The following is a 70,892-nucleotide window of genomic DNA, read 5'->3' as shown; positions in this document are numbered from 1 at the left end:
AGTTGTTGACAATTAAATTTTATTGGTTGCTGGCATGCGAATTAAAGTGGCACTAAAACCCACCATGCAATTAAAGGAATGTTAGAATTGATATTTACATCAAATCAGTTCAAAAAGAAACACAGATGCTAACATGCTGACGCTTCAACAAACACCTTGGGATGGTTCACATGGCTAAAATTGATGTACAAGAAAATTTAGTTTATTACTGTGCATGTATTTTTTGTTCATTTGGAAATGTCCGACTGGACTTGTTTCCCTGCAGTCCACTTATTTTCTGACAAGTGTCTTCACATAATGACAAGAAAATAACATTTGCATGAGGTGCAAACACTTTTTCTTGGGACTGTCGGGCAGCAATCCACATGAAGATGGAAGGTGACAAGCTAGTGAACATGTAGTGGAAGGAAAGCAACAAGGAGACAACTTATAGGGGCATCTGTTTGGCTATTCGTCCTTCCCAAGCCTCTTGTAGCAGAATCTTTCCTTCCTCCTTATTTCTGGCATCTTTATCCAAGAAAGACAGATGGATTTTCTTCTCCCTGGATACACACCCAATCATGCACACACACACACTTTAATGCCCATTGCATGCATATATACAAACACACACGTTGAGAGAAATACACAACCAAAGGCACAAATAACTTACAGAGTGCAGGCATAGTGACTTCGACAAACAAACAGACTCCAACGAGCACACACTCATACGCTCGCGCTTGGGAGAAAGACAGCTGCGCAAATATGCCCGGCCCTCATTCTTTGGATCCGAGTGGCGCTCCAAACACAACAACAAATAATTCCCCTGCTGTCATCTTCTCTATTTTCTCTCCCTTATTTATCGGAAGCATGCCCAGGAAGTAGCAAGAGAGGTTCAAGAGCTTCATGGTACAGCCCGGAACACAACCTCCCACTTTTCCAGTTTCTCTCTTCTTCCTCGAGGACCCAGTTGCTGATTGGGGGGGAAGCGGCAATGAGGTGGGACCCTACCTGTCCCCTGGGGAAGATGAAATGTAAATTTTGTGACGTGGGCTCATTTGCTGCAGTCTGGAGCTGTCTGATAGGACTTGACTGGAGGCTTATTTGATTAGCTTAATTCCATCCTTGTGTGGACCACCGCAGCAATGTTCCCGGAACATTTGTTAGAGCATTAGGCCCACAGTTAATGAACAATTTGTTCCGTTGAGCAACGAACCACACAAGCAATTGTGAGCCATCCATGCTCAGTGAAAAGGTTTTCATAGTAGTGACACCTGCCCAAGAAATTAGATTGGAGAACTTATGGCTGCAAAAGTAGAGGCTTATTAATTTTTCTGTGCTCAGATGATGGAAAAAACAGCCTTGTTAATTTCTCTATGGTTGGGTGATGCCTTAATTTGAGGACTTGTATAGGTTGTATTTTACACCAGGATCCTGATCTGAATGCATTCCATGTTGTCCACTGTTGTATGTGTACAGAGAATTTCCCCTTTGGAGGTCTTTATCTGATCTAAAGACAGAAGTTGCACAAAAGGAGATTTGATGAATGTGATGCCATTAAGGGCCTGTTTCAAGATTTAATGTTTCCTATGCTCCCTGAAACAATGGCAGATATATTTATATATAAATAGAGAGAGAGAGAGAGAGAGAGAGAGAGAGAGAAACAACCATTCGCTCTCACAGCCATGCCTACGATCAATTTAGAGTATCTGAGTAGCCAGAGTACCTGGAGAGAACCCACGCAGGCACAGGGAGAACATGCAAACTCCACAAAGAAAGATCCCGTGCCCGAGCCGGGGCATGAACCCAGAACCTTCTTGCTGTGAGGTGACAGTGCTAACCACTGCACCACTGTGCTGCCCTAAAAATTTAAACTAAGGTGGTTGAAATGAAGGTTTTTGCTTTGGAGTGGGAAGCCTTGTCTGTGCAACAACAAGTCTACAATATTTAATCCATCAGCTAACACTAGCAAAAAAACTTCCATAAAATTCCTCCTATTGAAATTAAGGACAAAATAAATGCCAAAGTTCATAAAAATATACATTTTATTCATTTACTGCAACAGCCGCTGAAACTAGCCGACGTTTACAATAAATAGCAACTTCTCTATAACAGAGAATTTGATTCAAACTCTCACATAAACTGCAATAGCTTGCTGTAGGTGTTGTAGGTGAGTCAATGTTCACATGTAGCTCCAGCTATAGTTAAGGACCTTGACTCTTGTTGAAGTGCAGGAGAAGGAATGGTGACGTTTATACAGTACCAATATTTAAGCATAAAGATGTGATAATAACATAATCTACAACAGTTCAAATGATGAATAAAATATGATCCAGAAAATGCAGGTAGAATAACACTCCTCTATGAATTGAGCCACCAAAACAAGACAAACAGCAAAAACAATGAGGCCCTCTGGAGGGACTATCGTCACTGTAGCGGCAATTTACTTCATCCTCCATCTCTAAGATTGTGATGTTAACAGTATAATTACACAGACTGTGTTTCAAAGTCATCTACCAGGAATATGCATTATTGGATGACACTGCATTGTGTTGTAGCAGCTTTGCCAAGCAACACAGCATTCTTTTGTCACAGCACTCTGCATTGGCACCCCCACTGCGTCATCATAATAGTCTCATTAAAATGGATGAAGAGGCTGCTTTTTTTGATGCAGTTATAGAGTCAGACTGAAAATGTTTTTAGCAGCTCCACCAGCCAAAAGCCTTATTCGCAAATGTCGAGTATGGGAGATCACTAAAGAAGCCACATCCAGGCTTCAAATTAGCCTACAGCATTAGCAAAGAAATAGACCCGCCTGTATAAGCCTTGTCATGACACATGATGTTGTAATTAGTCAGCCTTGGTGGGCATATAGTTTGTTACCTTTGGAAAGAGAAAGACTGTTGGTCTTTCGCATGGATAAGCGTGATTTTGGAGGACGTATCAGTGCTCGATTTGGTGATCTCTGTGACCATCTCAGCTTCCACTGTTACAATTAGGTGTGAGATCTGGGGGATTCATTTTATAGTTTGGATTAAAAAAAAAAAACCTTTGGCTAAGTTGTACAAAAAGCGATGAGAAAAAAAGTGAATGCAGGTTGACAAGAAAGAGCATCAGCCAAACAACAACAACAACAACAACAACAACAAGCACACCTTCGAGGCAAGTACAAAGCTTTTAGGGAATACTGTTTCCATGCTTCCTGTCCTTGTGCTCAGCAAAGTTCCAGATATCCACTGCTGACTGTAGCTCCATATTCAGAAAGCATGGCATGGATTTTTTTAATCTCCTTTCAAGGAAGCCAATAAACTTATGCAAAAGGCAGAACAACAACTTTGACCCACTAATCAAACACAGTCATTTGAGTTTAATTGAATTGAGCCTCTTCAAATATCCATCAGCATTACCATTTATATACAAAATCAAATGAAAACAAGAGTGTTTCTCACCATTTGATATCTTGCTTGCTATAGGCCTATCTTCCAAGTATTCAGTCCTATTGCTCAACCTGGCCATACCATAAACCCATCTGATCTAAATCTTTCTCTCCTTTTGCTCCCTACCATCTCCGCACCTCCCTCTGCAAACACCTAACTCTCTCTTTCTCTGCCCTTCCTTCTCTGGCCTGCCACGCTCTCATTTGTCACATTTACAATGGAAACATCCAAATTTACAGATGCTATCAATTAATCACCTCCGCGCTAATTACAATCCAATTAACCTCTGTTTCCACACGCCATGCTGCAGGACGGCAAGCACCCTCCCTACTCAATCACACTGCTCAGAGAGACAGACAGGGATGGGGGGAGGGGGTGGAAAGTAGAGTAAGATTCAATAGAGGAAAAAGTAAGTAAGGAGGAGAGGAACACTATAAATAGGCCGACGCACCAGGTCACCAAAAGTACGACAATACCACAATCACTCACTGTTTGTCTTCTTTATGGTTTGGGTTAGCCCCCATATTTTCAATTAAGGGAAATCTTAATGCTGCATCATAAAATTTTACTTCAGACATTGTGCTATGTTTGATGTATTGTGCTTTCGACTCAGATGGGAAAACACCTGTCCTCTTTATGCATGAGATTATGCCCTCTGAGAAAGTGAGCGCCACGCAGTGTAGGTGTAAAGGAACTTGACTGGGCTGCAACTTCATCCATATCAATGCCAAATGCAAGCTGGGCCTCACGCCTAACATCACTGGCCGACATCCCTAATGCTCATTTGGCAGAAAGGTGCTGCAGCCCGCCTCTGAAATCTTGAGGAAACACTCAGTGGAAGAGGTTATCAACAATGCACTGCTGGCACTCGGATGAACCCAATTTGTACATGTGAACTGAAAATTTTCAGTTCCTCAAGGCGACGCAAGATATATTAGGTTTTGTGTATGTATGCGCCGCATGTGTCAGCTCAGCCCTCGCTGACACAGTGAGACGTGCAGGCACTAGAAGAATGGTGGCCATAAATGACAGCAAAACAATGTAGAGAGTTTGTCATTTATTCATTTCCTCTCAGGGTGAGTGTCTTAGCGTTTTGCTGTCATTTATTGGGGATGTTTTTTTAAATGTAAAAATAAAAAAAATCTAACTAAAACTCTGACTCCCAAACAGCGAAAAAAACAGATAGCTAGATGGTACAAGGAAAAGAATGGAGCTGAAATTTGAGCAGAGGATCACAGGTGTGACTACACAAGAAGGTGGAGCAAGACAGTGGGATGGAGGGATGAGGGATGCAGTGGCTGTCAGGAGGAATGAAGAAAGAGAAAAGATGTGTCCATTTCAGATGAGACTCCTCTACTGGTGTCGTAGAGGACCAGACTGTCACAGTGAACCACCTGTGGAAGACTTGTTTTGAGGGTGGTTCGTTGTGTGTGTGTGTGTGTGTGTGTGTGTGTGTGTGTGTGTGTGTGTGTGTGTGTGTGTGTGTGTGTGTGCATAGTATCTCTGAATATTCTCATAACCACAAAAATATGTCAGTATATCCTCTTCAACATGCACACACATTTTCATTCATGGACTCATGCATAAACACAAGTAACACTTTTAACTTTAACCATTTCACATGTGGAAAGTTGAACACTTCCAAATATGCCCGACATACTTTACATGCAACATGTTAATGTGCACACATACAGTAGAACAACCACCACCACATGGACACACACACACACACACACACACACACACACACAAAGCTCTAACACAGATGGATATACCACCACTATTAGCGGCTCTGGATTTACAGTGGCCCGTCAGCCTTCAGCTTTTAATGCCACACGGGGCCTGTTTTACAGCTCTGCCCCAGGGCCCCAATCGGCTTTCAATTAGCAGGTGAGCTGCAGCCCTGTTCCCAATCAATAGCCCAGTACAGACAGGCTGCAGGCACCCTGGGGCCCCCAGATTGGAGGGAGGAGAGTGAAGGAGGGGGATATGAGAGGGACGGGAGCTGGCAAGAAAGGCTGAGATGGAATCATGCCATGCTTCTGGGCCAGAGGGCTGTTTGAAGGGGCTGGATCTGTTACTTCCTCTCATTCCACACACAAACACATGAGCGTGCTTCCACTGAAAGTTGCATCATGGCAAGATTATCAAATTTATTCTTTGAATCTCACTTTTCTTTTCTGAGACTATCAACACACTAAACATTTCAACACAGTTTTTGAGGTCCTTGAGGAGGGAAACTGCACTCCAGTTCAATATAAGCTGCAGTTACATGTGTCTGGAAAACGGGGAGCTAGAATAAAGAAAAATCACTAACTACAGGCAAGGAACTGAATTACATATACTCTACACATACTCATTTTGAACTTAAAAATATAACAAAAGAGTTGAGAAATAAAAGCACTTTAAACTGTAATACTTCTGGCTATGCTCTCTCTCATTTGCCATCCCCAGAGTTGCGAAACATATCTGACGTCAACATATCTCAGATATCTACTTTTTATTTCACTTTGTAAACAGATTTTTTTTAGGTCTCAGGTCCACTGTTGCTACACCAGATCTGTTTATCTCGCATTCAAATATTCAGACGTAACCTTGGCCACTTTTCAATATGGAACAGCTTTTCTGAATCACCTTGCTGTCATTCCTCACTTCACTTTTTTAAAAACAGATCATCCTAACAGCTTCTCTTGAAGGACAACAGTACTAGATGAATAAAGTATGAAAACAGTATCAGAAAGTAGTGCAAATACATGCTGTAATCGCAGCATATATTTCTCTCCTTTTGTCTTTTATATATATGTGTGAGTTTTTTGTCCTTTGATTTATTTGTTTACATAAAAATAAAGAGCAAAGATTCGGACGGAATAATATACAATTTTTTGTAATATATCTTTCATCAAGGAGACAGAAAAATCAGTAAAATGCTTCTTTCCAAGAACATCAACAAAACCAACTTGACTCCAGTTAAACTCAGCTGATAAGCTGCCTGACTAACTGCAATTTCTACACTTTGTGGTCAGGACATTTTTGATGCTTCTACTTTGGAAGTTAAATTATTTATGACTATAGGATGGAATACAAATGAGGTGACTTATTAAAATTGGCATTTTTGCAATATGCACACACGCACGCAAGCACACACACACACACACACACACATACATGCACACTCACACACAAATATGCATGCACAGCTGTCAAATCCACACTCTCATCAAGGCTCAGCTCAGTCCAACTCCACAGAGAGGAGGAACCAAGCGAAACCAAATTAAGTGTTTCAATTCTCATCCACCTCTCTGAGACACTATTGCATGGCAAAATAGCCAAGTGATTTTAATTAGACTCATGGAGAACCACATGCTTTGGTCCCTACCTCCAATACATGAAAAAGAAAAATCCCATTCCCTTCAGTGACAGCAGAGAGAAGGGAGAATGCCAAAGCAGGCAGCTTGGCACTGAACTGACATTCACTGTATAACGGAACAGAGCACCATTTTTACATCAGGCTGTTCAGATTGTCAGAAGAATAACCCCCATCAAGCAATTTTCTGTTAATACTTATTTATTTATTTCTTCTTCTGTGTTTTGTAGCCTTGTGAGGTTTGTGGTTACAAAGAGAGGTTAGACAAGATTGGAAGGCATTGTAAAGCGGAGCAAGAGAAGTAGAGGAGCTTCGGGGTTACTGGAGTGACATGGGTGTCTTTGAAGGCACCACAGCGGGGGAGGATGGGTAGGGGGTTGGGTAGATGGGGGAGAAGCAGAGATAACCATGTCCTCTTCAACACTGCTCCTCTGCTTCTCTCCCTGCACTGGTTTTATCAGAAGGGGGGCAATATGGGTCTTTGAAGGTGTCCCAGCTGGAGGTCTGATTATGTGTGTGTTTTTCACATACATGTACATAGATTAATCTGTACTCATATGAAGGAACACTAATTGGTACAGGTGAGGCATAAGTCTCTGAGTAAATAAGGCTAAGTAAATGATTCCAGGTGCCCACATGATTCTATCCATTAATGTATTTGCACGCGTGCGCTTGCATGTGTGAGGAGCAGGAGCAGCCTGCTAAACTATACATCTCACTTTGAGTGGTGGAGCAGCAGAGCTGGAGCTGCTGCAAGGAAGAGAGACAGGCAGCTCTTCCCTCCACACATCTCTGTTCAAAGGCGCCATCAAAGTCTGGCAGAAATGTCAGTGCTGCAGGCAGGGGACCGGCCTCTGAATGTCAGTCCTTCTCAGGTCAACACCGAGAGCCAGCCTGCCCTGCACAGACAGAGAGACGGGGGGGAGAGGGGTGAGACAGATGAAGATAAAAAGAGAAAACATGGGGACAGTGATTAAGGGAACATGATAGAATGATAGAGAAAGAGAGAATGAGTGGAGTTATGGTGGGAAGAGAGTGATAAGGAACAAGAAAGAGATTGCAGGGCAAAATAATAACAGAGGGGACAAGTGAGTAAAATGTTAGGTTTTGATAATTTGTGGCAAGTTTCTTTCATTCTGCCACTGTGTTTCTGTGGGTGCAGCAGGATGTCAAGTGACTTCAAACCAGAGATCTGGAGAGACTTTGAGCAAGAGAAGTAATAGAGGAGAAAAAAAGGAAAGAAAAGCAAGGCAGACAATGCAAAAAGATATGCAAGAATATACGTGCAAAGGCTGATATGATAGTAAGCACACAGAAATAGAGAGCGAGAGAGAGAGAAAGAAGTATGCTCAAACAGCAGACATTATAGGTGCGCACACACACGCGCACACACACTGGTGATTGTCCCAATGCAGGCCATGAGGAGCCTGTCAGATTACAGGAGGGTAATTGAATGGTAAGGGAGCAGACAACACATCTTGCACAGCCGGACTCTAGAGGCTGCTGCCACCATACCAGAGCTCAGGGGAAATTCAGGGCCCACTTAATAGTGAATTGGAGATGGGACATTGTGTGTGTGTGTGTGTGTGTGTGTGTGTGTGCGTGTGTGTGTGAGAGAGAGAGAGAGAGAAGGAGGGGGGCTTCGTAGGTGTGGGAGAAAGGAGTGCGCCCGTGGCAAAAGCAAAGAAAAAAATGGTCACAAAAAAAAAAAAATCTGAAAAAGGCTGATTTGAGAAACTACTTGACAAGAGTGTGAAAAAAATACACTGGAAAGAAAAAAAACAGAAAGGCATCACAGCACAGACAGAAAGAGACATGTCAAGTAAAAAAAAGGGGGCTGGAGTAAGAAAGATTGGCAGAAGAACACAGAGAGAATGAGAGAGAAAATGCGTACAGAGGCAGAATGAAAGGCAGAGAAAAAGACTGGTGCAGATGAATGGAAAATCATAGATGGAGATGGGGGGGTAAAGCGAAAGAGGGAAGAGGAGCGAAGTGTGAAGACCGAAAAAAAGAGGGCAAGCGACAAAGACAAAAGAGAGCTGCCTGAGTGTCCATTTGCCAATGAGCATATCTCTAAGAAAAGTGAGTGTGGTGAGAGAGCCAAAGAGAAGCGCTTCATGAAGAGAGGAAGACGAGCGACAAATGAATGTAGATTTTTATTTTTTTTCCCAGTAATGGCAATGAACTCTTAGTGTCATTTCTATATGAACAGGGAGAGGCAAGCAGGCAAATTCACACTAATATTGACTGAGGGAGATGGAAGGAAGGTGTGAGTGTGAGATAGGCTGCTGTTGAATACTGGGCATAAACTAAGTTACTTGTGAGAAAAGACAGAATGAGGAGAAGGTGAAGAGATGGATGGAGAGCAAAAACCAGAGAGTGAGAAAGAATCAAAGGAGTGAGATGGAGAGAGCGAGAGAGACAGGAAAAGAGGAAAGAAGGAGAAAACGAGAAGGTCTGCTGGGTGTAAAGTTTCCCTTGCATATGATATGTGGATATGGGGATGTCATCAAGCCTGTGAAGTGGAAATAATAAAGAATTAGGATTGTCTCTGAAGACAGGGGAATTAATCCAAAATGAATTATGAAGGGGGAGAGGAGGAGCAGAGGAGAAGAAAAAAATCAACATCAGCTATTTCCTTTTCCTCTGCTTCAAGGCAGATAGGGGGCGGTTTGTACGAATACTGTGAATCCCATAAAAATTAAATTAATAACAAAGGGAAAATACACACACACACACTAATAGAAGTGGAAAAATTAGTAGTACGGGGGTGGAGAGAGATAGTCGTACAGAGAGTAAGGGAAAAAGGATGGAAAAAAGACGAGAGACATTTGAGGGAACTGAGGGTGGGCACTGTTGCTGCCAGATTGCACTGCTCTTTTGTTTCCCCTCGTCTTTCTGGAAAGGGCTGCCGGTGTTAAAGAGGAGATGCTGTGGAGGCCATTGTAATAAATGCCACTTGTAAATTGCGGAGTGGAATTATACAGCGTGCAGATGGATCCATACGCCTGAGCAAAACGTGGCCAAAAAACCGGGAGCGATAATTAAGACTTAGGGGGTGAATGACAGAGCCATTTGTGAAGACGGAATATGGCGTCTCCTATAGCTCTCTGGGAAACAGAAGGGCTCGGAGAGGCTCGGTGTCACAAAACATTACCCACACAGCTGTTGGCTTTATGAGCAGCAATGGTGTACTCCCTCCCTCTCCCTCTCCCTGCCTCCCTGCCTCTCTCTCCTCTACCCCCCCCCCCCACACACACACACACACACACACACACACACCCCTCACCACTTGGTCACCACACAGTGGTGCTGTTCATTCCCAGTTTGTGCCATTTTAAATCAACCACCTCCTTGCTCGCCCAGACAAAACCATCAGCACTGCCACCCCCCCCTCTGCTTCTTCTCACACTACCATCCATGCCATCTCAGAGGGACTAGACAAGGACTTTTACTCCATCATTCATACCCAGGGAGGAGGAGGAAGCACTCCGCATGCACACAAATATAGAGTAGCCTAACACCCGGGCTGAAAATTCAATAAAAAGCACTGACACTGACAGTGCTTGGTACTGTTTTGAATGGGAGTTTGGGCTTACTGCGGCTCAGGGCAGACTGTAATGCAGGAAAATCGAATTCTGTTGTTTTTCTTCTCTCCCTCCCTCTCTCTGTTTAAAAAAAAAAACATTTTGTATGCCATCCCTACGCACCGTCCGCTAGTCCTTGTGTACTACAGTGCTTGTAAATTCCAGCTAATCTTGTCTGTGCTTTTTTTCAATGCTGATGCTTCTTACACCTATTTTTTTTTTTGAAGAATCGTTAGGCTTTGTGGTAGGAATCCATCACACCCGCTCAACAAGTCACACTGTCATGTAGTCTAACTGAATATGTTTTATGTCACAGAATAGATTAAATGTATCTCTGCTCATGCAGACACCAAGATGAAAAAAGTCTGCACATTTACTTGGGGAATAAGATGATTCTGATTCAGATGTGTCCCCCAAACTCTGCCCTCTAGTCTCTCTGTTAACTCCATCCATCTCTCTGCCTGGCTGACCAGCCTATCTTTTGGTCTCCTCTTTGTCTCTGTCCCCAGGGCCTCTGCAGCGTACAGAGTAGCCTGCGAAGTCTTAACTCAAACGAGACCCCTTCGCGCCCTGTTAAACCACCGACCTTCTCTGTCACTCCTGTCGCCCGCTGCTGCTGATGACAGGGGCCTGAGCTGCAAGCTAAGAGACCCCAAGCTCAATAAACGTGTGGGTGATTAAACAACTCCCTGTAATTGCTCCTTTTGTGCAGGAATCAAACGGTCACACTTATTACGGAGGCAGGAGAGAGGCAGTCTGGGAGCAGTCACTTCCACCAAGGGCCAGACACCCTGGGTGACCGTCTGCCCTCCCGTCACTACTCCTTTATCTGACCAAACAACCACTGTGTAGTGTGTGTTTACCTGAATGTGTGTGTGTGTGAGTGTGTGTGTGTGTGTGTGTGTGCTGATGCCCTGCACTTATGTGCCAGTGTGTGTGTGTGTGTGTGTGTGTGTGTGTGTGTGTGTGTGTGTGTGTGTGTGTGTGTGTGTGTGTGTTAAGTATGCAAAGAAAGCAGTTGAGGGTGGAGTGGAACAGAATAAAACCAGAGCTCCCCTCAATGGCAGATGATTAAATTACACAAGAGAAAGTCCCGGTCGGATCGAAGCGACGTGCAGGTGTGCGCCACCAGCCAGCTGGCTTTGGTAATGTGGGACCACGCCAATCCAGGGGACCGTGTCCAACATGGGGGCCACGTTTCCGAGATCATAGTAACATGTGAACCATACACATCATCTGCTACACATGTACAGACATGTTTCAACGCAAGGGCCCACACATTGTCTTTGTAAAATGGGTCAGCTTACGAAGGGAGGGGTCCAATTACCATTACCACAAATACACACGTAAAGTGCCTTTCAAGTATCCATGAGTGCTTCAGCTTCCCTGTGATTATACCCTCTTTCTACACACCCAGCACTTGTAGTACACATACAGGGTCTCCTGTGCCAAAACAGCCATCAGACCACACCAGACTATCATGGGAGAGCAGCAGTGATGAGATGTGTTCTGCTGGTTTGACAGAGGTGAAGTCTCTGTGATGAGAGACAGAATGCGTCAACAACTATTAGTGAACTGCTCTCAAGAGGTGAAAGGATAGGAGCCAATTTAAACCAGGAGAGATGAGGTTTGAAGAGTTTGAAGTGTTTGAATTTGTGATGCAATAAATAGACTACATATCCATGTAGTTTTAGAAAGCTGGAATATGCAACTGTCTGTGGATGTTCTGCAATAATGATTATCTCGGGAAAGTATAAAGCAGTACAAAATGTTGGCCGATTAGTCCAGCATTGACATTGCTGCAAAGGCTTATATTTATGGATGTCGATATGATTTATAAAAACAAGTTTCCGCCATTTTCACTTTTTCTAAATACTGAAAAACACGTGCAAACATTGTGAATTTGAATAAGAACAGTTTTTCTTATTTCCACCATATTTACTGTAAAGAAGACCAGACATCATATAGTTAACCACATTGTTTCCTCATCACTGGCAGCACTTATTGCTCATCGGACCAATACCAGTAAAATCAGAAATGACCAGAATTGACACTTATTTTATGCATCCCTATTTATTTTATGCTTTTACCAGAGAAGTATTCTATGTGTGGCTTACATGTACAGACAGAATAACAGTCTGGCCAAGCTCATCTAATTTACTGAATATACTGAGCAGTAATGCAAAATTGCTGTTTCCTAGTGCCATAGAAACCCCTAAACAAAAATATTACCTGCAGTTCTCAGTTACCCCCCTCAACTCTCCTATTAACTGATGCATTTTCACATTTACATAATGTGATGACGGCAGGACAGAAATATTTTGTCACCTATGTGTCATTTGTGATAGCAATATTGACTCTGAAATGGAAAAATCTGTTTAGGATTATTATTCAGCATCTTATGGCATGCTCACGTGAGGATCAACAAAGTGAAATAATTTTGTTATGTGGGATTAATGTGCTTTGAGACACACACAGTGTTTAAATTATATTCATGTGGAGCAGGTTTCAACTAAATATGAGACGTGACGGCTCTATAAATAGGAGAGCTGATATATGATAATTGATTTACCTCACTGTGTGAACCTGAGCGGTAATTAACCCTGTGATTCACATAGAAAAAGGGTCCACAATGTCCAATTACACAAACATTATACTTCACCTATTGCATCGAATAATTAAAATGATTGTTCTTGTTGTAGCGAGAAATTGAGAAAGAAGATTTGAGATCATGTTTGAGTAGTAAATTCTGTGGAAATGTTGTGGAGTAACGGTGCCCCCTGCTGCCCAAAATGCTATCCCACATCCATTACAGCAAGGGACGGCCACACTGTTATACACAGAGACATCAGATAAAAAGGAGACTGTATATAAAACTGTGCAAAATCAGGCTTTATTCTTTTTTTTTTCCGCATCGCCGGCTTTCATCATCCACATGATCACCATCATCGTTGTCGACATCGTCTTTGAAAAACATTCCTCACCAGGAGAAGCGAGAGAAAAGATTCTCAAAGAGACTCGCAGCTCAGACCTCGAGGCAAAAACAGGCATCAGCTATTAACAGTAAGTCAGCTGTACATGTCCACCTCTTTTTTGGGTAATACATTTCAACGAGGTCTCCAATGTCCTTATTTACAGTTCGCTCAGTGCCTCAAACTCCATTCTGCAGTCTGAATTTTCAGTTCCATGAGACACTGAAAGCCCATCTTAGTACAGACATAGTTATGACGTGAGATATTAGAGTCTTTCAGGCTCAAAATGGTCTATTTTTCCCTCCATCCGCTGCAGGCCAGAGCACAGTCCTTTTCTCCAGTTTAGGCAAACGTTGAATAAGTGCAATGTCTAGTATAATATCAAGAAAATACAAACCCACACATACATACATACATACATACATACATACAATACATGACTAACTGATAAACTCGATTAGCTATACAAGGTCATCATTCTCCAAGGTGATAGTTGCACATGAATGCATCTTGATAACATCCAGCTTCCATTAGGTGGGAGTGAGGAGGTTATGAGCTCCCGTCTGCTGGATACGGTCGGTAAATAGTTGTCCATGATACTTTGTACAGTGGATTTTTGTAAATTGTGAATCCAGAGAGATTTATTCCAAAATAAGATATCCATCACTTAAAGAAGTGATTCCCACTAACATAATGATGGCACAGAACAACTATTTGTGTGTTGTTTTTCTTTTTTAAACATAGAACAAAGGCAAACAAATACCTCTCTCAACAAACAGATATAACATGTTCACAGACTGAATATAATCCACTGTTTTGTATAAATAATCCGTACTGTAAGGTGCATGGCAGTTTAGTAAATAATCTCTTGACTGCACGCTCACTGGTGTGTGTTCTGCAAGGATGATGTTGAGGGAAAACTCTTAACGACAACAGCAACGTTTGGTCTAATATTTCCTCCACTTTAGTCCTTTTGGGTAACCAAAACCAAACTTTTTATTTTATGGCTCATCAGCATCCATGTTCATTTATGCATTAAACATAAGCACATGACCTTGAGAGGGGAAATGAACATGTCCTCATTCAAATTAAATGAATGAGTTACTTAGGATTTATTGTTTAAATGAAGATAATTAGGCTTGAGTGTGTTATTTCGCCTTCTCTGACACATGTAAGAAATAACAATCGGCTGAGTATCAGGCAGGGACTTTTTGACGATGTCTTCCCAAGTCCTTTTTTCAGCTCACCTGCCTGTACAACTAGTGACCTCTGGTGGTCGATGCTGTGCACTACAATATACCACCTCGACTGCTTTCAAGAACATGGAGCGTCTGTTATTTTTTTAACTTTCTGGATCTCTAAATATCCTAGACTTTATATCACCCAAGCCTCAACAGAATGCCTCGGTGTTTCTGAAACTGAACTGGACTTGAAAGTATTTTATAGTTTTATAGCTTTGACATTCTCTAACTGTTGAATGACATACATTTTATATGTGTGTGCGTGTGTGTATGTGAAAGAAAAAGTTATTTTCCTGGATGCTTGTCATTTTAGGGTTGTGTTGAAAGTGCTTTATCAATCAGAATGGTCTTGGTTATAATTAAATAAAAAAAAATTGATAATGTTATCAAAAAAAGTGCCTATTGTGTAAAATTCAAGCCACACCTCACTTATTGAATTCTGGGAGCTGGTTCATCCAGAGTGGCAGGGACAAAATGACAGAGCTATGTTTGCCCTTCAGATAATAATATCACACACCTTAATCCCTGTCATTAGTCAAAGAATATTCAATAAAAGGATCAGAGATAATGCCTTTGCAAAAATAAGAGAATAAACGTCCATGTGCATGTAGATCCATCACTGATTTTCCACAAAGGGATATAATAATGACTTTTTTTTAAGTAGATATTCAAAAAAGGGAAATTATAAATAGAGATCATTTGTCCAAAGGATCAGTAAAAGTGCAGCAAGTCAGGAAAAAGCCCAGTTGAACGTAAATGACCATGTAACCATTTGGAGAAGAGGGACAAAGGAGAGAGAGAAAGAGAGAGAGAGGGGGAGAGAGAGTAGAAGAACAGGGAAAACTATGTGCTCAAGAGCTCCATCAGCCTTCAATATTAGGCCTGAGGTCAGCTCGCCTCAAACATTCGCTTTATGTGTGTGCCTGCCTGTGTGCCTCCGCCAGAGAGATGCATGGATGCAAGAGTCGCTGCTGAACCTCCATTAGCTGGAGTAGATCTGGGTCCCAATCACACGCATGATCTCCTTCTGCACCTTAGGCTCCTGGGTGTTAATGTTGGCATCTCCTACTTGGCCATCCTCATACCTGCACATACGCAAGATAGGTTTTCCTCCATTACACATTATTATTGTTTAGTTTTGTTAATGCTGGATTCTTTTTTGTTTTATCCCCCACAAGGTGAATCAATAACTGCTAAAGTTTATATCAACCTCTTTAACTGATGTTGTGCGCTGCAGCAATTAGATGCTGCCAGGGTCGAATTCAGAGATTAAAGAAAGTCTTTCTTCTTATCTTCAGAGGAAGAGAATGGGGGGGGGGGGGTGATCTTATCTATGTTGATAAGAGAGACACAGTAAAGCTTAGCGGGTTTTTAGTCGAACCGCAGGCGCTCATTCGTCGATGCTGGAAAACACAACGACGCACACAACAGCAGGTAAGAATCAAATTCTGTTTAGCTGTGATTTAACTTGGATGCAGGCCATCTCCGATATCGACTCAGAAAATGTCAAAGTGATCGTAAACTAGCTTGGACATTGTTCAAAACACAAGTACACTTCAAATTCATTTTAGTAAGAAAACAGTTCATAAAAGCATACTTGGGAGGTGTATTAAACTCTGAGGACTTATTTAATTGGCATCTAAGTTTTAGCTTGTGCCCCAAATGTACTGAACTACAAAGGAGAGTTAGTTCCAAGGGTGCAGTGTAGATGTCTACTTCAGTGTGGAGCTTATGAACATTTGTGTCATGTTATAGTGGCAACAATAACATCTATTTTTAGACAAAACTTTAGATAAAGCTTAGACAATAAAATATAAGCCAAAACACACTACTTTATAATACTTTTTGCATACTTCTCAGTATAACCCGAGGACATTTACATACTATATCCCAACAATTATATAAAAGGTAAAGTGAAAGGAAACTCCCCAATTTTTTAGTGTGAAAGAAGTCAACTGATGCCATTCTTGAATAAATTGTTCTTCTGTACAGTTCTGGAAACAAAGCTTTGACCACTGAGATGAGACTTTACTGGAATGATAACTTCAACCATCCGTACAATTTCTTCAGAGCTGATTTAAAATGTTGATAACTGATAATGGGAAACTGCACCATGTATATTAATACTTCATATACAGGAGGTAAAAATGAAGGGATTACTCACACAAAAAAGAAGCGAGTACAAACATGGTCGGACACAGGACACACCCAGATGTTGCCGTGCTTCTGCAGATCCTTGGATGTGATAACTGTTTAAAAGTCCAGAAGTACACAGTGAGGCACATTAGCTTTCAAGCCCTCTCTCTTTCGTCATTATTTTCACCTAAAACTACCATCCTGCTATAATAACTGATCCTTCTATTCTAGATATTGTCGGGCGCTAGCCACATTACCTGTTTTATGAACATTTTTAGTGCTGTAACTTAATGGTGTTTTTCACCTGCTATGTAGTTTTAATTAAATAGCCACATGTTCACGAGATTATCAAGACGTAATATATTGTCGGTCTTACCTTCACAAAGCGCGATGCAATTTAGATTTCGACTCTGAAGGAACCTCGATTGTATCGGACGGCTCTACTGAAAAGAAACAACAACCTGCCATCAAGCCACTTGAGTTAAGGCCAACTGATGATCCAACTGAGGGAATAACGATGTGCCATTTATCATTTGCAACATTACAAATGCAGTCTGAAAAGAAGAAACAGCCTTCAAGTAAACCACAATATATTTCTCAAAACTTCCAGTCTTTCTTCTGCGTCCACATCGTTTTGGAGAAACTCATTCGTGCCAATTCAAGGGAGCCTAATTATTTTGGGAAAAAATGTGTTCTTTTGCTGTCTGAAGTCCAAAGCACGTTGTATTCCGTCACCTGTGGTATGGTGTTCATACGGTTGTAACGCTGCACCAGTTCATCTTTGGTGGGCATGCGGTGTTGTCCTTTCCCCATTCCTGCATGAAGCGGCACACAGAGAGCAAACAATCCTCAGTAAGAATGACCTTAACTTGAGTCACTCAAGCTGTGAAAACCTTTCTCTGGCGGTGTTCAGCTCCTCGTACAAAGAAATGATTACCCACAGTGTTAACCTCCACGTGAAGGTTATTCTCCCACAATGGCAGAGAATATATCTAGACTTTTGCGACATGAACGTCAACATTCAGTGTCAAACACAAATGAGGTGAAGTGGTGATAAGAGAAGATACACTGCATTGAAAGAATGCTGTTAGAAATTATAATTAGATCTGATCAAGCTGCACTATTCCTGATCAAGACATTAAAATAAGTGGATATTATGCCAAATATGTCAATTTGTAACATCTTTCAAGATAAAATTCAAGAATTCCAGGCCCATCCTTAAAACTAAAAAATCACTGAGCAGGTGGGACCCTCAGGCAGGCATGTGACCAGCTCCAAACTCTATTAAAGAGTCCATTGTCGGACCTGAAATCCATCATCTAAAAATGGCTGGTCTAGATTGATAGATAACAGTTTTTTTTTTATTGCTCAATACTCGCATCCCAATAAGAAGGTAAACAACAATAAACAAGCCAACAAAGCAACACACAAATCCGGTGATAGCACCACGTTATAAAACCGCCACATAAATATTGTATGGTAGGTGGCACACAATGTCAGAGGCCCAAGGCCCAGCACCCACACATGACAACACTGTGCAGCACAACAGGACAGCATGGAAAGCTCCCACACGTTACAATGGCGTGTTCCAGGATGATAATCAGGCCATGTCACACACGCAGCGTGGACGACAGGGAGAGGGGGGGCCGGATGGGACGGTGGTAGCGAGGAATGAGTCGTTCCTACCTGAGTATCCAAAAGATATGCTGGAGATGGGGCTCAGATAGATGCCCTTTCCATACGCTGCCCCATGCAGCTTGGGTGGAAAAGAGCAAGGAAGGAAGGAAGGGTCACTGAGCAGTTGCACAGGACGACCTCTCTCACACACTCACACTCACACTCACACACACACACAAACACACACACACCCATGTACTGATACATACACTACAGGACATACCCAAAATATTGCTGGTAAATCAGTGGAATGCATACACAAACCTCCACATTGTTAGATGTCATCAAATTATACACACACGGAAATCAAAAGACTGTGGAAGGCAACGAGCCAAAGAACAAAGATGATATGAGTGGACTGGAAATGATGATGCACCTCCATATGATAATGTCCATGTTGAGACAAAGCGAGGGATCTCAGGTGTGACATGGACAAGTGTCTGGAAGTGAAACTGTGAGGAGAATTAAGAGCACCGTTGTAGTTTGGGAATAAGATGTGGGAGGGAGATGGAGGTCAAGAAATCAAAAGGAACAACAGACAAGTGACTGTGCGTGATGGCTGGAGCTGGAGGCCGACTCCGTCCTCCTCCTGTGAAACACAATGACGGCGGAAGGTGGTGTCAGTGCTCAAGGTGAAACTGAGAGGAGGAAGACAAGGCAGAGAGGACTACTGACGTGAGATCAAAGATGGAGGGTTCAAAAGTTGGAGAACAAAGACGTCAGAGATGAAACTCATCAGCATGGTAGAGCGATCACAGCCGACATCTAAGTTTCAAAGATCCTTGAGATTTAATTGTGTTTAATCTATTTTCGGGACTTGCAGGTGCGTCTCAGTCATTATCAGCAGGATTGTGCAAATGAGACAGAGTCTGCGTTCTACTTTCAGTTTCTTTCACAGACCAGAGGCATAGACCAGAGTCATGATGCAGCAGAGGACAAATGCATTTCGATGTAAATATGGCTTTTTCTGCTTCTGACTTGTGCAAACCTGTGGTGGTGAGGAGGATCTATAATAAACCAGGTTAAAATGATTGCAAATGATTTATGGCTGCAATTTGACCCAGGCCTGAGGAGATGATGAATGGTGCCAGTTACTGACCTTCTACAGAAGCCCTCCTTATTCACCTGGAGGAAGACTTTACTCACTATGACGGCGTTTTCCTTTGCATCCTTCAGCTTCAGACCTAGCCTACTCAGTGCTCTAAGTGGTTAACCCCAACAGGGCACAAAGGCAGCCTCCCAGGAAAACAGCTGACGCCACAGCCCCCTCCCATTGTCCCACAACAGAAAGAGGCGTGACATCCACTGCTGTCGGCAGAGGAAGCAGAAAGAAGCCGACACTGGGCGGGAAAATCTCCCAGTGTGCCCTGCTCGCTAAAATGCCAATTGCACAGCAGACGAAAGGGAACCTGGCATCCATTAACTGCAAAAATGAATCAGCCGGACAGCAAGCCTGCTCTGTTCAAAAGCTGGATTACTGTCCGAGAGGAGATGCATGGTAAATTCCAGCAAACTGCCAGGGTTACGTACCTGCAGTTTGGTATAAGAGGCATTGACTAGTCCATTTCTCAGAACAGAGTGCCAGTTCTCTATATGGGAACCACTTGAGCAAGTGTAGAGAGAGGGAGAGATGAGAGGGAAAAGAGGTAAAACAAAGTGCTGTGTGAATACAAACAGCCTGGATCCCAGAGGGCAACCACTGACGTGTAGATCGATCCATTCAGTTCAAGAATGTCCAGATAAAATAACATGGTGCACCGTGTTTCGTAATCTTAGATTTACGAGTGCAAAATGTTGTCCCTAAACTCGTAACATCTTTAACAATAACAGCTCTTCCTCTTTAAACAAATCTGTGTTTGCTGCGGCTGCAAGTGTAAAACTGTAGGGTTTTAGAGAGTCTTCTAGCTCTCTAAGAGGAGAAAATCTAAGTTTTCATGGACTGAATAGTCAAATTTTTTATCTCATAGCAGCAATAGGGAGTAGCCGCTGGATATTTACTCTACAATATTATAACATTTGCTGTGCTATTGTGAATTAACAACTACAAACTGTACAGACAGAAATTTCTTGAGTGTAAATCAAATATTCAGCAACATCACCAAAACATTCTGAGAAAAGTGCGGTTACGATTTTTTTTTTCGTAGTAAATACGTAACCTGACAGGACTATGATTTGAAATGATTAACATCCTCGAAACCTTCTTAAAATGCTCGATTCAATCCTGTTCTGTAACATCATTAGAAGCCGTGGCCACTGTGGGAACGTGTCCTGCTCGCTCTTTTGCTTATGAGGGCTTGAATGTGAGGGCAGTTCATTTTGATGAAAATATGACTCGCTATAGCTTTAAGAACATGAACCCTACGAGTGTTCAGATTGCCCTCTGCAAAGGAGCTGCTGTAGTCATCTATTTTACATCATGTGAACAAGGATATTTGGGGACATCTGGTTACATCATCAAAGTTCTCCAAATTTCTATAATTTAAATTTAGAATTAAGACGATTCCCGGAGTTTCAAAAGCCGAGGATCAAAGCAGGCGACCCGTCACTGCTGTCTCTGGGTACGAGGTGTGAGCACATGTCCCAGTGCAGAAATCTCTCTCTTCGCTTTGTACGAAAATAAAACTGTCATCAGTGTCACCATTTGTATTTTTATCTACTTTTGAGGTTGTATAAAGTTCACGAGGTTGCATCTCTTACAGACACTAAGGTGAGTGTTTATTTAGCTCAGCTCTTTATGCCATGGCCTCTAAGTCTTATCTAACCTTATATGTGTGTTTACAATTTAGAATTTGTCTATTTCCATAAATAAGAAATGATGGCAGCCAGGAGGACCTCCACTTTTGTTGTTCATAATGACATTTGTACTATTAACCAGCATAAAAAGACTGCTACTACTGCTCATGAGTTAGCTGTACCCTGCTAGTACCCAGATGGGCTGAGTGTAACATTCAGCAGAGTCCCATCTGCTACAGTGCAAATCTCTATCTCATAGGTATTGCTGGCTCTGTCTGCTGGCTGAGCTGAGTGACTTCTCTGTCCAAGAAAATAGCCACTGCTAAGTGCTTTTGTTTGTTATGATTCCATAAAAATCTGCTAAATTGGCCCCTCCATCCACAACATAATGAGCTGGTTTTACACAGACACATTCATGTTGGACAGAGTGTACTGCCCAAATCATCATTATGCAGCTTCATTTTAGAATGCAGACAGACAAAAACCTTGACAATAACAAGAGTAGCATATAATATCTTCTGAAAGTCTAAATACTTAGTGATACTAAGACAACAATGAGGTTTGATTGTGTGGAAACCAATAGCCAAAAACCATAGCTAATGGGAGGGGTAAAGCAGACTCACTGGAAGGCGAAGGTGCTGCCATAGAGCTTCTTGGCAGTGCGAAAACGAGCCTCCTTGGCCGGGGGGCTGCTGAGCAGCAGGAACTGGTGGGAGGTGTGCATGAATTTCAGTTGCTAACACAATGACATCATACAGGACAGCAAGTGACAGGGAGGGATAGAGAGAGAGAGAGAGAGAGAACATGAACCGTCAAATGGCACAACAGCTAACATGGTACAGAAGGTTGGAGGGGATGTCATTCTGTTTTCCTACCCTACTGAGAGGCAGCTTGACAATATGAGACCTGTTACTGGAAATAATCCTGCAGGAAGACAGCAAGAGCATAACAAATGCATGGGTTTAATAATTAATTAATAATTCTGGTGCAACACAATTTAAGAAACCTCATTTGCACAAATCTATAGTCATTACTGAATATACATAAAATATTACCTTCTGTTTTTGGTGCCATATGTCTGTTTTTACAGATCCATTAACCACAGTGGAATTTTTTTTTTTTTTTTGGTGGTTTTTGGTTTGGCTGAGCTCGCCTTGGCGAATGTATCTGTCTTGAAGTGCCATGTATTTATGATTATTATTTCTCCAAACCCCATTTTTAGACCCGGTCCTTACTCACCACTGTAGTAGGGGATGTGCCAAAGGGTCCAGTTTGTCCATCTGTTTCTTGATCTCCAAATACGAGCCCTGGCAAAACCACACAGGCATGTGTTGTTTTTCAAATTTAAATGCGCTTCATTAAGTAAACCTACACAATCTAACATGATCCAATGAGACGGCTCCACCATAACTCCTTTTCAAGTTTTGACTGACACTTTTCACAAAAGTATGTTGTAACACATCCAATGTTTGGTTTGTTTTTTCAGAACTATAATTAACTAACTAAAATACGGAACTATATTTTTGAAAGTAGTAGCATAAATACACTTCAGCCCCAGTGTGTGAATCTGCAGAGCTGATAGACTGATGAACATCAACAAAACTAAACAAAACCCAACTCATATAGTTCTAAATATACAGGACTGAGTAATAGACTTTATATCTCATACAAGCCCACGGTGGCCCTTCCCTTTTAGTCCCGCCCACCTCCTCCTTATACCTGGGTCATTTCCCGGATGGACATGACGCTGTCCAGTGCTTTTTGCAGTCTCTCATAATTCTTCTTCTGTGTTCATCGGTTGAGCCGAACATCAGTTGCATGCAACGAGAGAGGGAACAACATACAGACATCTAAAATCACTTGTAGGAGCACGAGTTTTACAAACTATTGATAGTTATATTGAAAAATAGCAACCTGTTTGAGAAGAAAATAAATGTTATCTCATGCTTTCTGCAGTGTTCAAGAACGACTGTAAAACAATACTGCAGCCCCTTGTGTTACTCTTTATTGCCTCCACCGAGGAGGTGTAAGCCACATCGTTTGTCTGCGAGAAGGAATACACAAGAACTACTAGGCTGAATTTTACAGAACCTGGAGGGGGTGTAGCGTAAGGCCAAGGGTGAACTTGGGGGCAGATACATGCAGTCTGACTTTTACTACTGATTGTACTTGCAAAATGAATAGAATCCTATCTGCCACGGTGAGGGGCCCTTAGAGTGGAGCTGCTCGGTGTCCAGTAGACCAGACTGAGCCTCCAGCTGTGAATGTGTAACTGTGGAAATGTTATCAGGGTGTCTCAGTAAAAGAGAGCGCTTCCCAGAGAACACTCACTGAATAAATAAAGTTTAAAAGAATGATCCCGTGGGGCAGCAGACTCAACTCTTTTTGAACCTACTCAAATAAAAAAGCATGCTGTTCCACACAGCCACAGACTCCATTCAAAATTCAAAATACACACAAGGCTTGAATATTTCATGTTGTCCTGTGCATCTGCTAAAATGTTTAGATGAGGGGATTTGTACCTCCAGGATGAAGGGTTTACATCTGTTTCAAGATTTCATCATGATGTCGTGTGAGACTACCTAGACTATGGAGCGATGCTTTCTAGCGAGTGGACAAAAGGTCTTTACTGCTCTCAGTTACACAGGTTCTTCTCAATATGCACGAGAGCGCCATCAAAATACAGCCAGAAGCAGGATGCACAGGCAGGTCCAAGATTTATTTTTCCCTTTTCACATGATGTTTTTTGGGGGTTTTTTTTGTTTTTTTTTTACATCACCCTTGGCAGAAGGTTTTCTCTCCTCTTATTACCTAATACATTCAGTTCATGAATAACTAAAATATAGTTTTTTTGTTTTGTATTTGTTAATCAGATAATCAGAATTCCAGCAGTGAGGATGCTGACCTTTGGGTTGAATGCAAGAGTCTTGGGATCATTGGGGTCAACGACTGATGGGTAGGGCTCAAAGATGATGCTCTTACGGGGAGACTCAAGAGCGGCTCGGCACATAGCAACAAGTAGGTCAACCACCTAGAAAAAAAAAATGAAGATTTTTATATTTCTGGACTAATTTTGATGTATTTATTGATTAATTACAACAGAACAGTAAAATCAGCTCCAGTGCAAATTGTATATATGAAGTACAAATAATCTGAAATTTAGCTTTGTTTTTCATACATTCAATAAATCAAAAAGAGAGGGGAAGAATACATTATTCCAGTAAAAACAACAAAATGATTGCAAAAATAATGTCATTTGTTGTCTATTGTGATCTTGTCACCTCTGCTCCAGTGGCAACTTCCTCTGCAGCTCCGGACATCACACCCAGAGTGTAGAAGGAGAAGACACACAACTCCCTTGTGCACACAGCCGGCTATATAAACAAACACAAACACACACACACACACACACACACACACACACACACACACACACACACACACACAGCCAAAGAAAGAGGAAAATACACACATTTATATCTGCAGTACAAACCTACGCATAAAACTGCTTTCTCGCTCACTCTTTTCTCTCTCCCTCAACCATGAAAAATCCATTAGCAGAATCATATTGAGAGTGAAAAACATCATTGATGCTTCTCTGTTTTTACCAACATGAAATGGTTCACAGATTTATACTGTTTTGCCTTCCTTTCTTGTCTCTGATACCTTCAACATGGATCCATTCTGAAAGACATGCTGTTCGTCACACACCACGCAGTACTCGTTGAGCGTGGGGATTCTCTGCTCTGAGTACTTCATAATCTGTTAAGAGAAAAATACAGTGGTGTTCCGGGTTAACACTCCCACCTGCAATCATGGCATATCGAGGTACAAAAACTGGCTTGCAGCAGAATTGTCATGACTAAGATTTTCACTGCTATTGTGGAATGTATATGTATAAATATAATAGCCGATAAAAACCAGGCTTAACACCGGTACAGATTGTTCGATTGATACCCAATCAAAACTTGGGTCATAATCTCTCTCTCTCTCTCTCTCTCTCTCTCTCTCTCTGTATACTGTATGTGCTGTATACAAGGAGGTGTCCCACAGGCTGTGCACAACCCCTAAATTTTCGGGGTCGATTCATTTTTGGATACTACGCTTTTATGATTTGTTTGTTTGACTTCACAAAATAATCTATAAAGAAGAAGGAGGATTTTAATTGCTGTCACTCTGAATTGCCAACATACTCTTAAGGCTATTATGGATTTGTCAGAATAATGAGCCGGCATACACGTCTGGTTAAATCAAGCTCTTTTAGCCTCTTTGTATATGTCACTTTAAATATTCAAGTTTGAGGGCAAGCTTACTGCAGACTTTGACAAGAAGTGGGAGCTGACTTGTTGAAAGCAGTTTATCTGTATATACTATATATTCAAGTTGTAATTTGCTTTTCAAAAGCACTCATTCATAGAGGATGAGACGGAGTGAAGGAAATGGTGGTAAATCTGCAGGAGAGAAGTCGAGAAAGTTCCTCAATTTAAAAAATTCTCGGCTTGTGACACTTTATTAACCTCATCACATTTCAAGGTGCCGTTCTATTGCTATCCGTCTTTTCATTTTTGCTTAACCGCAAGATCACCAAAACGAATGCCTAATATACTGATAAGAAGTAAGTGGAAAATTTATGTATCCAAATGTGGCTTTTGGTCAACCAAACGTGGCACATTAAGAAAGTCTCTAATCAAGGGGTTTATAAAGCCTGACAGTTTGTGGGGCTCACCCTTGAATATTGAAATCCAAAAGTTGAAATTAGTGGTGCACTAAAGCAGGTGTTTGCAAATGGCCCCCAAACAACAACCTCTCCTCAGACTTCCTCATCATACCATAATGAAAAATAACTAAATGTCGATCATATTTCTAATCTGTAGGTCACTGGGTGTTGATTGTACCTGCACTAAAAAGCCATACTCCAAGGTGGGGATGTTCTTGCAGTGGCCTCCCGCCTGGGATGAGAAAAACAATTCAATCAGCTGCCTCGTGGTAATCTGCGCTGGGGCCCTGGCCGCCGGGACAGCCACAGTCTGATGAGTCAAGTGAAGACAAAGCATTATGGGAAAAAGCACACCAGCCATGTTATGGTAAGGGTGAGGGAAGGCTCAAGTGGGAACAGTGCAGGTGGGAGGTGGCTGACAGGGAGGTGAGTGGGGGGGAAAGGGGCTCACAGTGGACCAACATGCAGTTAAACAGTTTTGCAGCATTAGATGGTTTTGAACTCCTTATGATAGCATACTGAGCTCAACATTGTTACAACACTTAAATGTAATAAATGTTAAGAGTTCAGAGTAGTGAAAAGTTGTGAAAGAAACACAGTGACTACAACATGATATGTTGGTGAGATAAATCACTAATAAATAAAGGGGACGACAGTGGAAATTACAAGGCTGACAGATCACAGACTCCAAACAGACGGAGAGGTGCCGGCGTGTCCCGGTCTACACTAACCTGGCTGTTGGGTGGGTAACTGAAAAGCTCCCCTTTAGGGTTCTTCATGGTGCATGAGATGGATCGGTTCATCAGGCGGGTGACTCTCAGCTCAGGGACGCTCAGCTTCCCTTTCAAAACTGTGTCTTGGATCAGAGGGAAACTTGGAGACCTTGAAAAATAAGAAGACACAAAGAACATGCATCAAAATCAAGACGTGTTTCTTAATTTTCAGTGTGTAAGACAACGAAACAGTTCGGCTGCACTGTGAGGGAAAGCTGTTGTGTCTGTGCAGCATGTCTGAGTACCACCGACATCAGCCACTTCCTAATATGAGAAGCTTCCAATGTTATAAGTGTCCGCTTCTGTGGTGTTGTGTGTTCAGCTTCAGCAAATAAATAACTGTAAAACACACACGCAGCTCTAGTGTCTATCATCCTACCAAATTTAAACAAAACCCATCCACAACTTTATTTGAGTTATCCTGCTACCAGACACTGATAGACAGCTTTGATCGCATTAGCCTCTGGGCGGAGGTAACTAAAAATAAAATATAGAAACAATGACACTTTTTTAATGTGAGTGGGCAGATAAAACTGCAAGAACAAACAAAGGGAACTTGAATGCATTTACCAAGTAAATACCTCTGCCAAGGCAAACTCAGCCCAATCTAAAAGTTCTAAAGAACCAGGCTAAGTTGAATATATCTGCCCCAAATTTTTATGGGTTCTTCTTTGGCCCACACTACATCCCTCTATCAAGTGTTGTGAAAATCTGCCTCATAGCTTTTGCGTAATCCTGCCAACAGACCAATAAACAACACCAAAGCATTACTTACAGTACTTGGCGGAGGTAATTAGAAAACATATGAAAGAAAACTGCAAATCAATCTGCCAGCTTTTACAAGTCAAGGACAAGAAATCATCTTGTCATCATAATATTACTATCAATAAAATCTTTTCCATCAATCATCTACCAAATATCATCAGGAGTAAACATATAGGGTAATAAGTAGTAGAGCGTGTCAACATGAGTAGCTTTAATAGCGCTCAAGAAGAAGAGGCGCGCACTCGACTCTGGTCATTTAATAAGGTCAGATAATAACTATTAGTACGAGGAGCACTATAGTAGTACTATAAGACATAAGAACTCCTTATGTGCACGCGACGCTAACACGAGCAGCTGGGAATTTCTTGTGATGTCGTTGAACCCAAAAATGTTCCGTATTCCAAAGTCTCAGCGTGACGCAGTCAACATTTGGAATTTAAAGGGTCAAAATGTGTGCTCTCATTCATTGTGTGATAATCGCCAATTACAGAATTAAGTAAATCTCTGCAGCTTTCAGTTACTTTCTAACTTGACTTGAAAGTCAGGGAAAATATTGAAGCTCTATCTTGTTACCATGGTGCAATTCAACTAAAAAAAAAATTTAATTAATTTTTCTGAAAATTAATTTGTTCTCCCCCTGCTTGAGTCATTGCTGACATTTAGAAGGAGTTAAATGTTAAAAATAAATCAGGACAGGAAGAAATTCAACAGAATTTTTTTTAACAAGGTAGACAAACAATACAGACAAAACATCACATTATAGTTTAACAGGTTAACATCATTGCTGCAAAAATGGTAATATCTTTCATTGCTATTACTATGCTATATCATGAATGTATTACAACATGCAGTACAAACATAATTGTGAACACATTTTGAGTTAGATTGTTGCTCCCAGTCAGAAACCTGCAGTACATCGTGTGTTAAACAGCAAGATAAGTGAAGGAGATGCCTTGTGAGACAGAGAGACCTACTTGGGTATGGGGGAGAAGATGCTGAGCCCAGCACGGAACTTCTTAATGGTTCCTCCGGCTTTGAACCAGCTGTGCCTTTTCTCCTGCTGAGCCTTGAGGAACTCATTACTAAGGTGCTTCCACTGCTGTGACGTGAACGTGCTCAGGATCCTGTCACGTTGTAAAACACACGAGAGTCAAGCACGAGGACATGTGAGGCAGACGTGAATGATTTTATAAAGAAACGATGTGTAGCATTTTAAGGGGATTTACAGACAGAGGTAGAACATAATATTCACTGATGTATTCATCAGTGTAAAATCTCTGAAATAAGAACAATTGTCTTAGCTCAGACCAGGCCCAACAAACTAAATAGCCTCCATGTTCCCCTGCCATGTCACTACAGTAGCCTAGAATGGACAAACCAAACACAGATTAGGGGTTGTAGGCTGTCCAGTGTTTCACCACAACAGGAGTGGAGCAACCTCAGTGGAGCTGGATGCCACTTTGTCCTACACACTGCTCCTTTAGATGCTTTTGGTGTTGGAATTCATCAACAACATGCTATGACTTAAAATGTCATTTCATTTACACATCACAGGTGACATGTTTTAACCTGATTCATAAAATAGCAACATTTATTGGAAAATCTTCCATAATACAAAATGGCTAGGTCTAGGTTTTTATTAGTCTTGTGATCCCAGACATCAGATCTCATCCAGCTGAATCTCAGGGATTTCTGAGTGCCACAAAGATGCTTGGAAGAGGGTGAGAACAGTGCTTATAAACCCACAACCCTTACATTTGTAAGTCATTAGCAATACCAGAAACGGTGCTCAATCCCAGTGTCCCCAGCGATGGTTACTTATGTGTTTTTCATGTTTCAGAGCAAATAGTGACTCAGCTGATTGGTCCTAGAATGCCTGTGTTTCTGGTTGGACAGTTTTAACCAGGACATGACTGCTGCATGTCATTTTTGATCCAACCCGAAGAAGGGCTGGGTACCGAAATTCGGTTCCAGGTAGGAACCAAATTAAATTTAGTGAGAACCGGGTACCCATACAAAAATTATAATTTCGGTTCTGCTTATCGGTTCCGAGAGGAGCTCATTGATAACGGCTGCTTACGGAGTTCAGACATCTGCCAGCAGGACCTGTCTGTTGTGCGTCTACGTCACACAACGCTGCACGCAGCACGTTGTCAACATAGGAAGCGGTCAAAGGTGTGGCTTTATTTCTCTAGAGCGAGCAGTGACCGTGGAATATGCCACAAATGTGGGAAATTGCAAAAGGTTGCACTTCCAACTCATCAAAACATTTATTTCAACATTTAACATTTAATATAACCAGTAATTTAGCTTTCTAAAAAAGGGTCTTTTCTTAAATATATGTTGGCTTCCTATTTTTCACCTTTTCGAGGGGAATCAGAACAAGGAGCCATTAGGAACCGAAATCGATAAGCAGAACCCATCCCCACCCTTAAGACTTTAGATTGGATCTGCAATACTGAGTTTTTTTAAAAAGTGGCTCCATCCACTTTTAACAACAAAACCTCTGCGAATGTCCTCGGTGTCTACGTTTAGGGACTGTCTGATCAAACTTTTTTTAAATTATAGAAGACACAATCTACGACAAAATCTATAAACTTTTTAGAAAATACAATGCATCAAATAACTTACTTTTTGAGTTGCAGGCCTAAACTGAAGCCTTCTTTATTGGAGGGTTGGAACACTTCTACTGATGGCTCTGAGTAAAGATGACAAGCATTATCACACAGGGTAGGGATACACCAGAGTCCTCCTCTCACACTCCATCCAGAATATACACACATTGGACTCACTTCTCACCCTCAGTGAGCGACACAAATATCTAAAGTCCCTCCCAGAAAACCAACACCCACTTTGACATTTTTACTCACCGGGTCCATCAAGGTACTGAGAAAGAGAAAAGCGAAGTCTCAGAATAATGGGCTCTGTTCTGATTACTTTCCAAGCTGTTGCAACCTCCTCCTGAGTCAGAAACACACACATGCATACACAAATAAACAGAGTTAGCATCTTAATTGGGGCAATTTCTCATTACATAAATAAACTATGAGCACACGATGAATTATAAATGACCCGTTACTCCGCAAAATGTCAACATTAGAATAGTAATGGGGCAAAGATGGAGGAGGGAGTGTAGAGAGGGGGAATGCTGACTCACATCTAAGAAACCGATGTTAATATGAAGATCAATGTCCACGTCGTCGATGGTACCATATTCCCTGTTCAGAGAGACAAGAAAAGAAGTTATTTATCAAACGCTGATGCTTTCAACTGATTATCTTTCAAAGTAAATGTGAGCATTATTTCTTCTGCTCTTCTCTCCTTTGTTGAAAAGATCGCACATGAAATGACTTTAAAACAGTCTCCTGTGTGTGTGTGTGTGTGTGTGTGTGTGTCTGTACCTCACAGAGACAGCGCTGTCAGTGTAGATGTCTTTTACTGCCTCAATATCTGCATCCAGTTGAGGGTGGCGGTACAGGTCAGCAGCACAGCTCCCCTGTCACAAGCAGTTAATTAACACTGGTCAGATTCATAGCGCTGACACAGAATATAAACAGATGAGAAAATAGTTGTTTAGTTTCAAAGTTTTAAATTACTTTATCTATGAATATTAAATATTCCCGCTAGACATTTAATAGACATAAAACACCACTTTTATGTTTGTTTTCCCCCAACAGGACATTAAAAATTTTCAATTACCAAGTAAGAAGGTTTTGAATTACATCTGTTATTTTTCACTCAATGGAAACTAAACATTTATGGATGCTTTTTAATTTCAGAAACTACTGGATTCAATGTGTACACTGGAGGCTTCCGGTTTATCATTCTTGTGCAACATCCATACTGATTTTTAAACTATTTGCAAGGTCACACAATCAACTTTAAAGGTGAATTAAGCTAAACTTTCAGCAGGTATATGATGCCACCGTGAAGCGAATCACAATTTTGAGAGAAGGAAGCCTCAAAACTGTATGTTTGTAGGCCTGCTGACTAATATTCACCTGTACTCCAGAATCATTTATCAAATACACATATTTCAAATATAATAAGATGTTAAATTGTGTCGGGGGAAACGTATTTGGACGATCTTTAAGGAAAATAGAATGCGTAATCGGAATGTCAAAAAGTGGCAGATCGTTTTAATGCAGGTAGCATTACATTTGTTGTCATTTTAAATGATCGTTTTTATATTCTCGTATTCCACATGTTCAGGCACCTCAGTCACTGACAAAAGAATACCAATAATAACTGACCCAAGTCTGTCATACACGTCTAATGTCTAGACGAAAAGTCAGACTCTCATCTTCTCGGCTCTTAAGAGTGTAGAACAGATCCAACACTTTCATCGTTATCTTCGCCACTCTGCTTTCATGTTCTCTGATGGCACTGAAATGAGCTTTAAGCCCCAGACTGGATTTACATTTCAATTACAAGACGAGGGCGATAAGAGAAAGATGAAGATCTTATATGAAAGTAAAGTATTGAACTTTACGGGATGAATTGAAGCTTTAAAAGGTTTCCAGCGCAGAAATGATTCACAGTTCTGCCTGCGACTTATACCAAAGCTGGTTTAATGGTCCAAATGGAGCATACCCAGACAGCTGTGGTAGTTCTGTTGGCCTACGTTCCACACATGGAACAAAAAAACACACATCTGATGACCGATCCATGGTGATCACATCTGATGATTAATATGTTCCAAACAACAGCTGGTCTGATGACTGACATGCTTGTGGGTTTTGATGAAATTAGACTCACTATCATTACTCAGGCAATATGCGGACCATCTAAATGTGGCCTGCAGCTTCCTCAGAGGAAAGCAAAAATGTCCCCCCGATCGATCAGTACAACACACTAATGAATGGATGTGAATGGCTACAGGGAGTTTGTACTGCTATTAAATTTGACTCCAACAGAGGGCGATGTTGACATTTAGGTAGTAAAGTTAGCTACTTTGATGATGAAATAAAGAGTTAGGCTGAATCCCTCAAAGTTGACTCTAAAAGTCAGGGTTCTACGCAGATGTAGACGTCTTAATCCGAGTTCAAAGGCAGTGTGTCTGATATGCCAAAAGACTATCCCGGCATTCAAGTAACACAACATCTAGACTAGCATCGTGTGACCGAGCATGCTATACGCCATCAACAACAACAAGAAAGGCAAAACAAAAATGAAGGAAAAAAAACCTTGACATTGTCTTGTGACTTAATTACGGGGCAGAACATATTTACAAAGCAGTCAATCATCCAAGATTTTAGCTACATGCTATCACACAGGCTCCCCTAACAGACCAAATGAACCACTCTCTTGATGTCATTGTCAAATGTGTGGCTCTTTGCTGTCTTTATCGAAGTCACAATGTTGCCGATCCCTGCAGTTAGACATGTAGTTGGCGCACTTGTGCATAGACAAGACTGCATGGTCACAGCTAGTTGCCGGTTAAGTCCACGTCCACACAAACATACAAATCCGTCCACTAATGAAAAAAATCACCATCACACAGACCCTCGTGTACACACACGGAACTAACTTAACGCCGCAAAGGATGAAGACTGCAGTGAAACCTGATATTATTTCCTAGAACCTGTGCTGTACGCTGTAGCTCTAAATGTCATGTTTGCTTTGTCAGTTTTCAAAAATTCACATCAAGCCAAACGTCTCAGTAAAACATCCAACATCCCAGCCAACGTCCCAATAAAACATAGAATATCCTGCTTCAGATAAATGTTGGACCTTCTCAAAGGAAGGCACTGCACAGCAAAACTCTTTTATTCTTAACTAACTCTTAACTCTTTATTACCTGCGCGGTCTGGATATTTTTAAATTCCCATTTGAAGATTCAGAAGGATTTAGGGAACTACTAAAACGACTGATATGCAGTAAGCACTGGTGCGGTCTACGGCAACAAATTGAAAACAACGTGTTAACAACGGTCCACAAAATGCTATGAAGTTCAAAGAGCACAAGCGCAGATATAAGCACTGGCCTGTTGTGTACCTGGATGCCGTACAGGAACTGTTCCGACTCGTTCTCCCCGTCGGACTCCTCGTCCGTCCAACATTGGCCTTTGATGTCCTGTAGGCGCACACATCGTGAAAAGGCCATTATACTGAAGCGGAAAGAAAACACAAGCACTTTCTATCATCCTTTCATCTCACATCCTTTCTCACAGCTCCCCATTTAGCCTCCTGTTCAAAGGCTTCCAAACATGACTTTAAATAGCATCTCAAAGCGAGAGATGAAGAGATGTGGTTTATTTCCGACGAACGAATGTCAGTATTCGTCAGAACATTCAAATGACAAATTTATCAGGATGGGCTGCCCCCCTCCCCCCATTTAAATAACAAAAAACGAAACAGGTTCTTGTTCTCGAGCTCTAATCCCATCCCTCCGAGGTCCAGTTGCATAAACATACAATTATTATTTATTTCATGTACTGAATTTGAGCAGGCAACAACTAAATCTAATTTTTAAACAGAGCAGTGAATGGAGGACACAGTAGGAGATGCTAACTGGCTTACCATTGGTTCTGCTGTTCATAGGACTCACTCAGACAGGTGTAGGCCTTTGACTTCTGCCTACCATCGCAGCTTATTTCCAGGTGGAAGGGACGAGAAGAGAAAACTGGAGTTGACCAGCTCTCTCACTCTCGTGTGCACCAGACAACCTCGATAGAATAGAAATTAAAAGTATATCAAGGAAAAGAATATGAAACGAAGATCTCCGGCGATGACACGCTTTGTAAGTGGTGACCTCCTTCCCTTTTCTTTAAAATCGTCTGCACTTCACCTTTCCATGTATCCTAGCAACAGCCATCTCTGCCTCCTTTCAGAGTGGCATTAATCACCGTGGAGAGAATGCGTGGGAGAACTGTGCTGTATGTTCAGTACTCAGGTTGTCTCAATTTCTTTGTTGTGTTTTTTTTTATCCTCCGGAAAAACATATATTAGCAGCAGATCGCCAATGGTTGGCAGACTCACTGCAAAAATAGCACATCTGCTGATGTAAGTGCATTGTTAGACTGCCGTCTGCCTTTTGGGGGGGGATTTGCCTGGTAAGCAGGGGCTAAGGAAATTCTGAAAAATACATTTTTCAGGCTGAGCAGTAGGACAGCACACTGTCTGGTAACAAAAAACACAACATAATGCATATTTGTTCCAAAAAAAATCATAATATATATTATAATAGATATAATGCTTCCTTGCAGTTCCAGGTTTTTTACTGTCATGATTTTCACATGGTGTTTATTTACTTGATGGGTAAACATCGGGAATATAACAAAAAAGCAGGTACAGTGCAGTCTGTATTTCATTGCAGCTCATCACATTTTTGTCAGACAAGTAAACAATAAGTGTGACGTGAATTAATCTGCCGATGCAGAGCTGCAGCATCACAACGTTTCCTACAATTCACATGTTCGTGAGCGAATCAAACCAAAGTAAATGTATTTTTTAGGGTTGGATCTTGAGAAAGAGAGGAAGGCAGCACATTATGGCACTTGTAAGACAGAGTGCTTTTACATAAAAAAGAAGAATTGAAGGCATCTGTGCTTTATTTGTTGGCAGTTATTCATTTTTTCTTTGTTTGCTGCGCTGGCTTCACTCATCTCTACTTGCATGGGCCATTTTCTCCACATCTACACCGAAAAATAACTTGTCACGTCCTCGTTGTCCTGATTATGAATATCTGTCCCTTTTAAATGGTATGGATCTGTTCCTTTCTTTTGTTAAGCAGCCTCCCAGACACCAACTGCATTAGTCACTGATTCCATGTCATTACCATTTTCTCGGTATGCCTGCTGCTCTGCTAAGTCCTCAGCTCTGCTAGCATCCATACTCCTCCATCCCTGTAGGCTCCGTCGTCTCACATACCAACGGTCTTAGACAACGGAACCCCCCTCCCAACAACCCCAGCAACGTCCCCATTCCTCCCTCTGATAACTATTTAGCACAAATACAGATGCAGTCAGGCGGATTTTCCCCTCCCCCCACGCTCTGCACCCCCCACCCCCCACCCTCCCCATCCATGCACACTTACCTTCACAGAGGGATGGAGACTGGGATGCTGTCCTTGCCTCAGCTGCTCCCCTTCTTAAAGGGTACACCTGCCTCTTTCTCTCACTGGCTGAAACTACAGATGACTATGAGTCCATTAAAATGAGACATCTGAAGAACAAGAGCCACAATCCAGCAATTCGACTGCGTCCGTCTCTCTGAGCCGGGAGTGTGTGTCTGCAAGCCAGCCAGCTGGTGTGTTTATCTATTGCAGATCTCTGCTCCCACTGCTGTCTTATATTTTGCCTGACAACACTGAAGGGTTTGAGCATGCTCAGTGAGATGAGGCAGCCAGTCATGTGACCTGCAGCTGACTGCACTGCTGCTGAGAAATTAGAGGAAAAGATGGAGGAAAGGCTTGTGTGTATGTGTCTTTCTGCATGTACACACATGCCATGCAGGCAGGTTCTAGCTGCTACCATTGTTCTTATGTCATCAAAATGGCCTTTTTTTTTTTCAAATAAGAGACAACAAAACTATTTGATGTGAAGCATTTGTTTTACACTTCAGTGCTTGCGTCTCGATTTGCACTTCAAGAATGATTGTGTGCATTCACTAAACATTGTACATTACATTAAGTGTGATTACTAAGTTCAATATTGCATCATTCAATATAATAAACAAATGGTGTCATGGCTCTGACTTAGTTAAAAATGAGAAAAGAAAAAATGCACATAAATTACTGATGATTTGGAAAAATGTTTTGTTGTGATGTACAGATTCCATAATGATGTTAATGATGGCTAAATTAAATAAATAGCAATGACAAAAAAATTTATTTTACAAAAAATAAACGTATTTTTGCAGCACTCCATTTGCACGTATATAATTGCACAAGCTCACACAGCAATTGCTATTCAATTGATGGTGATGCCTTTGTCATATCTTTAATATGTAGACATAACAAATATGCCCTCATGAATATGATATCTAGGGTATCTGTGCAGTCTTTCCGTACATAGGGGAGACAATGGTTATCAGGGCATTGAGATAATCTGTCTTTACCCTCATTATCTCAAGGTATCCATTTAGGAACTGACCTGAAGAATGAATGGATTAAACAGGTGTTAGGTCAACTGTCTGCACACTGTGTGGCTCTGGTCATATAAAATAAGGGGGGGGGGGGTACAGATTGATTTCATGCAATAATTAATCAGCAAAATTATACTCTTTACCATTATAAATGGTACTTTGCTGTGTATATGAGTTTTATTTTTCAATTTGGAGCTTTTCAATTTCATTCATGAATTGTGATGTTTTATTTTGAAGTTCTCAATTCTTCAAAGGAGGAAATTATTCTCAGTGCTAACTGTCCTTATTGATATTCTCAATGAAGAACTTCCTTTGTCTTCGTTTGATTTCAAGGTATTTATTATCGCAGCGATAATATTTTTAGAGGTGTTAGGGCCTCCTATCTGCTTATGCTGGAGATTTATCGGAACGCACTCTCACAGTGTCTTATGGTACCTCGTGGCGCACAGGTTAACCTCCATTAATACTGACTGACAGCCAGGGGATTGGCCAGTGGACAGAGTGACTGGATGGCAGCTCTGTCCTTCACCTGGACAGGTGTGTCAGTCGGTCTGGCTGGATCAAATATAGTCGATCCAGCCAGAGGTGAAGGGGCCTGGTGACACAGCAACATGGGCAGTGGAAGCAGCAGCACCGCTAACACCACCACAGCTGTCAACAGGTGAGCGTAAACTAGGCCACGGGGATTGGGGGGGGGGGGGGGGCTGCACCTATACAACAGAGCGAGTCCAGACAAGTACAGAGTGCTTTGAGAACTCCCTGTACCTTTAGCATTGTCTGACCTTTCCCTTGTTTTTTTGACTTGAGAGCATGTTTGGAAGTTTGTTTTCAGCTTCTTCTGAATGCAAAACAAAACCAAACCAAACAATGTCTTTGCATCATGTGAAACTCAGAATATATTATTGCTGCTGCATATTTTGAACTTTTTGGATGAAACTTATGTGCTTTGGAGGAATTTAGTCACTGTCTGCTGTATCTGTGGCGGAGATTATGAATATATATATTATATTATATATTATTATATTATGAATACAACATGGGAATTGGTCAAACAGAGGATTTTAAACAGTTATCTAGGCTTTACTGCTGAATCTAATAGCAATGAGTATTGTTTGAACATATTTACAGTTCATCTCACTGACCCATTCACATTCACACACAGAGGGCAGAGGCTGCCGTGCAAAGTGCCAGCCAGCACAGCTGTACAGTAGTGAATAGTATACGGTATCTAATTACAAATTTTTTGACTGATAACACAATGGCAGTCTGATTATATGAGAGGGAATGTGAATTTTTACACATTATTCTCATGTTCTGTGAAAAACTCCTAAAACAATGATGTGAGTTTTGTTGGGAATGCGTATCAAGCAAAGCTGCGTCTATAGAATATGATGAGAAGGGAGGCCGTCGCTGCAGATCCACAATGTTTAAAACAAACATTTTTTGGCACAAAATTAACCTTTAACATATATTGTGTCCCTGGGATTTGAAAATTGCAACACACCACAATGCAGTTTCATTTAATTTTGATTAATGGTGCTGCCCTTGTACTCATCACGTGTGTCTACGAGTTGAGTTTCCTTTTTTTTTCAGCCCTGGAAATTACAAGGTGCTGAATTCTATGCTTTTTCCAGAATTGTCATGATGGTCACGGGCACGGATGACTGTGAGTAACAGTAGTTTTAGGGGTTATTTGAATTTAGAGGGTTATTTTGACTTTATTTGACTGAGAGTCATGAAACTAGTGAAATGACTCAGAAAACCTAACAAAACTGTTATGGTTTTTCAACGCTAGATGGAGCCATTGAGTCGAACAAAGAACAACCAGGCGGCACAACTGCTACGTGCATTCTTTTGCCCAGACTCAAAAATGGACGAGCTGTCTCCTGGGGTTATTTACTCTATAAAGTCAGGATTGTCGTTTTGATCCGCTCCAGCACTATGAAGGGCTGCACTGACCTATATTGATGGCTCCCGTAGATTTCATTGATCATGATGGACGCCGGTGATTTGTACATCTGCAGGTTAACGCAGAATACACTAATAACAAGCCAGCGAACGTTTTAATCTGCTAGAAAGCCATTGTTGGGCCAGACTATCGAAATATCTACCAGGAAATTTGCTGCACGCCATCCACGGTCACATGTTTAACGCCGTCAGGCATTCTCGCGTCTTGATTGGCTCTCTACTTTGCCAAGCTGCCCGTGTCCATCTGCATATCCTTCCGCGCTTGTGTGCCCGTTGTCTTACTACCATTTCCTGACTGTAGCAAAGTTGTGTAGATATCAAGATAGCGACTGAGAAGCCCGAATAGTGCTGCGGTTTATGTAAATGTATGAACAGGACTTCCATCTTGGTATCTCTACGTCATCCACCTCGGACGGATACATCTCAGCATCCCTACAAAGTAGTCCCGTGGAGTGAGTGACTAGAGATCACCTTGAGCTGCTGCGTTCAGTTCCGCTACAGAAACATCAGTTCAAGGGGTTGCCAGCAAGAGAAGGTGGGTAAGCAGATGATATAAAACCGCGTGGATTGGTAGTTTATGTAAAGAAGAAACTACATGTTAGTTACTGGAAAATACGTGTTGTCCTATTTGTTTGACTTTCATTTTTGCAGTATCTTGCGTGTTGGTAAGTCGGGGGATGTTTGATGCGCCCCCATTAATATGTTACATTCGTAACTAAATCAACCGTGTGCAGGCCACACTTGTGATACACGTCTAAGACATTTATATTGTTTAATTCCACCGAACTTGAGCTACCATCTCTCAACAGCGTTTTAATGTGGAAAAAATGCAGTAAAAAGACTGAGTGAGTTTTTCTGGGAAGTATGTCTGCTATTTGTTAAGAGCAGCTGCCAACGTGTCGTATAACCTTTATACTGGATGGACATTTACCGCAATAAAAAAACGATGAGTTTCAGTGCGATGCGCGGTGTGAGGAATCGCTTCCTGTTGCCTCTCGAGGTGGGTGTGGACCCGCCGTTTTCTCGGCCTCTCATTGGCCGCCCTCCTTGATGCCTGTAGTTCAGGAAAATGTGACGCAGTGAGAAGAACGTGACTTGTAGCACATCGCCTGCAGGGCTTTAGCTGTATAACACCATTTACAGTAGATATGAATTAACCCTGAACCCTCGACATCTTTGAATTGTTAACGGTGCTGTGTAACCGCCGTAGCGTCAGGCGATGCATTCATGACCGTGTTTTTTTCCCCCCCTCAAGTCGTCTACCTGTCCGGTCAAATTTTGCACGTAACGTAACGTAAGTAATTGAATAGGTTGATTAGATATGTCGAAAGAAATAACGACCCTGTGTAAATGGAGCTGGTGTGAAATGTGGAGACTAGCTTCACGTCCTCACTGCAGCAAACCACTGCAGTGGTGAAAAGGCCATGTTGACACTGGATACACTGGAGGGAGGTGTGTCTGCACTGTCTGGGCTGAATGTGGGTATCGTTCAGCCTCTCCTCTAACAGCCTGTGAATAGTCCCATTCTTGGTGTTTCATAACTTATTTTCCAGCCTGAAAATAAGATTAATTGTCCAAAGTGAGGCTGTATATATATATATATATATATATATATATATATATAATAAATTAAATCCTGTATTTCCTTTATCAGGGGCTGCACGGTGTGCAGTGGTCTGCACTGTGGCCTCACAGCAAGAAGGTTCTGGGTTCGAGTCCTAGCTCGGCCACGGGATCTCTCTGTGTGGAGTTTGCATGTTCTCCCCGTGTCTGCGTGGGTTCTCTCCGGGTACTCCGGCTTCCTCCCACAGTCCAAAGACATGCAATTGGGGACTAGGCTGATTGAAAACTCTAAATTGACCGTAGGTATGAATGTGAGTGTGAATGGTTGTTCGTCTCTCTATGTTGGCCCTGCGATGGACTGGCGACCTGTCCAGGGTGAACCCCGCCTCTCGCCCGTTGACGCTGGGATAGGCTCCAGCCCCCCCCGCGACCCTTAATGTGTAGGAATAAGCGGAAGATGACGATGGATGGATGGATGGATGGATGGATTTCCTTTATCAGATGAACTACTACCACGTGCTTGAAGACAAGAGATTGTTAGGTGAAGGAATCTGTGCTCGTGGAGAGTCCTTGATCTCCTCCCAGGCTGAGGGCCCTGATGACTGTCTCTTTCCCAGGAGACCATCAAGGGCATAATGTCAAGTGACACAGCATTTTATACACGTGACTTCCTGTTACATCGCGTGGGGGTAAGGTCGGGATTAGGCTATATTGAACAAATATTTCATTTGGAAAATTACAAAAAGAAATCAGATTACACAGTATGTTGACTTATGTGATTAATGTTGGTTTTCTTTCCTCTAACTCACTGATATTTTAGCTACTTTGGCAGGAAATACACATTATCTGTGTTTAATTCCTGTGAAATGTCCAAAAAAATAGTGGGGTTGCCAAATCGCAGCTGGCGTAGCGGCAGTTTTTTTTGGGGGGGGGGTGTAGTGTTTTGGTCTGTGTGCTGGTGTGTACAGTAGTGTAGCAAAGCCAAGGGTGAGTGCTGCAGTCGAGGCGTTTCACAGCTGGCGCTGGTCTCATGCACTTCTCCATTCAGCCGACTAATGCTGACTAATCCCACAGTAAAACGTGACCTGGATGGTTACCAATTTTTGAGGATGTGTTTTCTTTCTGCAAACACAACAATAAATAACATAGGTACTGTAATATGTCGAGGTTGAACGCTTCTCTATTTATTTTAGTTTTTTATCACATTTTTTGCATATGCACACCATTCTGGATCTGTCATGAACTTAAATCCTTGCACTACTACATCTCAGGTGTGTATCAGACTCCTCTGGTCTGCATAGTAAAAGTAGTATTGTACATCCTGAGTATTAGATTTCTGCCAACAGAGTCTGTATGCTGTGTGTTATTATTAGCCAAGGCTGTTTTTAGGTCTGGGGTGTTGGATGACCCCGGCTAGTGGTAAAACATTGTTGTGTTGTGGCTGAGGTCTCATGTACGTCCACTGTATTAAGTCATGGAGATCGCTTGGTCACTACCGGCCGTCTCTATGCCCTTCATCATCATTGAAGGGATTTACTCTTGAGCTCCTGAGAGTGTTGTTCGTATGCACCCGTACTTCAGTGGTCACTTCCTCTCGGGCCGCTGTTGCTGGGTGTAATTTTCTTGCTGGCGCCAGTGGCTACAACACACTGGGGTTCTTAAGGCGATCCGTGGGAGTGACGTGCCTGTTTGTCCCCAGGAGGAGCAGGAAGATCTACTGGGGGTATGTAGCGCAACGTGCTAATGGAGCCTTGTGGTAGACACAATGTAGTTGTCTCTGTGTGAGCCATCATGGATTAGCCTGGCGCTGCATCATAGCCATAGCAGATGATAGTCCATGTCATGTCACTCTGACAGCAATGCTGCTTGTGATTGCACAGGGCTATTGAGATAAGGCACTTGTTTAGAATGATAGGAAGTAGTAGTGACTAAGAGTATGCCACAAAGGTGAATGTGTTAGAAGGGATTGGAGGGGATTATTAGCAGCCAGCTCTAAAGTTAGCCTTGCATCTGTGTCAGGGTTACTATGGCTGCTGTTGGCCTGTGGTGGCGGCTGTTCACTGGCTGTCTTGGGGTCAGACATGTGATTCACATCTCCAAGTTGAGCCACTATGATCATGTAATTATTTTTTCTTATTTCCGTAAGAACTAGAGGCTGCCAGAACAATACCACACCCAAGGATACAGTCAATGGCAGTGAGTCCATTCAGCCATATCAGAGTCAAGTTATAACTTGAGTGCTCATTAAATCAGATTCCTTCCTCATGGCTGACAGGTAAATGAAGTGAAGTTCATGTGAATGCTCATATAGATACTGAAAATGTGCTGTGGCTAACAGGCTGAACGTAAACTGACTCATGGGTAAATCCCAGTTTGTTACATGGAAATATGAGGTGTGTGGCTTCAAAAACTCTTTATTTCCTTATGTCATTTCCTGTCAGGTGCATTCATAATGAACTGAAGTACTTTATGAATAAACCATCAGTTTCATCTTCACTATTGCTTCTTACCGTTTGATAGTTGCGCTGCGCTGCGTTGAGTGGAATCACAGGGACTTTCCCTTTTAGGGAAGGTGTCAATACTGTTTCATCTGATTTCCCCTCAAAAAAGAACCAAAAAAACGTGGAGCATTGCAACTCTTATTGTTGCAATATCTGTGAATAGGAAACCAGTGGAGAAATGTGTCCTGTCATACATCTCAGTCACACTTCAAGTAACTTTCACCTGGAAGTATTTTTTTGTTTTGTTTTGTTTTAATTTATTTTAGATTTTAGTGTCAGTTTGTTATCAGGTGTTATTCAAATCTTGAATTTATCTTAAATTTCCTAAAATATTTTGTTTGGAAATTTTTGCATACGTTGTTCTTGTTTTTTGTTTTTTTTTTCTCACAGCAATCCCCCCCCTCCCCCCCAAATGTTTACGATTTTAAATTACAAGTCAATTAAAATGGGAATTTATATAGAAAACAAACAGAAAAACCTGCACTCATTGCCAGTGTCTCAGGCTTTCTCTCTCCTGCATTATGCAGCTGCTCCCCGTGGTTCAGCCCACTCCGATGTCTGCCTCTACCCCTCTCATGGTTGTGTGTTGCAGCAGTGGGATGTGACTGTGCTCACGTACCGCTCTGCCCCATTGACTGAAATGTTACATCAGCGGCTCTGGTTGAGGAAGCTTAGAAACCCCTACCATGAAGCATTTGTAGTTAGATGTGGTGAGTCAGAGCTACTCAGACCACTGGTGCTGCTGTGATGAATGCACTAGATTTTCCACCACGAGACCAACCATCATAGGCCACGATGAAAATTCCTTTGGTTGAAATCACACCATAGTTGTAGCCATGGAAAAATCACCTTTCACAGTTTCAACTTCCTGTGGAGAGTACATCTGTAGCCAGTGTAGCCTCTAATTGCTCTTTCAGGTTTATGTACTCTTTCAAATTATTCTTGTCCTCTGATGAATGTAAAATTCTTCTAATTATCTTCATATTCTTTCGAAAGGTTTACACTTTTAGATTTTAGATTTTCGATGTCCATCTGCATGCACATATTGCTGCTCATTTTCAGATGGACTGCCCAGTCATTGCCAGTCATTTTAGGTTCGTCTTAGAAATGATGTCTGGAGTTTTCCTCAAAGGGGCACCAAGCCTTAGACCAGCTTTTAGCAAAGAAGCAACCAGTAAGAAGGTTCCTGGACGAGTCATCACTGTAGAATTTCAACAGAGGAACTCCATTTCCACACTTGGTGGTTTCCACTGGTAACTGGTAAAGATGAGGGAGCTCCATATTTGACTAAAACATGCTACAGATATTCACCTGCCGAGCAAGTAGTGGTGGTGGAAGGGTGGGCCTCCAGCCCTTTTATTTTTTTTAAAATGTGCAACATAGAGCATTTTGACATCATGAATGTAACTTCTGGACCTTGTTTTAATGGAAAAAAAAAAACTGGCAACAGATGCACAACATTGGACCATTTGCCAAGGTCTGCTAACCAATGCGGATACTATGTGTCTGCCTACTTTTCTGGAAATAATTTTGGTTGCAGACGTACCCTTCTTTAAAATTGCAAGATAAAATATATTATTGTAATTACGTGGACCTCTGGAAAAAATCCAGTCTCGTTTTCAGTAATACAACATTTATTAATGTAAGAGTCATTTGACTGAGATGGTTTATGAGTGGGCAGACTTTTGCACTTTCAGAGTGCACTTGTAGTTTCTAAAGTAATTGAGTAAAGTGAATCATCAGCTGTTAGAATTGAATTTCTCTCACAAGCCTGATGTTTGGAGCGTTGTTTGTGTCTCAGTGAGCCGAGGTGTCTGCAGGAGTGTAGTTATGCAACTGCAGGGACCAGAGCCAACGGCTGGAGCAGCAAAGCTCCACCTGCTCAAATACACCCACCTTTACAGCTGTCTGTTGAAATGTGACTCCACGTCTCGTCACGATCATTGGATATAACACTTCTTGTATGTTTGTTTGTCATTGAGGAAATCTGGACAGTTGCTGCGGTGCAGATGGGCATGGTGATGGTTGTTGCCATGGGTGACTCAGGGGGGAGTGGTTGGGGAAGAACAGAGTGTACCAAATGGTACCAGCTCAGGAAGCCATATTATTCTAAAGTCAGGATGTAAGATGGAGCCATCATCGTGTAAATGTGTCACGCTATGGTGAAGTACTTCGGATCAACGTTTGTTGAAATATGAACCATTGGCCTCTTTGTTGTTACTAGCATACATTCCACTGTATAATCTGTTGATTATGTAACCATGTGTGAGAGCCAGATAATAATACACACTAAAACAGTCTTGTGCAAACACGAGTGACACAGAATTCCAGTGCCAGTATTTCACAAACCTAGTCATAAAGAATTGTTGAGCGGGATGGCGTAAAAAAGATTTAATTTTCTACTCTGCATCAATTTTGGTTCCTAACTACTAACGGAAGACAAAAAAATTATTCAGATTTCAGCTCAATAATGTAATGTCCCACCACCCTCAGGGCATTGAATTGATGTGCGTGGATGAACAATTTATGGGCCCTGATTGCTCAGTTCACACTTTGCTTTTGGAAAGGCACTTGTAGAACCGCTTGACAAGTCATTGCTGCTACTTGTGTGTGTTGAGAAGCATTTTCAGTGTGATAATGAGAGGTTTTTTAAAATCCAGTGGACAGCTCAAAAGATGCTTGCATGAATGCAAAACATGACACTGATTGTCAATTTTGATTTGTGTGTTAGAAAAGTTCCAGAAACAAGTTCAACAAGAATAACAAGCTTCACCACTCTTCCTGCAGGACCTCGCCAGTTGCACCAGTGATTGCCATGCCTCAGCTTAAGTCTCTAGACATGGGCTCCGCCTTCATCCAGACGCAGCAGCTCAACGCTGCCATGGCCGACACGTTCCTGGAACACATGTGCCTGCTGGACATTGACTCTGAACCCACCACCGCCCGTAACACTGGCATCATCTGCACCATTGGTTGGTCAACACAGCTGCTCTACACAACCACGTACATATTTAAACCCAAATTAAATGGCTTCCATAATCTGTGTGTGGGGGCATTACACTACCCCACAGCATTTTTGAGTTTAACAAAGAAACAAAAAAGCACCTTTACAGTTGGTGTCTGTAACATGACATTTCTGGGGTTGCCACTGATTTTTAGAGGGGTTCTTAAACTAAAATGATCAGTTATTTTGCTTCCTTCTTATGTCACACTTGTTAATCAGTTATTCATCCCTCTCTGGGAACAAGGCAGCGTAAGTGGGATGCTTAAGGGAGACGAGTCAATCCGTTTTATCCACTGTTAACTTTTACGGTCTAGTTATAGGCAAAGTAAATAAGTGTTTTAAACCATATGATAAGTCTCATCCCACTTCCATACCCATCTACAGGGCCCGCCTCTCGATCTGTGGATACTCTGAAGGAGATGATCAAGTCTGGAATGAACATTGCTCGCTTGAACTTCTCCCATGGCACACACGAGGTGAGTCTTATCACCCCGTATCCACTGTGTCAATGAAGAGGGCAGGCACAGCTCGCCAAACTGTCGTGTCACGTTCAAACTGTGCTGATAATTTACATTAGACAAGGCTCTGTGCCTTATCACCGAACGGAGTTGTTTGGCATGCATTTATTTCAGCAATATTTGCCCTGCCTTTTCTAGCAGTGTTGGTCACTCTGAAAAATCAACAATGGTGAAAGCTGGTTAACAATGCTGACAGTGGGGAAAGCTCACAAATCACGATGAAGGGAAGTCAGGTCGGAGCGTTCAGCTCTAAGACGAGACTGGCAGTGTGAATAGAAGCAAATTCAGCTATAAAACTTAAAACTTGTACTGTCTTTGGTGTCAGTTCGACCCTTTTCTTTTTAGGGAATTGGCTGTGGAAAAGGGGACAAAAACACGGCGCAATAAACACTTAGCTATTATGATGAACGAACACACCCAGAAAGTGAGGGCCAAGGGAGAGAGAGCTTGTCTGCCTGCTGCTGTGAGCTTGTGTAATTCAATCAGGAAGTCAGTCAAGGTGAACTGAACCTTCCCTATGACATAAAACTCTGCTCCTAAAGCTCCTGCATGAGATGTCGGAGAATCTTGTCTTCAAGGTGATCTTATTTGTCAACACAGGGATCCAGTCTTATCTAGAATCAGTGCCAATTCTTTTAATTTCCATAGTGTCCATACATACCATTTGACAGTTTAGTATATTTGTAGACTGAAGATCCACAAGGTGGTCATATACCTGAGCTTGCTGGCTAGTTGCACTATAAATACATCAATGGTGGCGTCCTGCCCTTCCTTTATCTCCTCAACAGGCAGCGCTCCCAGATTCGATGTGTGTACACAAACAAAGTCAATTCACCCTTTCACCAAAGTAGGAATCAGGAAGCTTTAAAATGTTCCTTACCTTAAAGCAGTATGAACAATATTTAAAGAGGCGGCATTTGCACCAACGTAGCTCAACTTTTAACTGCACTAGAAGTTCATGAACCCGTCTCTTAACTCACCATGCAGCATTTGTCCTAAAACACCACACTGTATCGCATGCCCCCCCCCCCCGCCCCCTACAGAACTGTTGAAACATACTAGAGGACAGCGTCAGTATTTCACTCAAGCTAATCTTTGACTTCAAAACCCTAAAGGTTCAGTTCTAGAATCTGGACTAAATTTCCCGTTTTTACAGTATTGAGCATGCTGCCACTTACGTAAATGTCTTGAATTGGCCAGTGGAGAAGTGCGTTGTAGCTCAGCATGTCGTCGCTGTGAAAGTCAGCCAACGTGATTACCTCCCACTTAAGTTATTACTGAAAGCTCCAGGAACCCAGGAGAAGCCACGTGTTGTTGATGACTGTCTTCAAAGTCACAACCACTGTGATACGTGGTAATTAGTGCAAGTGATACAGCAATCACGTAACCATGCCTCATGGAATCCCTGAAATCACTTGTTCCAACTTTCTCCTCGCAAGTCGGTCAGGGATTGTTTTTCTGATCTGGGTAGAAACACAGACAAGAAGATCTTCAGTATAGCAGAGAACATGAGCTAAAGGTTTAATGGTCTGCGTGTAGAGCTTCCTTTTCCAGAATGCTTCTTTCAGATTACTCAAATTTATTGTGTACATCGTTCTCTATTAACTTACAGAAACCTCACAAGTCTCACCTGACTTGCTCATAAATTTACTGCTGTGGTTTTAGGTGTGTTTGTCTCATAAAAGTAAGGCGTGCTCAACAACATACCTTTATGATGCCAATTGTTCTTGACGCTGCTTGATCTGGTTAATTACTGTCAATGGTTGTATGGTGAAAAGTCTCTTTTAAACAAGGATCTTGGAGACTCCAGCAAAATGATCTATCTTCACTGAGAGGCTCAGAGCGATGACACATTTTTATTTTTATTTTAATGTAAAAGTATAATTTTTGAGCGAAATGTCGTGATACCGGACTAGAACTGCTAGCTGTTATCTTCAGAACATGTTCTCATACTCCTAAGTGAGACCTGACTTGTCAGGTCAGTGAGAAGAATTCAAGGATACTTTCAGTATGAGTCGCATTTATGACACATGCTTATAATCTTACAATGTCCATGGCCTGGTTTCTAACTTGTATCCAAATAATAGATGTCTTCAACTGACAAATTGCTATGTCTTGTCACTTAAAGACACACGAGCAAGAGATCAGATTAAGAGATGAAATCAAAAGTTTCACCAAGATGTCTGTAATTGTGTGGTTTTGACTGTATGATGCAATCCACTTTCTCTCTGTAGTACCACGCACAGACCATCAAGAATGTGCGTGAGGCTTGTGAGAGCTTCGAGCCTGGCAGCATCCAGTACAGACCCATCGGTATCGCCCTGGACACCAAGGGCCCAGAGATCCGGACCGGCCTCATCCAGGGAGTAAGCTCAATACTTCTCTTCTCTATCCTTACTTAAGTCTAAATTTTCTGTGTTGTTCATTGTCAGCAATTTAACATGAAAACAAGTCAAAAAGAGAGTAATTAGATGTTTGTCAATGATTTGACAGAGTGGCACCGCTGAGGTGGAGCTGAAGAAGGGCGACACGATCAAGATTACCCTGGATGATTCTTACCAGGACAACTGCAGCGACGAGATCCTGTGGCTGGACTACAAGAACATCACCAGAGTCGTAGAACCTGGCAGCAAGATCTACATCGATGACGGCCTCATATCCCTCCAGGTCAAGGAGATCGGTGAGTGGAGCTGGGGCACTACAGACTGTTTCAGTGTGACTGAAGATCAGCGATCACACTACTCAGTTTCAACCCACTTCCGATACAACTCTGACACTAAAAAATGTTTTGATATGGATTGGATATCAGCATCGGGTGCCGGTACTGAGATTCACTCAAAATGATGGTGCCAATCCACTAACTGATAATTGGAATACATTTATATTTAATGCATCCATTAATAAATATATATTTTAATGTTATTGATAGGAAGTGCTGTTTGATTTCCTACAGCCTCATGACTTCAACATAATAACAACAACACTGATAATATTAAAGTAGTAGTATTGCCAGATCAAGGTCAAGGTGAACATTGTATCTCTGGCTAAGAGTGTCAACATCGGTCCATGTTTACCCTCTCCATGTTGTGTGTGCTGGTTAGTCTCTCCTTAAATGTGCGGTTGGACACTGCTGAGACAAGGTCTTGTAGGAGGCTTCACGTCATCCAGCTGACCTGAGACTGCTGAGGTGTTGGGCTGACAGCATTCTCAACACCCCTCCTGCCCCGTTGGCAAATTGGTCTAAAATGCCCTGAGTTGCCCCCAAGATCTCTCCCTTAATAATCCTCTCAAATGTCTTCATAATGAGAGAGTTTAGAGCAACAGCCTGGAAATCATTAAAGGATTTTGGTGTTTTCCTGGAGAGACTTTGTGAAGATGGAAAAAAATGCCAGCCAGCTGCTCTGCACAGTTCTGCAGAAGACTGGCGCCCATCTTGTCAGGACCAGGATTTTTCCTCTCTTTAACCCCTCAAAACTTTTAAAACTGTGTCTCTGTATTTCTCTTTGTGCTGGAGGAGCATTTCTGTCTGTAGACAGCTTTTTGTGAAACTCATGAGTGTGAAAACGGTTTAAAAAAAAAACATGTCAAAATCATCAGCAAGCTCAATTATTGTCGCTTGAAAAGTTGAATAAAAAGTAAAGGCTGGGTTGTCTCCTTTGGCTCTTGCTAAAAATGTTGCACCATGCATTTTCGAAGCATAAATTTGGCTCCGTAACGCATTTGTTGAGGCATCTCCATCGACTGGGTTCATTTATAAAATTCATTTGATATTTTACCTACTTTTTATATTTGCCTGTATGGAAATAAAATGAGGGGGAAATCTTTTAATATGTGATTATTCTGTGTAGTGCAACAGGCATCCTGCATGTAATCATGGCAAAGAGGAAGAGGAGGATGCTGTCAGGTGGAACAATGAAACAGGAAATGTTCATTGAATAGTGTCAGCAATTCCAGCACCTTCCTCAAGGGAGGACCATGACACTGCAAAAATGTCAATGTTGGCAAGAATTACCAGAGACGCTTAGGCAACCCAACTGGTTACATTTGCCAAGTTTTATTCTCCAGTAAGCAGCTGCAGTAATGATGATTATGAATGAAAATGGCAAAGATCTATGACTTGTGACCGACTATTCTTTAATATTTTCATGCTTCTCCAGGCTCTGATTTCCTCATGTGTGAGATTGAGAATGGTGGAACTCTGGGCAGTAAGAAGGGTGTGAACCTTCCTGGTGCTGCTGTCGACCTGCCTGCTGTTTCTGAAAAAGACGTCCAAGACCTGACGTTTGGCGTGGAGCAGGGAGTCGACATGGTCTTCGCCTCCTTCATCCGTAAAGCAGCCGATGTGCACGCTGTCAGAGCAGTGCTGGGAGAGAAGGGCAAGGACATCAAGATCATCAGCAAGCTTGAGAACCATGAGGGTGTACGCAGGTGTGTGTTCGTTTCCGAATGTGTGGGGTTGGGATGCTGTCATACTGCAATTTATTATATTGTTGTGGCTTAGCAACAAGGCCAGATGAAAAATGAGCCCCAATAATCATAATTTAAAACACAAACCCTCCAAAAACACACACATCCAATGGCAAATGATAGTCATACTTTGTCATATCAGAGTTTGTTATCTTCTCTCTGTTCTGCAGATTTGATGAGATCATGGAGGCCAGTGATGGCATCATGGTTGCCCGTGGTGACCTGGGTATTGAGATCCCCACAGAGAAGGTCTTCCTAGCCCAGAAAATGATGATCGGGCGCTGCAACAGAGCTGGCAAGCCCATCACGTGCGCTACTCAGGTCAGAAAACAGAAAAAGAGACTATATTTTCAAGGTTTTATTCCTCCCAAGTTGGTCAAAGACTAGCTGAGTTACTTCATAAATGTGGGAAGCTGTTTGAAGATGTTGCGCTATGATGCTATTACTTTGGGGCTACTTTTCCACCCTCCATGCTGATATGTTGAGATGTGTTCCTGTTGTCCTCTAATCCTCTCATATTATGGTCACTCAGATGTTGGAGAGCATGATCAAGAAGCCCAGACCCACGCGTGCTGAGGGCAGTGACGTAGCCAACGCCGTGCTGGATGGAGCTGACTGCATCATGCTGAGTGGAGAGACCGCCAAGGGAGACTACCCCCTGGAGGCTGTACGCACCCAGCACATGGTGAGTCCCGTATATTAAAATCACCATCAGAACCATGAAGGGACTTGGATCTATAAGCAGAGAACAGATTGGTTTAATTACAAATTTAAAACTCATTTAATGAATAAATACTTCTATAAGGTCTTGCATGATTTGTCCTTTACAAACTTGGATTATTAGGAATCAGATTTCAGTAGCTACTGTGAACTAATGCTTTTTGCCTCCTGATGTGTGTTCGCGGGCTACTTTTCATTCAATTGCTCAGTGACGCAGCATCTTTTCTTTCACTTTGCCAACTGGAAGGTCTAATCGTATAGTTCACCTTTCCCATTTTTTTCCATCCGCTTAATTGAGGTATTCACTGGGGATTCGGTTTATTTATAGACAAATAAATAAATCACTGTAAAACAAAAATAAAAAATTGTATCAATCACAGCTAAAAGTCTTGGCGGCTGCAAAGTGCTTCCTGGATGTTGATTCTGGGTATTTTCAGTGGCTGGACTCATTTTAATTTTCCAGAATTGTGCTCATGCAATCAACACTATACAATAAATTGTGTTGCCTTAGTTTCCTAACATGCCGAGTCCAACCAAACTGAATTGAACTCACGCATCAATCACTTTCACAGTGGCTGCTCCTCGGCACCATTTCTGGATCTGCTAGTATCCACAGTCTGCCTGATTCTATTAACCAGAGTTCACAGTGCACGTGTAACCTTCCCTGACGGGGAACCCTTCTCCTGTTCTTGAATAACAGTACAACTGGTGACGAGGGGACATGAAGTACTGCTAAAAAAATGCTGAAAGTTTTAGGTTGCATCCTTATTGTACACGAGGATGGGGTTTCTAGTCAGGGACAGACACTTGAGATCTCAGTCTTGTTCTGTATTTTGTAGGGATTTCATCTAGATAAATCCGATGACTTGGATGGATATTGCAGCTAAGGTGTCCTGCCCATTGATCAGGTCCTCCGCTGCTGTCGGCTTCACTCTGTTTTTGCACTGCGACACAGATGCAGCAGTGACTCAGCAGTCCTGCGAGAGTCTCTGCCTTTCAGCTTGCATTGCATGTGGCGCGTCACAACCTGAAGCTAATTTCTGTTAACCTGAAAACATTGAGAGGATTAGTAATCCAGTGGAGTACATTTCAAACTTTTCCACGGGCAGCTGTTGTGTCCTCATTTCTCTTTCTAACTCTTGTTCATTTCTCCCTTATTATTTCTGCTTTTCTTCACTTTTCTGTGCAGTCGTGTTATTTTTAACTCCTCTGTGTAACTCTCACTTGTGCAAAACTTTTGAATTCTCAGATTTAATTAAAGATTCAACAGGCCATTTTACAAGTAGCTGCAGGTGCATTAACTCTAGATTAACATGACTTTTAATTGTTTCATGTAAATGGTTTCAAATTTTGAATCTTGAATATTTTAACTAAAGTATCCCACCCTGTCTCCTCCCCTCCCATTACTTATCCTCTTCCATCCCTTTCCATCTTTTCCTTCTTTTTTTCTTCAACATTTACTTTGTTCCTGTCCTCTCCCCTCCTTTCCCGTATTTTTCCTCTTTCCATCTGCGTGTGCCTGGTGTGGGAATGCCGCTGCTTGATGCATCTTCCCCTCACTTGTGCCAGATTGCCCGTGAAGCCGAGGCAGCCATGTTCCATCGGCAGGTGTTTGAGGACCTGCGTCGCTCCACGCCACACTGCAAAGACCCCGCTGAGGCCATTGCAATCGGCGCCGTAGAGGCCTCCTTTAAGAGCTTAGCCTCTGCAATCATTGTGCTCACGGGCTCTGGAAGGTAGGCAGGCTGTCCGGTCCTCGCGGGTTGAGGACGCTGATGTCGCAGCTCATGTGTCTGAGAGGAAGAGTAGGGCCAGACAGGGACTTGTGGAGCAGACAACTGGGAGACCCTGGAAAACACTTAAGCTGAACTACTGGTTGGTTTTTAGCATTGGAACAGTTTTTAGAAGGTAAACACTTCACACGTGAACCCAGGAATCATCCCTGTTGACTCACGTTTTGGCCTCTTCGTTGTCTTAACCCAACCGCTAAACTTAACCTTGAGAGTAATTAAGTGTTTTCTAGTCATTCCCAGTGGTCTGTGCAGTTGTGCTTGTGTGCGTGTGTGTGTTTAAAAAGTAACCCCCCCCCCCCCTTCCCGAATGGTTCTCTGGGGCTCAGATAGCACGAGAGGCCGAGGCAGCCACCTTCCACAGGCAGCTGTTCGAGGAGCTGAGGAGACACACCCAGCTGACCAGGGACCCCTCTGAGGCTTTGGCTGTGGGAGCCGTTGAGTCTTCCTTCAAATGCTGTGCTAGTGCCATCATTATTCTCACCAAGACTGGGAGGTAAGAAAGAAGCATAGAAGTGACGTGGTCCGGCTCCCCATGGTAAGCTCTCACTACATCTCCCTCCAGCACCAGGTGCAGTCTCCTTAGGTTGGGTGTGTTGGATGCATGTGTGTGTGTGAGGTGCACTGTTACACAGGGTGGGTGGAGCTGACCACACTAGACATCTCCAGACTGTGTAGGTGTTTACAGACCAGGCTTTGCCTCCCTGAATATCTTCGTATTCCCTTGAATACTTACAACTTTTTTTTTTTTAACTTCTAATGACTGCTTTTTGATGAAGGTATTGCTTATGTGCTAGAGTGAAGATTGTTTTTTAATGATCCTTTTTAATTTTTTTAATTGATACCACCCCCTCCCAAACAAAACTGAGCCCAAAGAGCAACTGTCAGCAGTCAGTGTTTTGTTTTCCTCCTCTAGACCTCAACTCATCCCCTCATTTTATCAGTGTTTTGAGTCGACGAGGACTAAATGATTCAGTCGAAGACTCAAAATGTGAATAATATAGTATTGAATACTCTGTACCCTCTCCATGCAGGTCTGCCCACCTGGTCTCCAGGTACAGGCCCCGTGCCCCCATCATCGCCGTGACCCGTAACGCCCAGACAGCTCGCCAAGCTCACCTGTACCGTGGCATCTTCCCTGTCCTCTACACCAAACCTTCCAACGATGTGTGGGCTGAGGACGTCGACATGCGTGTTAACTTCGCCATGGATATGGGTAAAGCTTCACATCTTTGTCTTTTGTCATGTAATTGATGGCTTTAAGTGAAGAGAAACATTTATTCTGTTATCACACTGCTATGAATAGAAAAGTGCTGTAAAACAGCACAAGGAGCTGAAAAAGGCAAATATCATTCAGGAACCGGCATTGAAGCCAGGGCTCACTGTAAGTGTGTCATGGTGCTCTGGTTATTTTTCAGGTAAGGCCAGAGGCTTCTTCAAGAAGGGAGATGTTGTCATCGTCTTGACCGGCTGGCGTCCCGGCTCCGGTTACACCAACACCATGCGTGTGGTCCTGGTGGCCTGAACAGCCAACTTGGCCGCTCTGCTTTCTCATCTATCTTTCATAGTTTTCAACTCCACACTCCATCTCCTCTCACAGCCCTTCTCCTCCAACTCCAGGGCTCACAGATTCAACCCTTGAAACCTTTTAGCTTGTAGGCAATCTTACAAGATAAACCACCAGACTCTAGACATGAGCCTCTCTAGGTGGGATTGAGAGGCTTGATCTGTGCAATTCCACTTCCTTTGTCCATTCCTTTCACATTGATTCCCACAATCAAACCAGTCTTCAGGGCCTCAGATTAAAACACCCTGAACAGAAACTGCTGTATTTATTCACTCACACATGGGTATTCTTTAATGTTGAACCAGTAGGAGTGAATGCGTCCTTGTCTGCGTCATAGCAGCTCAGGTGGGGTCGGTGGTGTAGCAGGCTGGTTGTAACTGAGCACCTCTGAGTACTGTAACAGTTTACTAATCAGACTCCTGCCGATTAAATGAACAAAGTAGTGGCATCCTTCATTAAGGGCTCGCCCACACACCCGCACCATGGATCATCAGCTGCACCACACCACCTAAAGAGATCGCGCTGTCAGTGTGAAGTGTCCTCTTCTAAAGCCAGCTTTCACCGCTTTTACATACAGTATATCTCAGTGTTGCACTCCTTATCTACTCCAATGTTACAGTCTGTATTATACTTGACTATTGTGAATGGTGACGTTTTTGGTTTGGGACATCCAAGACAACTTATATTTTGTCTAACTGTAGAGAAACATTATTTTTGGATGTCAGTTTTGGAAGAGTCAGAGCCAGTTACTGTGTGTCAGATGTTTCATACAGCCTTCACTTTTATTTACATTTGGATCATATCTAAGTTGGCACTTAAAAACAATGTATGTTTCATTAAAGTTGACTGATTATGAATGAGCACTTTTAGGGTTGTTTTTTTCCCCCACAGGGGTCTGGCTTTGGGATAAAGCCCCGCCCCTTTCAGCCCCAGAGGGTAAGGGGGTTCAATCCCAAGGCTTGCTTATCTGTCTCCTATGTCGGTGACCCACTGTAGGTGTATTTATGTCTCTAACATGCTTTTGATTGTTACGCTAGAGTTTAAATTAAGAACTAAGTACATGTAAAGTGGTTTTATGTTTAGCTGGTGTACTGAGCTGTCTTAAAAGACTGGATTTCCATCAATAAAAGATGTACCTATCTTAACTGTTGCAAATGCTTATTTTGAAAATAAAATTGTTGTGGACTGCTGCAAATAATTGAGAGATTCAAGCGAAACATTCTAGAAAGACTTTTCTCTATCACAGGTTTTAACCTTATTTTCGGAGATTGTGCATCCAATTAAATGAACATTTAATCAAAAATAAAGATATAAAGCAAAAGTTGCAGCTGGATGTGAAACTAATCTTTATTTACCCCCCCCCCCCCTAAAAAAAAAAAAAAGGTTTGTGATTCATGCTGGTTGTATATTTCTGTATTAACCAGGTAGAAAAAATCCAGGAAATACTGTTTTAATCAGTGGATCCCCATGTAGGTTCATTCTTTACTGGCAGTCCTGGCTGTACACCACCCCAACCTGCCTGCGCACCTCGTCCTCCACCTCAGCCAGCAGAAGTGAGTCAGCATGGGAAACTACTGCACTCTCCTTCAGCCCTACATTGGGGGGGGGTAAGGCACACCAAAAATACAATAAAAGGTTTTCAATGCTTCTGACGCCACCTGGTGATAGAAGTGTGTATTACAGGTCATGCCTGAGCAGCATCCATCAAACGTGATTTTGAATGATGCTGAAGCAGCTCTTGTTTCTCCGTACCTTTGAGCAAACACTGTCGCACCTCCTCGGCCTCATAGCGCATCCCAGTACTGTTGAGGAAGTTCAGACGCAAACCAGGTTCTGGTACTGGGTACTCCGTCTCCTTCCCATTCACCACTAATGATGTGGGGCACCACATGTGGGCAGGGATCTAAACAAGTATGACGTCAGGGTCTTGGCATTCAAGAGAGTTGCAGCATTAATGTGCAGTACGTTCTTCATGCTGCTCTCCGACGCTGACTCACCCGGATGGTTCCCTTCGTGCCAACAATTATGGCATCATTGGGCAGCTGTAACCCTGATGAGCACGTGAAAACCGCCATCCTGTTGTTGGAGAACTTCAGAGTGACAACCACAGTCTCATCCACTCCTGCAACACGTACATGCATGAAGGGAATTTAATAATGTATTTTATACATGACGTGCCAAGCTGTCTCTATAAACAGAATTGACAAATACATATGAGTAAACAAATTCAATTGAAAACATAAAAAATGAGAGAATTAGCTTTACCGCCCACCTGAGACCATCTTGCTGTCTGTTTCATTACCTGTCTCCATGCAGACCCCCACAGCTTGGATGTACTCTGGCTTCTCCCCATTATACACCATGCATGTAAACTGCAGGCAGTAGATGCCGATATCTAATAAAGCTCCTCCACCCAGCTCCTTCTGCGATGATCTTGGTAAATTCTTCACCGGCACACCAAACTCTGATCTCACCATCTTCACCTCACCCACCTCCCCCTGCGCAAGCAGCCGTCTGATCTCCACGGAGACGGGAAAGAAGCGGGTCCACACAGCCTGAGGCAGAGGACAGAACGATCGTGCACACATTCACACATTTCTTCACCATGTATTCATGAAGTCTTGGTAACTGTCATGTCGCTCAGTTAACCTTTGATTTGATCTTTCAGAAAGAACATTTATATTTTGATTGTTCTTTAGACTTTTTTTGTAGTTCATTTACAGCTTCTCTAACTTCTAATGGGAGTATTTCATAAAAACGTCAGGTTGTTCTGCTCCGTTTCCTACCTCCATGAGGAAGACGTCGTTCATCTTGGCTGAGGCCAGGATCTCCTTCACCTCCCTGGTGTTCATGGCCAGGGGCTTCTCACACAGCACGTTCTTCTTGGCATTCATGAAGAGCAGACAAGTGCTCAGGTGGTAGGGGTGGATAACCCCGATGTAGACCACATCTGCAAACGCAAGCAAGCGCGCGCACGCGCACACACACACACACACACACACACACACACCTGAGAACCAGAATTAAAACCCATTGTGGGTCAAACCGAACAGAGGATCAACAGTGGGTCTGGCTTGTTCAAACCCCGTTTGTTGTTAGACACGGTTCTGCCCACTTACATTAAGGGCAGAACCTTGTAAGATGAACTACTATTGTAAAGGATTTCCCAACAAAATGAGAGTGTATTTGTTTCAAACAATCACTGCTACATCTACCCCAGGCTGTTTTGTACCGTGGAAATTCAAAAAGTTATCTAATTATTAGGGTTTCAGAACAATGGCCAATCCAAAGACAAACCCAAATAAATAAATACCAAGTAAAATGACAAAAAAAAAATCCAACAATTTTGAACAAAATAAAAAAAATGATAATATTCAACTTTAATTTTTCCTCTATGTTTAACTGAGGCACAAAAAAAACTCACCTCTCAGAAAAAAAAAAATTATTATTTGCATTTGATTAATGTCCTAACGGAACATCTTCTGTCAAATTTAAACAATAATCTTTGACTGTTACCTACAAAACAAAAAAAAGACTCTACGTCTGAATGTCTTTTTTTCAGCGACTTTACTGCGCGATGCAAGACTGCGCTGAAACTGACCGATGTTCGGGTCTGTGGCCAGCTCCTCGTAGCTGCCGTACGCTCGGGGGATGTTGTGGGTTCTGGCAAACTCCTGAGCATCCGGGAACTTGCGAGCTGCCACAGCAACAACCTGTGAATGTAATTTAAAAACTGTTAACCGGAAAAAAGCGAGGATCTCCAACCTTAGGGACAAACCTGTTAACGTGTCAGTTTGTATGTTTGAGTTCTTCCGCTTCAGGTGGTTTTTGAGTTAATTAAACTTGAAAATGTACCTTATAAATGTACATCTTTTTTGCGAATCTTTGTGAAGTTTTTTTTCCATCATTTAAAGGATGTAATAATATTCAATGAAAGAAACTTGATATCCCAGTACCTTTTTTTGTATTTAAAGAACACAATGTGTGTTCCCTCCGAGCGAAAGATTGTTCACCCACGACCTTTATTAGTTAATAAATGTTATTTGTGCATTCGTTGACATCAATGATCCAAATTTGAAGGGCAACTGAGCAGGTAATTTCAAACAAATACAACTATTTTTAAGTTTTGAAAATGACAATTGTGCATTCCTCCTCAAAAATGCAGATAAAGCGAGACAGACGATGATTTCGGTGAACGAGTCTTCGCTTTGGAGGTTTTTATGGCTCGATTATAGGAGCAATAAAATCATGTCAAGCTGTGCGAATACCGTAAATGTTATAATATACCATGCAACAAATATGTCTGTTTCCTGTGTGCTTTACGGTAAAAAGTAAGCCAGGGTGTAAAATTACTGCGATTTACAAACCGATTAAAGGCACAGACAGCGTGACAGCGATTTATCACCTTAAAGCTCGACGTTGAGAGCCTGTACCATTGAGCTTTTTTTCGTAATTTCATTAGAAACAGATCTGACTGGTTCAAAGCGACAGACATAGTCAGTCTACCCGGAGTAAGAAGCCTCCAGGTGAGACGCTTGACGTTGGAGTGCGTTTGCGTGTATGGATATTTAGATATCGGTACCTGGTGGTCTTCAGGAGGAAGAGTTTTCAGAGCCACGGCGAAATCATTACTGATCTTCCCCGCGCTGCAGATTCCCCACCTGGTTGCCATATTGGACCTTAAAGTGACAGATCTAACAGTAGCAATTAATGGCCACAAGATGGTGACATAGGTTTAACGTAGGCTGTGTGACTTTAAGCACTGACAACATCAGTAGGAGGTGATGGTGACGATAATAAAGATGTTGACTTGCACTGACAAGCCCTCCCGGAATCATAAGACAAGGAAAAGACACACACACAAAAACAACCTTACATATTGTTTTTAAACTTTCATTTACGATTGCACCATGTTGTAATGTTCATTCAATGTCTATTTGTATGTATTAATGTCTACTCTACCATTGTGTTTATTTCTGATGTGTGTGTGTGTGTGTGTAAACCCACATACATATACATATATGTATATATATATATATATATATATATATATATACACATATATATACATATATGTATATATATACATATATGTATATATATACATATATGTATATATATATATACATATATATATATATATAGAGAGAGAGAGAGACATACGGATATAAATATAACATATTTTTAATTTCATTTTCATTCATCTCTCTGCGCTCCATGGACCTTGGTGGAGATTTGCACTCTGGCTTGAGTGCATTGAGGTTTTTTTTTTTTCCAGTTTTGCTTTCTGCTCTCTGGATCCTTGAACCATAATGGTCCAAATTTCATTTTAAATTTACCTATAGAGCGGTGTACAAATATTTGCTCAATAGTTCTATTATTTTATTTCAAAGTTTAAACTGGATACCATCGTTACCCACAGTCAGAGAGCTGTTGCTAATCGCTCGTTCCCCAGTGGCTCTCTGAGACAGTTCAGCGCATAAAGCTAAAAAATTTCAGGCGTGCTGGTTTGACTCGATAGAGACACACTCAACATTTGGCTCAGTAGTCCCATGATATAGTTCATCACTGCTAGCATGTGACAGACAAAGGTCAAGTTTTCCCTTGATTGTTTAGTGTAGGCTGGTTCCGTATCAGCTAGCAGCTGACAGCTGCCCTGAACAGACGCTGCACTGGTAGTCATCCTCTAAAACATGTTTCAGAGACACTTGGTTGTTGTCCCTGTTTCCACTCCTGCTGCTTCCAGCTTGCGTCTGCACTGTAGCTCAAGAATCGTTTCAGCTCATCCAGGGAAATCTAACACATTTTCACTGTGGCCTAATCTGGATCACTGTCCCGTTGGGTCACTGTTGCTACACGACACCCATATTGTTTTTTTGCTCAGTTATAATGACCTCTTGATGGATGTGCCTCATTTTTGTTCTTCAATAAGATTCATTGGAGAAATATATGTTTGGAAACTTATGGTGGCAGCAACCAAATTGGATTATTGAATCTTTAAAAAATCTTTAATATCTTTGACTTGTTTATTGCACTATAGCATTTTATTGTTTCACTGGTGAGCACGAGGGGTTAATCCTATTTGCCACATTCACCAGTATATCAGACTATAGTACCACAGAGAGAGGTCAAAGGTCAGAGGTCAATTTCAGTACAACCCAGGTGATGTTGGTAAGAGCTGACTTGCTAATGGACTTTTAGTTAGGGCTGATTTTGAGTGGAATGACTACAGAACCGGAGCAGAGAAAGATAAGTAAATAAAATAAGCACTTTAATGTAATTTTGTTCGAATTAATACACTCTTAACCAGGCAAAGGTTGGTTTGGACTAATACCTGATTTCATAAAAATGTGCCTTTTTTCATTCATGAGCTGAATTTATATTAACTAAACCTCCTCCAGGTTTTAAAGTCACGAAGGTTGAGAATGTAAAATTAGCCTTGCTCCCTCCTGAAAGGCCATTGTCCATCATAACCTTGAAAAGCAACCTATCCTGTAATCCATGAATCTGTGCATACACACGAGCGCAGTTCAGACATGACAGAACACTTTGGATCAAATGTCTCCTCATCTCTTCAGCGGATGATATTTGGAATGAAACATGGCTTTTACAATCAGTCCTTTATTGGATTCATCAATCACACACCTCACACTGACAACTGCTGTGAACTGGAAGGATGAGGACTTGATGGAAGGATGGTAACACAATACTGTGGTCTTGTTTGTTTACATCGTAATTTAATGCAGGATATTTATTTATCTCAGGGATGTGTGCGATACAAAACACCGTCAGTTGTTTAATTTGCCTCAAGTAAATAGGTTTCTTGAGCTTCCAAAGGTTCTTCTTTTCTCCATTTCTTTATTTTTCAGTGTTGAGAAAGAGGAAGCCATGTATATTTAGCTTGAAGCTAATGGTGATTAATTGCTAACAACAGCTACAGCCACAAAGAAAATGTGTTGGCCATAAATTGGTAGTTAGTTTTTGGCTCAAATCAGTGTGTAAGTGGAGAAAAGAAGATGTGGATTGTACTGGATGACGCTCTTGGGTTTGTCAATGGACATTTTTGGAAAGTTTTACTGTTATTGGCACTTGCTAGCTTCAAATTAAATGTATGTGGCTTGCTCATACTGCATTCTGGAGTAACAAAGAAGTAGTGTGCCTAAAGGTGAGTACATGAAAGGCACAAAACAACTTTTGGGTTAAGTATCACTTTCATGCATGGTCACTTTTGAATCTAAGTGATTACAAGCTTCCAAAAATCTACCAACTGTATCTTTAATTCAGTGGTATCACATGAGTTGCAGTTTCCTCCGTGATGCTGCGTCCGCTCAGGCTTTGTCACACAGTGCCATGAGTGATCTGTTAATACCAAAGAACCAAAGCCTGCCCCGAGCAGCTGAGTAGGTTCAGGTCAGGTGAAACCGCCCAGCTTTGGAGTGCTGTTACTGGCTGTCCTGGTTGAAGGAAACGCCTACCTGCTTCCTAATTTCATCCATGATCTCTGTCAGTAAGACAGAGTCTGCCAGAGGCATCCGTGGGCTCTCCTTAAGTCCTGTGGATGAAGAGGAGTCATGTTATCTGCATAAATTAATGGGAAAATTCAGGCTGACTGAAGGACATGTCTGTTTATAATCTTGGCCTGTAACAATCATAGTGAGATACTGTACAAAAGAAGACAGGCCAGATCCTCATAACTGCAGTGGTTCTGAAGCCATCCAGGATTTACCTTTGAGCAGGCACTGCCTCACTTCCTCTGCCTCGTAGCGAAGCCCGGTGCTGTTGGTGAAATTCATAGGGAGGCAGGGCTCAGGCAGAGGGTACTCCGTCTCCTCGTCATTCACCACCAGTGTGGTAGGGCAGTGCATCGGACCGACGACCTGCAGGGCAAAAAGAGTGTCCCATAACATGAAAATTACATTTTCCCAGTTTCTAATCCTGTGTCTTTGAGTATAAAAGTTAATCATTATCAGAGTATTTTTAGATCAAATTCCCTGTCTTTTCTTTTTGTGTCACATTGATGATTTGTCCTGTACTTAGGGGTGTTTCCTAAATTTACACCCAACGAAAATGCTTTCAGATTGATATGCCCCTCTCCCATCAACCAAAGATACTTTTTTCTGGTAGACTGACATTGTGAAAGCTGATAAACAGTTGATTAATGGTTTAGAGCACCACGTCACTGCTGAGGAAGTATTTGTTTTCACAAAATCATCTGATCCACTTGGTCTGATAACATTTGGAACATCTTAGAAGAGGTGCATGTTCAACGCTGTTGGCTAATGTAAGTACCAATCAATATACAGACACACTTAAATATTCATAAAGAAATAAAACTGGCTTCCATGTCACGGGGCCTTTCACTGAATCCTCCAACTATAATTCATCAATGTAGAAAGTGCAATATATTACACATGCATTTCATTACTTTATGGGCACTTCACTTTAATCAGAAGTGAAAATAATCAGCAGTCAAGTCAGCCTTTGCATGTCTCAATCATGCCCTCATTAAATTAAATGTACAGGACTTTCTGCATAACATACTCTAATGGAGCCCTTAGTCCCACTGATGACAGCGTCGTTTGGAAGTCGTGCAGCAATAGAAAAGGTGCAGATGGCCATTCCCTTCCTGGAGAACTTCATCACCACAGCCACTGACTCATCCACGCCTGCCGAACATAAGGGGTGAGCAAAAATTCATAAATTAATTTCAACAATACAAGCAGCTTCTAAGTAAAAATTCCCTTCTGAGTTCCATTCAGGTCAGTTCAAACTCTTTCACAAACTTGTTCCATTTAACATTACCTTGTTCGACCGTTCGCTAAAAACATAAATGTTCATGCATTAATAAAGATATGATGACATGGGAGAGTTAAGAACATTACACGTGATGGTCTAATATTGAAGGGTATCTTGCTTTGGGACATACAGTTACATATTCCCCTGCCAGTTTGACAGTATTACTGTATTCTCAGGGGAGGATTTGGATTAGTGTGACATTTTAAAGATAAGTCTGGGATTTTCTGTGAGAACAATTCTTCCCTAAGGTGTTTACATTCTGGACAGATCACGAAAAAGTGTATTTTTCTAATCTAAATTTATCCTGCATCATCACTTCGGATTCTTTATCTTTATTTATTTATAACAAGCAGATTCATTATCACTGATTCACTCTGAGAGGTTAATGACACTAATGTACATAATACCTCAGCAGTGTGCTGAATCATACCAGAGTCAAGCAGCACCCCCGTGGCTTGGATGGACTTTGGCCTTTCTCCGTTGAACACCATCAGCACAAACTGCAGGCAGTACACACCAATATCCAGCAGAGCGCCTCCTCCGAGCTCCTTCTCCACCGAGCGGGGGATGTGCAGCTGAGGGGAGCCAAAGTCAGCCTTCACCAGCTTCACCTCCCCTATGGCCTCCTTAGCCAGCAGCCTGCGTACCTCTGCATGCACGGGGAAACAGCGGGACCAGATGGCCTGAGAGGGACAGAGCAGTTTACGCTGGAGTTTCACCTGAGCAGCAGTTCACTACCACAGCCCTCTGATTCCTCTATGAGCACTATGGCAGATGTGGACCTGTTTTCCTCTACCATGAGCCATGACTATTTGCAGGACGTGTCTCTATACTATCAGCCTATAATTTAACAGGATAGAACTAAACTGCTTTTCTAAAATTGTGAAGTTTCACATCAAGCAGCCATTTGGGTCAGCTGTGTCCGTGGCAGATTCAACACATATTTGCTTTCCATGTATTCAAAAACAGGTGTCTTCAGCTCACAGAAGTGTTTTTGTTTTTTTTGTTTTTTATCCAGGCTGCATTACTTTTTGCGACTTCAAGTGCAAAACCTGTTTCAGTTCACCCACAGGCAATTCCAAAACTGGACTGAGCTGTATAAATTAGTGTGTTAAATTCATTACATCGAATATGTCTTTTACCTCCATTAGGAACACATTGTTTTCCTTGGCAGCAGCAACAAGGTCTTGCACCTGCCTGGAGTTCATGGCGAAGGGTTTCTCACATAGAACGTTCTTCCCGGCCTTGAGGAACAGCAGCCCAACTCTCCAGTGCTCTGTGTGCAGTACTCCCAGGTACACAACATCTGAGGACACAGGTATTCAAGGAGCAATGCCAACATATTATATCCGCCCGTGCAGCCAGTCCGTCCATAGCTCTTAACTTACCGATATCTGGGTCATTGGCCAGCTCTTCATAGCTGCCATAAGCTTTGGGGATGCTGTGCTTCTTTGCAAACTCTGTGGCTCGTTGTAAGCTCCTTGATGCAATCACTGCGATCTGTATGTGAGAAAACACATTCATCACAAAGCCGTGGCAGCTCTATCAGCGTGTGATGAAGACGTGGAGAGCTTGTTTGGATAGAATACCTGGTGATCTCCAGCAGGCAGAGTCTTCATGGCAACGCTGAAGTCATGGCTGATCTTCCCTGCACCACAAAGTCCCCATCGGGTTGTCATGTTGGATTGGATGCTAAGTGACAAATGAGCAGGATGGTGCTTTAGTAGAGATCTAAGCCACTGGTGGGCTGTGACCTTGAACAAGGTTGCACGTTCACAGGAAGAAATGTACTAAACTGTCATGCCTTAGAGCCAGCTGCACTTCAGGCTCACGCATTTATATGCTGCGGAGGCAGCATGTGTCACCTTCCTTCTGCTCCCACCCTAAGGTTAAGGGTGTAACACACACACAACCCGTTGTTTTTTGTTGTTGCTGATACAGGTCTTTCACTATAGGCTGAAGCTGGTTTGTCACCAACAATCTGTAACTGGGACATCAGTGGTGCTCTCATCCATCATTAACATGCTTGAGGGGAATGAATAAGTGCTCTGTTTAATGTGTACAGAGTCAAGCTTTCACCTTTTCCCAAATATTAGCATCGTAGGTCAAGTAGAAGAAGCAGGACCTGCTTAGTTTCCAACTGGGAGGAGGCACTGATTAGCCTGCAATAGTTTGACAGAGGCGAATGATTAAACTGAATCTCGTGGGTGAGTTTCTGGGATAAATAGCTGGGTTCACAGAATGCTCATGGTGCCTGTAGCAGAGTAATTTAACCGCCCAGTAAGCTGAGCCAGGATGACTATGGAAAAGCATCGGCTCAGATGCCCTTGAGCTAAATATTATCTGAATTGCCAGGTGAGGCGGTTGTGTGTGTGTAAACTCCTGCATCTTGCTGCCAGTAGAGGACACTGTGTTCTCAGCAGAGTAAACTTTCTCTCTTGAGCCGGAGGATTTGGCATGGCATGTTGCAAAGAATTACATAAAGGTTTGCAAAATCAGGTGAACTGAGAGGGCAAACGCAGTTTGGAAGTAAAGAATAAAATCTTTTGGTCTTTTGAAAGTATTTCTACAATTTTTAGTTTTACTCAAGTAAAGGTCTTTTCCTGCAGCTTCAAATATTTTCATATATACTCACTTGATATCACAATCAATTTTGCCTCCATTGAAGTCATTATTTTGCCTAATATTTCAGTCATGCGTGAGAGTTTTTCTTCTCATGTCCTGGCTCGATGATTGAATTTACACGAGAACATGGTGTCAGTGGGAGCAACATCTCCATCATGAAAGAAAATCTTTTTTTTTTTTTCAATGACTCTCTTCATTGGCTGCTTTCCCTTTGTGTTTCACTTCCAAGTGAATTGTGGGAGCTGTGTGCCGTTGTCATAACAACAAGGTACCAGCTGGGCAATTTGTATGCAAATAGCATTGGGCTTGGCCTGATATCCCTGCCTATACCACAGGACCCAGTTGCCATGGGAATGCCCAACTCCTCCTTGAGTAATTTTAGTTTTTTTCTCAACTTTTCCTCAGGAAAGAACGCAGCTGCATGGTGACATCACCACCGGTATAAAGGCAAAGAGTGTGAATGAGGAGGTATAACCTGACAAGGCAAGTGCAACTAGATTTTGAATTGGTGTGAAGCAATGACTTGGTTCTGAGCTGCCTGATGTGATGTGAGCAAACAGGCGCAAAGGCAGGCAGTCAGAGAAGGATACTCTTCCAACACTGGGACTCCAATGCTTGACTACACAACAGACTTTGCAGCACGTAATAAAAACTCCCAATTTCCTGCCGAAGGCTGCTCTCGCCTGCACGAGGCTCAAGGTCATGAGGAGCGTGTAACCCAGGCTGCCTGAGGTGGGGTCCAAGGGGGTGCATTTGGCCTTGCCAGAAGGCCTTACTTGGCTTACCATTTGTAATAAACAAATATGTATCACTGTTTATGGTGTTTTCTCTTTTGCAACTTATAAATATGCAGGATCCTTAATAATTCTTTTTTGTTTATTTATCAATTTGATCAGGGAGCAGAGAGACTCTTTGTGCAAGAGGACAGAGGGGTGAGAAAAGAGGCAGAGACATTAAGAGAAACAATGTGTTTACTTTTGGTTTAGTTTTAGTTTTCAATTACTTTGGGCACACCCGGTGTAAACTGATCAGACTTTCAATTTTAATTAGGATTGCAGGAAGGAGAAGGAGGTCCTGGACCTCTGGGACTGCAGAGCCTGGCATCAGCATGGAGGCGAATGGTAAAGACAGCTTAAGAACGTGAGCAACGAGGAGCAGAGTCATTCAGAAACCTGACATGCAGAGGGAAGCTGGCGCCTCATTAATTCAGCATAGCTGGGACGATTGCCTTCCACTCCCATTACTTCTCACTGTCTTTATTTGATTAAGAATTTATGCATCATCTCTTGTCTGTGTCCCTATTCCACCCGGACACAGATGAATGGCATTTGAGAGGTCATGTGACTGGTCACAACAGTTTGCTCTAGAAGGGGTGAATCGTTTTGCCTGTGAAGGTGTTTGATCACACAAGACAGTTTGGTTTCACACGTTGTCACATCATTTCATCTATGCATCTTAAAGACTCTGTCCCCTTTGTCATTGAAGATGGCAACACACCGGTCTCACAGTAAACCATCTCACAGTTGCAGCCCAAACATTCAAAACTAGTAAACGAAGAGGATTTTTATAAAGCTTGGAAAAAAATATTGTTCTACATGCTCTGAATCTAAAAAGCTAGAATGTGGCTCTGCAAAGCTCTGTATTTCATCAGCAACTTCAAGTTAATGGGAAATAAAAAGGACCAGAGAGAGGCAACCTAATCCTATTTTGATTGATGCGGATATGCAGAGGGTTTTTCCCCCTCCTCCAGCTGTCAGGGTAAGTGAGAACCATCTTGCTGCTGTGTATTTTTTGGAGGGGTGTATGGCAGCAGTTATGGGAGCACCATCACTCCTTCATCTCAAGGTCACTGCAGAGGAAGGGTGACGAGCTAGACAAGCGCCAGGAGGTGCCAGCCATTTTGAGGAGAGTTTGATGAATCCAGGGAGGGAGAGAGGGAAGTGTGCAGCGAGGAGTAATAAGTCATTTTGTCGACCGTGTGTTCTGACGAGTTATTTTTTTCCATTAGTAAAAGTGTGATAGAGGGTAGACTGAGGAGAGCAGGCAGAAACGGGAGTCTTTTGAGCCACCCACCATTGTGCCGGCCCTTTGAGAGTCCTATCTCTGTCAACAGCTCACACACACTGGGAGGCTGAGCCGTGGAGCGAGAGCAGGATGGACCAGGGCTGACTTAGCAGCCCTTCCTCTGGCCCAGGGAGTGGGACGTACAGTCGATACAGTCACACGTATAGAACTCTTACATCAAGTTATCGTTCTTTCTTTTTCCTGCCATGGTGTCTTGAACTCTCTGTAACTGCACAACACAGAGCTGTAAACACTCGCCAGGAATATAGATCCAGCAGCTGCCAGCCGACTGCTATTCACACGGTCGATGGTCTGGTACACGGTCACCAATTAAAGGTCAAAATCTGTTCTTGTAAAGGAACAATACAGAATTATGAAGCAGTCTTAGTGCCAACGGTGCCCATTGTTCCCAAAATGCCCCTCAGCAGTATAAACTCAGATCTGTAAGAGAACACACTCCAACAAACAGTTCAATTAGGCAGCGCACCAAAAATGCTGAATTTCTTGAAGAGTTGATTCATGTTGGAAATCAAAAAAACAAAAACCGGGAGCCAAAGCTGAGGCTCAACATTTCAGCTTTCGAGCTTTTGTCAAGAGCATGAAATGTTTGACACACCTGATTCCTTTTAACTGGATCACAAGCAAGTTGTCACAGAATCTCATGAAAATCGAATTAGTGAAGTGTATTGTTTCAGTTTTTCAGGTTGTCTATCCTTCACATCCCATCGTGTCATAAAGCACTGGGAAGATTTCTCCATATCTGGTACAAATTTTCATATGAAAGGATTAAATTTTGATGGTTAAAGGTCAAGGTCACTGTGGCTGTGGCCATAAACTCTGGAATTCACACATGAATAATTATGACAGAATTGCATAAAAAAGCACTTACATGAAATAACGCTATTTTATATACAAGAGGTCAAAGGTCGTCTTAAATGTGACTTCACAATATTCTGAAAAATACTTTTCTGGCCATTCTCAGTGTCATCTCTGGAAAGCTTTCTTAAGTTTGGCCCAAATTTCCAGGGGGACTCAGGGATGAAAGGTTATAAGGTCAAAGAGCAAGGTCACAGCTACTGAACCCATAAAAAGTTAAAGACCAAACTGTAAGAATCAAAATTTTACACACAATTTACTAAACTGCACAAATGTCAAACAGCATGACATAATGAAGTGAGGCCAGTCTAGATCCACGAGGTCAAAGGTCAACTTCATAATGCTCAGAAAAAGTCTGGCCATATTCAGTGTCATTTTTTTCCCTTCTCTTTTTACATTCCCTTAAAGCCTGCATGCAGCATCTGAAAAAAGATGAATATGAAGTGCAAGTACACTGGTTGGAGGAGGCATTGAACTCCAAGGTAATTCTTATGATTTGATATTCAATAAAAATGTCTTTTTTGTAACGTTTTAATCCAATGGAGCTGAAAAAGGAAGAAATAAAGCCCCCAGAGAAGTTTTCTCCTCGCAGTGAACATTTATTTCTGTTTCAGTGCTGAACGTGTCCAGTCTATCAGTGCTGTTAAACTATCTGTCTCCATTAGCTGCAGCATGAATCTAGGTGACAAAGGACACACACACGCACACACACACACACACACACACACACACACACACACACACACACACACACACACACACGCACTCTCTCTCTCTCTCTCTCACACACACCAAACCAAAGAGAAGTGTAGCCTCTACTCTCAGTGGTGCCACCTTGTATCAGCTGGCTGGGATTGTTTGAGGCCATATGGAGTCCATCACAGAGACCCTGCTGAGGTGAGAGTGCTAGACGTGGCAGGAGATGAGACACGGAGCAGAGGAAACCAGATTCTGTCACCGGGCTGATAATGTGCATTTGTGTCTGAGGAATGTTCATTATGACATGTACATCCATCACCTCTGTGCATGTCCTGAGGGCAAGCAGCATCGGGGTCATGATGTCTGAGCGCACAAACAACGCAGCTGTAGGACACTATGAAGTCGGATTCTCTCTCTGGCTTCAAATAAAATGAACTGCATGTTCAATAAAGGGAAAGTCAGGATTTCCAGGCACTTCATCAGAGCAGTTCGCAGTTAAGTAGCTTGCTAAATGGTATTTTTCATGATGTGTGAAGACTCCCAACTTGAGTCTACATTTGCGATCTTTAAACTGCTTCTTAAACAGGCAGGTTTGTGATTTTGAAATGAAAAAAAAAACAACAACAGTATTTTAAACATCAGCTTTTGCATTGAATATTTTGATCAAAGTGAAAAGGTAGATCTCTTGTGTTTGACTGACCTTTTGCTGGATGAAGGATACATGTGCTCTCTAGTCTAGTCAGGTATTTTTGTCTTCTTTTTGGAGCCACAAAGATGCCAAAGCGAAAAGTTGTCATAGCTTTAATTATTAAAGGCCTATTACTGATTCATAGAGTATTAATAAATGACTTATTAACAATTCATCACCCCATTTATTTAGGCATTTAACTATGTTTGAATTGAGAGTCCTACCAGCAAGTGTGCACAGTCTAAATACTGTTTTAAAAAAAAGTATGTTTGCTCTGAGTGAACTCTCTCCAAGCTCTTGACTAAACACAAAAACATCTCTTTAGTAAGAGGAAAAACCTCGGCGCGCCGTTTTTCTAACACTTGACAGGAAAAAAAAAACCCTCTGAAACCATTTAGCTGCTTCACCCACATTTTGATTTCCCACTCCATCAGTGGTCTGTATCCCCCCTGTTGGCCAGTCACACTGGCTCCTCTGCGGGGAGGCCGAAGCCATTAAGCAACCAACACACTCCGCTGCACCTCCCTGTTTAATTGCCTGATAGGGCTTGTGATATTTTTATCAGCCGTCCTGTGGTGG

At 42.2% G+C, this 70,892-nt stretch overlaps 4 protein-coding genes across 9 annotated transcripts; 1 reads left to right on the top strand and 3 right to left on the bottom strand.

Moving 5' to 3' along the window:
* Window positions 1-13,222: 13,222 nt before the first annotated feature.
* LOC147269665 (protein mono-ADP-ribosyltransferase PARP6) lies at window positions 13,223-35,676 on the bottom strand. 3 transcript variants are annotated; one of them, XM_086188688.1, is made up of 23 exons: window positions 35,419-35,676; window positions 33,903-34,048; window positions 33,379-33,490; window positions 30,783-30,877; window positions 30,539-30,599; window positions 30,252-30,342; window positions 30,013-30,079; window positions 28,356-28,505; window positions 26,575-26,725; window positions 26,022-26,153; window positions 24,793-24,888; window positions 24,408-24,500; window positions 24,032-24,157; window positions 22,846-22,911; window positions 22,366-22,433; window positions 22,002-22,050; window positions 21,750-21,862; window positions 19,924-19,996; window positions 18,403-18,472; window positions 17,452-17,531; window positions 17,093-17,156; window positions 16,745-16,829; window positions 13,223-15,665 (listed from the first exon to the last, which is right to left on the bottom strand). In XM_086188688.1, the coding sequence occupies exons 3-23, from the start codon at window positions 33,484-33,486 to the stop codon at window positions 15,563-15,565; spliced, it is 1,941 nt and encodes a 646-aa protein (XP_086044814.1). In that variant the 5' UTR covers window positions 33,487-33,490; window positions 33,903-34,048; window positions 35,419-35,676; the 3' UTR covers window positions 13,223-15,562. The 3 variants fall into 3 exon arrangements, with proteins under 3 accessions (XP_086044814.1, XP_086044832.1, XP_086044824.1); XM_086188706.1 differs by having other exon boundaries at window positions 26,022-26,075; XM_086188698.1 differs by having other exon boundaries at window positions 33,379-33,456.
* A 1,280-nt stretch (window positions 35,677-36,956) lies between these two features.
* Window positions 36,957-55,710, top strand: pkma (pyruvate kinase M1/2a). 4 transcript variants are annotated; one of them, XM_086188656.1, is made up of 11 exons: window positions 36,957-37,128; window positions 45,287-45,471; window positions 45,888-45,979; window positions 48,256-48,387; window positions 48,515-48,701; window positions 50,179-50,449; window positions 50,659-50,809; window positions 51,021-51,173; window positions 52,778-52,944; window positions 54,033-54,214; window positions 54,417-55,710. In XM_086188656.1, the coding sequence occupies exons 1-11, from the start codon at window positions 37,079-37,081 to the stop codon at window positions 54,521-54,523; spliced, it is 1,677 nt and encodes a 558-aa protein (XP_086044782.1). In that variant the 5' UTR covers window positions 36,957-37,078; the 3' UTR covers window positions 54,524-55,710. The 4 variants fall into 4 exon arrangements, with proteins under 4 accessions (XP_086044782.1, XP_086044790.1, XP_086044774.1 ...); XM_086188664.1 differs by lacking the exon at window positions 36,957-37,128 and adding an exon at window positions 38,732-38,970; XM_086188648.1 differs by lacking the exons at window positions 36,957-37,128; window positions 52,778-52,944 and adding exons at window positions 41,585-41,721; window positions 53,328-53,494.
* Window positions 55,711-55,902: 192 nt separating this feature from the next.
* On the bottom strand, window positions 55,903-59,293 carry dhdh.2 (dihydrodiol dehydrogenase, tandem duplicate 2). Its single transcript, XM_086188675.1, has 7 exons — window positions 59,148-59,293; window positions 58,167-58,278; window positions 57,352-57,515; window positions 56,868-57,120; window positions 56,563-56,687; window positions 56,318-56,468; window positions 55,903-56,157 (listed from the first exon to the last, which is right to left on the bottom strand). The coding sequence occupies exons 1-7, from the start codon at window positions 59,235-59,237 to the stop codon at window positions 56,048-56,050; spliced, it is 1,005 nt and encodes a 334-aa protein (XP_086044801.1). The 5' UTR covers window positions 59,238-59,293; the 3' UTR covers window positions 55,903-56,047.
* Window positions 59,294-62,007: 2,714 nt separating this feature from the next.
* LOC147269662 (trans-1,2-dihydrobenzene-1,2-diol dehydrogenase-like) lies at window positions 62,008-65,040 on the bottom strand. The gene is made up of 7 exons (XM_086195462.1): window positions 64,951-65,040; window positions 64,750-64,861; window positions 64,504-64,667; window positions 63,792-64,044; window positions 63,107-63,231; window positions 62,292-62,442; window positions 62,008-62,117 (listed from the first exon to the last, which is right to left on the bottom strand). Exons 1-7 carry the CDS (start codon window positions 65,038-65,040, stop codon window positions 62,008-62,010), a joined length of 1,005 nt encoding a protein of 334 aa, XP_086051588.1.
* Window positions 65,041-70,892: the final 5,852 nt, after the last annotated feature.

Source organism: Aulostomus chinensis, chromosome 2, assembly GCF_037954235.1.
Source record: "Aulostomus chinensis isolate RoL2024-O1b breed Wild chromosome 2, RoL_Achi_v1.0, whole genome shotgun sequence".
NCBI lineage: Eukaryota > Metazoa > Chordata > Actinopteri > Syngnathiformes > Aulostomidae > Aulostomus > Aulostomus chinensis.
This window is presented reverse-complemented; position numbering and strand designations above follow the sequence as displayed.

Excerpts from the sequence above, each read along its gene's own strand:
- LOC147269665 (XM_086188688.1), bottom strand. The coding sequence starts at position 33,486 with ATGGCCTTTTCACGATGTGTGCGCCTACAGGACATCAAAGGCCAATGT. Across the intron at positions 30,600-30,782 it reads GACAGCGCTGTCTCTGTGAG|GGAATATGGTACCATCGACG; the intron begins GTACAGACACAC and ends CTCTCTGAACAG. Across the intron at positions 21,863-22,001 it reads TCAAGCTGCCTCTCAGTAGG|CAACTGAAATTCATGCACAC; the intron begins GTAGGAAAACAG and ends TCATTGTGTTAG.
- pkma (XM_086188656.1), top strand. The coding sequence starts at position 37,079 with ATGGGCAGTGGAAGCAGCAGCACCGCTAACACCACCACAGCTGTCAAC. Across the intron at positions 45,980-48,255 it reads TCTCCCATGGCACACACGAG|TACCACGCACAGACCATCAA; the intron begins GTGAGTCTTATC and ends TTCTCTCTGTAG. Across the intron at positions 54,215-54,416 it reads TAACTTCGCCATGGATATGG|GTAAGGCCAGAGGCTTCTTC; the intron begins GTAAAGCTTCAC and ends GTTATTTTTCAG.
- dhdh.2 (XM_086188675.1), bottom strand. The coding sequence starts at position 59,237 with ATGGCAACCAGGTGGGGAATCTGCAGCGCGGGGAAGATCAGTAATGAT. Across the intron at positions 57,516-58,166 it reads GGCCACAGACCCGAACATCG|ATGTGGTCTACATCGGGGTT; the intron begins GTCAGTTTCAGC and ends TTGCGTTTGCAG. Across the intron at positions 56,158-56,317 it reads GCGACAGTGTTTGCTCAAAG|GGCTGAAGGAGAGTGCAGTA; the intron begins GTACGGAGAAAC and ends CCCCCAATGTAG.
- LOC147269662 (XM_086195462.1), bottom strand. The coding sequence starts at position 65,040 with ATGACAACCCGATGGGGACTTTGTGGTGCAGGGAAGATCAGCCATGAC. Across the intron at positions 63,232-63,791 it reads GGGGGTGCTGCTTGACTCTG|GCGTGGATGAGTCAGTGGCT; the intron begins GTATGATTCAGC and ends TATGTTCGGCAG. Across the intron at positions 62,118-62,291 it reads GAGGCAGTGCCTGCTCAAAG|GACTTAAGGAGAGCCCACGG; the intron begins GTAAATCCTGGA and ends CTTCATCCACAG.